Raw genomic sequence first — 72089 nt, forward strand, 5'->3', positions numbered from 1 at the left:
GAGTGTGTACACCGTGGAACTTGTCTGGAGCGGCAAGGTTGGCAAGTAGATTCCCTTGGATAAGGAAAGGGAAAGATATGTAACTCTGGGAAGGAGTGTTGGTTCACGAAAGTGGAATCAGTAGTGAGAATGGAGGATTGAAAGTATTTCAATTATGGTTATTGAAGCACTGTGAAACACCAGTGGTATTGGAGCACATCCGGATTGGGTGTCGGTTGAGGTTGCGGATGAATTTCCGATGGTATAGTACCAGAGGAGTTCGGAAGGGATGCAAGGATGGAGCCTTGGATTTTTGGTATGGTTGTAATCAGAAGGTTGCGTATGTAGCGGTAATTCACTCTGGGAATGTCAGGAGGTATCATCAATATGTGGGGTTTTCCAGCCCGAGGATGTTAGAGCAGGTTCAGCATTTGTACGTGATTGCAAAAGAGAGCTCTTGGGAGTGATCAGGAGCTGAAGGATGAGTCATCCTGTCAGTTCGGGAAGGAACGAAATGGATTCGGAAAGGAAAGCGGGATGAGTCCTATGGTACTGGGTCGGATTCCGGTGGTTCATGGTTATATCTAACTCGTAAGAGTCAAGTGATTGTTGTGATCTGGAATGAGTGAAGTATCATGGAGTGGTACTCAGTTGACAAGTGTGGTTATAAGACAATGAAACCGGTGGTCGGCTTGAGGCGGTGGTCAGGACACCCCAAGGGAAGATTTGGGTTTCGGGTTTCGGTGGTAGTGTTTGGGGAACTTGGTTTGGGTTATTGGCAGGTGGTGCATTGCGAGAGTAGTTTTTGGAGTTTGTGTTGTCGCAGGCTTCGAGGGCAAAGCCTAATTTAAGTGGGGAGCATTGTAACATCTGGGATATTAAGAAGTAAAGTTGAAGGGCTAAAAGTGTAAATAAAAGGGTCGACTCGGCGAGTCGATGGATAGACTCGGCGAGTTGAGTCGCGTTTCAGGTCACGTGTCAAGTGACCAACTCGATGAGTCGCATGGGTGGACTCAGCGAGTTGGTGTTGTGTGGATAAAACCCTAATCCTGGGGGTTGAGCCTTATATAAAGAACATAATACCTCTCCCTAGCCTCTTTACCTTCCTTTTGAGTTCCAGAAGCCCTAGATTCGTGTGAGCTTTCCTTTGTGAGTAATTAGAGCCTTGGAGGAGGAAATCTTTGAGGGGAATTGAAGAGCAAGAAGATTTGGAGCAAGGGGCTTTGCAGAGATTTGGTTCATTATCCAGTAGGAGCTTGCATTGGAGGTAAGATATCTGTTCTTGAGCTTTTTTGCATCTAGATTTATCAATTGTGGGGTTTTTGGAGCATAAATGAGGTCCATCTCAAGTTTGGTGTAAGATCTGAGGTTGCTACCTCAGATATAGGATTGTAATGGTCCAGGAAGCCATAAAGTTCATGCCCAAGAGTTGTTAGTGAAGCCTTCTTGTCCCAAACCCTAGCCCAAGAGTGTTTTATGCTTAGATCCCTTTGGATTCACGTAAAGTTTGCAACTTTACATGAGGAATAGCTTGTGGAAGGGTAGATCTATGGATTGGAGCCCATGCATGGCTTGGAAAGCCACTGTATGGATTAAGATCTAGAGGTACTCGGCGAGTCACATGGGTGTACTCGGCGAGTTGGATGAAGATAGGCAGGGACTCGACGAGTTGAAGAACAACTCGACAAGTCTGTTCTTGGACTCGGCGAGTCTGGTCGTGAAGTCCTAACCGTTTTGGTTGAGCTGTGAATCGGTGAGTCGAGGGACGACTCGGTGAGTTGAATAGAAGGTGACTCAGAGTTCGTGGGACTCAGTGAGTCTTGGGGCGACTCGGCGAGTTGGGTCGCGATATGGGAGTTTTTTAGAGCATAGGGACTCGACGAGTCAGCGGGCTGACTCGGCGAGTAGAGTCAGTCAGGAAGTTTGACCTTGACTGAAGACTTTGACTTGGACTAAGAGTTGACCAGTTGACTTCCAAGGGTGTTTTGGTAATTATTGGTATTTATTGGGTTCAGTCTTTTGGTATTATCAGTAGTGGAGTTCGTGTCGGAGGTTGGAGCAGCATGATCTTATCTTTCCAGTCAGCAGTTGCGAGGTGAGTTATCCTCACTATATCAACAGGGTCTAAGGCACCAAGGCCGGCCCTTATTCAAATTGTAATCCGGGTAGTAGTCGTGATATGTTATTGCTTTGCTATGTTGATATCCTGGTATGTACGATGGTATATGTTACTGACCGGTTAGGTTGGTATCCTGGTTAGGATGTTGTTGTGCTATGTGATATGTTAGATCGGTTGATTAGTTGTGAATGGTTATATGTTATATGTTATATGTTGATGTGCACATGGTTTTTGGATTGGGTTGGGTTGAGGCGGGTCCTGCTTTGTGTTGTAGGCCAACATACCTAGGGTTGTAGGCCCCACGAGGGCGGACCAGACGTGCCGAGGCTCGGAGAGTGGACCAGGGCGACTGAAGGCCCGATGCGGCAGACCAGTCATACTATAGACTCAGAGAGTGGACCAGGTGGGTTGAAGGCCCGGTACGGGCGGACCAACCACACTGCAGACTCGAGGGATATGGCTAGACTTGGAGGATGGACTAGGTGGACTGAAGGCCCGATGCGGCGGACCAGTCACACAGTAGACCCGAATTTCATGGTTGTTCTATGTTCTGTTATGATATGGCTTGTGATGTGTTTGGTATATGTCGTTGGTATTTTGGGGGTATCTCAATAAGCTTTCGGTCTTAGAGTTGTGGTTTAAATGTTTCAGGTATTTCAAGAGACCATGGCAAGGCAAAGGCGTGATCGTACCGCTCCGCATGTTTACGTTTTATGTTATGGTTCTGGGAATACTCTGATAATAAATGTATTGAAAACCTTTTTATAACGCATGTAGAGTTTAACTCATTGAATGTCAATTAGGCATGTCATTTCATTTAACTCTCTCATCAAACTATGCATTATGGACGCTCTTATAAGGTATATAACACATGGAGCCACTACTACAATAAGTGCTTGCAACAAATCCCACTAGTCAATATTCTTCTTGGTATAGAAGACTTTAAGTCTGTATTCTGCAGGTTGGCTTTAAAATATTTTAGTAATGACCAAAACTTACAGAATCTGAAGTTTACTCCATCTCTCAAGGCTTGCGATTTTTCCAATGAAGTTACTACTACTTAGGCAGTTGCACAAGGTTAAGAAGTAGTCATAACGAATTTAGGAAATTATGTGGAAAAGGAAACAACGTCTAGGCTAATATTATAGATTTAACACTTCAACATATCATTTGGAAGGTTAGGATATGCCTACAGTTCTATCAAATTTGTCAGATTATTGAGCTCCGTCGGCAACTCGCCAAAGAGATTATTTGTACTAAGAACCCTACGATTTGAAAATAAATGTTTGTAAAGAAGTATTTTATGAATTGTGACGGGATTACAATGAAGAAAAGTTTTAGTATACAATCAAGAGAAGTTTTAGTAGGCTTACAGTCTTTCTAAATTTCCTAGTTTTCCCAACTCAGGTGGAACTGTTCCAGAGAACATGTTGCTCTCCAAACTCCTGGCATTCATTTATCCATCAAACATAAAATTAGTGTAATGCATCTAATTGAAACTTATATACAGTTATGTATCATAAATGTTTGTGGTATGTTAAAAAATATTATCTGAACAAAATTACCAAACTCAATATCGGTTGGTGATAAAATCCATCAATGATGATGATATGTAAAGGTGCACGACTTTTTTTGACCATATATACATATATAACAGCTTGGTGATTGCCATCAATCTTAGTTATTAACTTTTAATCAAACGATGGAGATTTGAGTTACGTGCTTTAACGATATAAGTTGGTTCACTTTTGAACAACAATCCCATATAGTATGGTTCAAAACAAAACAAAATTGGATTAAGGTTCACAAAAAAAACTACATTATATAAACAAACCACATAACTAAATCTCATCCGTTGGCAAAATTAATCTGTCAACGATTTGTAGGGTTGTGGTTTTTGTAATAGTTTAGTAACCCCCCAAAATCTTATTTATTGGTTTCTCAATTAATTAGATGGAATTTAAGTACCAAAGGGCTTGTAGCCCAACGGTATCAGGTGGTGCCCTCCCTCTTTGAGATCGAGGGTTCAAGTCTCGTCGTGGACATAGGTGGAATAGGTGTCGTTAGCTTAGAAGTAGATTATGTTTTTCGGTTCAAAAAAAGAAGAAGATGGAATTTAAGTTTTGTTGTTTACCATATATAGTGGTGGGTTCAACACAAAACAAAATTATACCATCTAACCACAAAATTTCATACAAATGATTCATGTCGATCACTAAACATTCATGTTATATATATATATATATATATATATATATATATATATATGTGTGTGTGTGTGTGTGTGTGACTATTCAAATGAAAACTGCAAATAAAGTGAGAACCTGAGAATACTACTTTATATTATTATTCGTCAATGATTATATGAACAATCACACATTAATATTCACATTAAAATTTACTAAATTAATACACATATATAAGACTTGTAGTAGAATAATAACATAATATTTACTCAATTAATACACATATATAAAATGATGTTCTCATGTTCTCACTTTATTTACTATTCTCATTTGAACTTATATATATATATATATATATATATATATATATATATATATATATATATATATATATATATATATATATATATTGTCACATCTAGGAATTCTAATACATTGTAAACACTTAACAAAGAATGACAGTGTAACTAAAACCCGAAAACATGTATGATGTTTATGCAATGATAACAAAATTTCTATCAAACACTCTATACAACACTTTAAATAGTCAACAAAGAATTGGAAACCCTAGAAATCCCGGTTTAAGTCCATTATGGACTAGGATTTCCTTATTGGGCCTAATGGGCCAATAAGCTTCTAATTTGACTATTTTGGGCTTAGAACTCTTAAATGGACCCTAATTGGACCCATTTGCATGAAACTTAGCATTTTGGGCCTCATGAGCCTAGAATTGACTAGTTTATCTCTAATGGGCCTTATTGGGCCATAAAAAATCTAATTAGCCCTAATGGGCCATAAAACTCATACTTTGATTTACTTTGGGCCGTGAACACCCCTAAAAGCCCAATGGGCCAAAAAATAATATTGGGACTATGGAGATTCTATCAAACCCAATAATTGGGCCCAAAAATTTATTTCCTTCATTTCATTCGCCATTCTCGGCCTAAGCAAAAAATAAATATATGAATAAATAAATAGAATTACAATTAAGGGCAAACTAATCAAAACATGACACTTCACTATTGTTTGGAGGACAACCAAACTAAATGGAGCTCATACAACTAGACAAATCCCATGTTTCCATGCACACTCCTCATCCCTCTCCTTTATTTTTATTCTTCGGCCGAGAGCAAGAGGGAAACACACACACACACCTTCAAAGTTCCTTCAAACTCTCTCTAAGTCTTCAAGAACATCTCCTTACCTTCCTCAAAATTCTCAAAAACTTAGAAGGGCTTCAAGAGAATCTTTCACTCATAACACAAATGCTTGGTAAGTTTTTACTTAAATCCAAAGTTTAACTTATATATATCATCAAAAATCATCTTTTAATTCATTCAAATTCATGATCATACTCCTTAGAAGCAATCTAAGCCCAAAGCTTCTAAAGAAGCTTGTTAGGCCGAAAGATCTCATCATTTTCATCCTTTCTTCTTCAAAACCGTGAACATAAAAACAATGTGAGTTCATACCCCTCTATTTTCGGTTTCACATGTTTTATGAGGGAGAATACAAGTAAAAATGTGTAGATCTATGTGTGTATGTGTGCTATGTGTATTTTTTGTGTTTATATGGTATTTATGTGCCAAAAATGAAAGGGATTTCGAGATCTATAGTTCAAAGAGGAAAATCATGTGATCTAGGATGCATTACACATTACAAGTTAAGAAAATCTACCATATAAGGGTTAAAATAAACAAGCTACAACATAAGACTCATTATTGGGCTATTTTTGTTAAATAAGAAAAAGTTTGGGGAAAGATTGTCATTCACGGTTTTCTTAAGGACCAAAAGAGTCAGAACTGTAAAAATAAATGTTTTTATGAATAGCATACTCTTTAAAGGGCTAGAAATGTAATTTGTAGCTTAATGGGCCAAATTTTGGACTTTTTGGCCCATAGGCCCAAAAATTGCGAAAAATGTGTTTTTCAAGGGATTGAAATGGTAAAATTCTCAAAACAAGATGAAAAAGGGTAAACAAAACTAATTCAAGGGTTAAAATGATATTTTTCCAAACAAGGATCAAAAATGTAAAGTTTTTGGATTTGGGGCCAAAATTGTAAAAGTTGCAAAAAGTTTGGCCTTTAACTGAAATACACTTTTCTGGAGGGGCTGAAACTGCCAAAGAATAAATTTTGAGCTAAAAACATCACTTGAACAAGTCTGGATCAAAAGTGTCAAGAAAATGGGTTAAGGGTCCAAAATGTATTTTTCTTTTAGGACTAAAATTGTCATTTTTATTAAAGAAGGGCAAAAGGGGGTCAAACCAATATTTTTGAGTCAATTATTTTATTTTTAAGATATTGAGTCAAAAACACCAAATTACAACTTACGAAAATAGAAAGACGAATATACATATAATTCCCAAATATCGTTATAAACAACCGACCGGCCTCATGTCGTTACAAATCTAAACATCATTAAATCTTTGGGCTTGAAAGCTCCTAATCATGCTTATTGGGCCTTCGTGACCCATTAACATGACTTTAGGGCCCAATGATAATAATAAGTGTTTATTGGGCCTCCTGTGATCCAATTTCATATTTAAGGGACCCTCAATGGCTTTCAAGTGCTATTGGGCCTCAGTGGCCTATTAGCATAGCTAGTAAAGTCCAAATAAATCAAATGTGAAACGGGCCAATGTGTCCTTCGTATACCCAATAGCCATAAATAATACGTGGGATTAGTAGGACCTTGTAATCCTCTTCTCCTCGTTTATTAGGCTTACCTTCAATTCAGTAAACATATACAGGTCGTTAATCAATGGTAATCAAATTCATATTGGATTCAGTGAATAATAACGGGCGGCACCTCTACGGGTCGTTTGTAGTCTGTAGTTATAATCAAAGTCACCTGGAGGGAGAGCGAGAGTTTGTGTATAGATCTATACAGGGGTGACTCCCCCACACCTCAGTTGTTCGCTACAGTTAGACTCGGCCAGTCTAAGGTGACGAAATCTTAAGATCAATTTCGATGTTCGTTAGAATGCCAAGAAAGACGAACTAGTCATTATCATGCATGGTTATAACGACTCACATAAACAAATCCAATATTATCCGAGTAATCAAGGAAAAATCATAATCATTTGTTTTGACGGTATAGCAATTTGAAACAATTATATTTTCTGATCGGAAAACATCAGTTTTTCGAGGAAATCAACACCATTCATTTGTACTCTTCATTATCTATAATGCAAAACTTCTCATTTATATACACTTTGAAATCATTCACGCATAAACCTATGGATCTTCACACTTTAGAATAAACAATTGTCTTTTTCATAAAATATCAGATTTTTTGGGTTTTATAAACTACACAAAACATTTTCATAACAACCATGCTTATGAACTCACCAACATTCCATATGTTGATGTTTTTCAAAATAACTTCTATTCTCAGGTAACAGGTAAGCTGAGAAGTAATACCAAGTATGTTAGGGTGTTATGCTTTTGAAAACTATCAAACAGTTAATGCCAAGGATATGTAATGTTTAAACAATGTACTTTATGTGAACAATGTCAGTTGTAATGTATTGATGCATGGTGATGTTTATGTTATGATTCATGTATATTCATTGTGATGATATTCAATGTAAGTCACGCTAGCCCTCGGACGTTTCCGCCGTCTGGTTCGGGGGTGTGACATATATATATATATATATATATATATATATACACACACACACACACACAACCTTATAAAAGAAATCTAACTATTTCTAAAAATAGTTTGAATATAATAATAATATATTTTTAAGACGTCCAAACCATTAAATTAATAGTACAAGTAACCAACAATAGAATAATATTATTTTTCAAATAGTCGGGACTTTTAGGCTGAAAACTCACACCATTCTCGTACAAACACCAACCAATATTTTATGATGAAAAACTTATAACTAAAAGTACAAATATTTTATGCGAAGAAGAATTCCTCTATCCCCTTTAGGCTTTTGATCGAGTCTACTTTTAATATCTAGAGTTCGGCAAATATCTGTGGATGGAATATGGTTGCTTCCCTATCTATAATCATTCTTTTAAATTCTCCATCGTCTCTCTCTCTCTCTCCCTCTCTCTCTCTCTCAGCCTTCCTTTATCTTTCTGCTACCTCTAATAAAAACCCTAAACGTGGCCATCTACCTCCATTTACCCCATCACAGGAATTTCACCACCAGCAATCAAACCCACGATAAAGCCTAACCTCCGCCTCTCTTATTTTTACTACAGCAATCCTCCGTTGTCTCACTCTCAAACCCTAATACCCATTATCAAGAGATCCTTATGCTTTTTTTTTATCTGGAGACACAAGGCTGAGAGAGAACAAAAATGTACTGCAATCGCCACTACCTTTATGAGTGCAGACAAAAAGTTTCTTCTAATTTGGTTCATATATGTTTTTATGTTAGCAAAGGTAAAATTCATTTGTTCTTTTTACTTTTCTATATCAATCACAATGTTCCTTGACATCCAATTTTGTTTTGCTTCTGATTTCACGATGGTTTTTCTTCTTTAATTAAGTAGGTTTGAACATAATGGTCAGAGATAAAGAGGAGGTAAACACCTTACCATTTGATGTTTTGATTTTACATTTGTGTCTACAACAGCGAGGAATCATACCTCCTTATAGATTGCGATAGTTCAACAACCTATTTTGCGATGGTTCAACAATATAAGGTTGTGGATTTAGTTCAAATGAGCGTTCCTTTTTTGGCCTGTAACCCCACTTTTATCCGCGTGTTGAACCTTAATTAAGGCGTACTTCCAACCTTACATCCTAATGTGTTGTTGAGTTTGTGAGTAAGGGATTGAAAAAGGTCATTTTGGTAAATTAAGTACAACCTTTGTTTCTTTTTATATTTTCTAATTTAAAAAGAGGGGATCTACAATAAGATTGTTGTGTTTCTTTAATTAAATTTGACTTGTTGTTCTTTCAGGTATGTCCTCTGGAAACCAAAAAGGGCATGGAAGCAGTTAGTGATTGCAACAAGAGAAGAGTGATGTGTGACATCCCCAATTTCACGGCCAGAAAAGACCGATTTGTTTATGCTTTGTTTTATAAAATCAGAGTAATCCTTTGATTAAAAGAGTTGCAGAATTTGATCCCAAAATAAAATATGATAAGAATTTATCAAAGCATTTCTTTAAAGAAATGTATTTTCATTATATAACAAAATCTTAGGACATCATGTTCCGATACAGACACATAAGCATAAACAGAACATACATTCATTCACACTAGTGATTTACATCTCCTTTAATCTCTCAGTGAAATATGTCTTCGTATTGATACCTGTGATACAAAGAAAACTGAGTGGGTCAGCCGGTCAAGCTTTGAAGCCCGGTAAGCATATAGGGTTTTCAACCCACAATGTTATATCATATATATATATATATATATATATATATATATATATATATATATATATATATATATATATATATACATATAGAACTCACAAACTTATATAATTTCACCATATAAAACAACTCTTATCCTACCCCATCGATCCCTACAATGACACGATCTAACTCTCGTATCTAAAATTTTCCTCTTTACCTGATCCCTACTCACGGATCTAAAACTAATCTCTTCACCTGATCCATATTCTAGGATCTAAAACTGTGCCCAATCCATACTCCCGGACTAGGGACAATTTACTATACCTAAATCCTGATTTGATCCATACTCCCACATCTAATAACAAGTTTATCTTGTTTATTGACAGTATCATTCTCGAGATCCCTCTCACAATACATGTCAATGGGTTTTTAGAGTACACCAGTGAACACATCGTTCACAAACACCTACAAGTTATGACCCTGCTAGTGTTCCACTGACTGACTAGAATAGTCTGTGGTTGTCATCCCTACTTTGCTGAATGACGGGGGGCATCGTTTGGGTAAAGGTTTCACTCATTTTCCACTTGTCACCCTCATCTCAAGATCTATATCACCTCTTATCTCATTATCCAACTCATCCTTTTATCACACACCAACTATCTTATCTACCCATGTTCTACCCAACATATTTGTAGATATAAAATACATATACAATTTAACTCATTTAAAAACTAGATAAAACAGTCATTCCACACTCATCTCAAATAAACAACAATATATAAACACAAAGCACGTATTTCATAGCAAATACTTCGTATTTATGTGTTAGAAGAAAGTAACTACACACTCACCCAAACATATACTTAATACATTCATACAATACTTGTATTATACTCGTGTTTATGAAAGGGACTATACACCCACACATATAAAAAACTTTATATTATACACATAGCACGTATTTCATAGAAAATACTTAATAGTTATGTGTTAGAAGAAAGTGACCACACACTCACTTGATCAGAAGATGATCGAACAGTACTACGTCTTGTAGAAGTAGTATTCTTCGGTAGATCTGGAAGATCTTCACAAAAATCGGGCTTCTCGTGGGCAGAGCTTCGGCTCGGGAATCTCACTTCTCGGGATCTTCGGGCTTCGGGACTTTATTTGGGTCTCGGGATGAAACCGGGGCTTCGGGGGTACTTCGGGATGACTATGGAGGGTATCGAGAGTGAGAGAAAGGAGTTGGAGCAACCCCAAACTCGGCTGGCCCTTCAAATCTATTTATAGGGCAAAATTTGCCCTTGCCACGTCGTGGTACGGTTTACCATGTCGTGGTGGCTGGGTCATCACTGTATGCGTCATTGCAAGTGGGTCTGGCAGACTCCAGAGCTTCTGCCACGTCGTGGCACTTTTACCACATCGTGGTGGCTGACAGCTTTGCGGTTTCGCACCCCGAACTTCAAAAATTCATAACTTTCGCATACGAACTTCGTATTTGACGTTGTTTATATCGACGCGTAGGTGAGAATATGATCTACAACTCTCGTTTAGACTCCGTTGGCTAATTCTGATTTATTTTTAATATATTATAACTATATTACTTTTATATTATTTTTAGTAGGCCGGGACAGGAAAACTCCGTTATAAATTCATAACTTCTTCATGTGACGTCCGTTTCCGCCTATATTTTTATCGTTTCACTACTATAGATGAGATTTTCGATTCTCATTTACATTGTTTCGGCTAAAAATCACTCGATCTCAAATTGAGGATTTGGGTTGCATATTGCTAAGTCGAAACTTCGGAAAAATCATAACTTCCTCATACGAAGTTAGATTTGGGCGTTCTTTTTATGCACGCTTTCGGTTTAACGTATTCTACAAATTTTTTTTAAATCGCTAAGGCTAAATATTGCTCAAACGTAAATTCACTTTTTATGTCATTCAGCATCGTGTCGGTTCTGTCGCGAAACTTCGACGGGTCATAACTTCTTCGCTATAACTCGGATTTTGGCGTTCTTTATATGCACGGAATCCTTTTAACATATACTAAAACTTAGTTAAGATTACTCATTCTAAATAATCTTCCATCAAAAAGTCATTTTTAACGCTTATCGTCTCTAAATTGACTAGCCCGGATCTACGGGCGTTACATGATGTACCGACCTGAATTTGGAAGGTGAAATACCGACCGGTAGTAGATTTACAACAATTGATGAGAAAACCAACGTTTGATAGTCAGTGTGAGTGTTAATTTTTTTTCTCGGCCTATTTACCCATGTTCATGTCTTTAGTGATGTGTGTTTGTGATCTTCTAGGAAACTTAATTTTGGACTTCTTCTTGTGAAGTATGTTTTGTTGTCAATTTCGTGTTTATTTTCTGTTATTCCATTTGGTCTTTTCTTATCTTTTGAGTTAGATGTTTACCTGAATCGTTAACAACTCTGGTATAAATTGCAAATTATGTGAGCACTAGAGTTAAAACAACAAAATTTTTATGTGTTTTATTGTTATTTTGGTTGGGGTTGGTGGGAAGCTTACACTTAAAGCATCAAATTTTGCTGATCTTAACCATTTTGCCCTTAAGATTGAATTTTTGGAATCAACAGATTGTATAAATTTCACTTTGCCCTTAACATTGGGATTTTTTCTAATCTTGGTTTTATTTACCATTTTGTTTCCTTTTTAGGTATACTTTATTAACGAGCATAAGCATATTTTTATGGTATTCATCATGTATATCTGTAATATTAATTCAATTTCATGTTTTGTTGAGAAATGATATGTTTTATCGTTGTAATTGTTGTTGGTTGTTTGTAACTTACGAGTTGCTAGCTTCTAATCTATATGGTTGCTTGGTCGTGTCAGTTGAATTTTCGGAGAACAAATTACCTATGTTTTGTAATTTAGTCTTGAGTTTTTTACTTTGAGCAATAGTAAACGACAAACGAAATACTCATTTTCATTACACATGTTTTTTGTTTTATAGTTATTGATATTGATTTTTGTTTTAAATATGATTAATTTTGTTTTTAAACTTTTTTATTTTTGTAATTCACTTTTAAAATGTTTTCTATATGTACAATTAATTAAAAATGTATAAGAAGAAATAAATGAATAGATTGTATTTTTTAATTAGAATGACATCTCTTGTTAAAAAATCTGCATTAAGTTTTTAAAATACCCACTCAATGTATTATTGTTGAATATGATGTGTTATACTTTAAATACAAAGTAATTTGTTAAAAAATCTACATTAAGATTTTAAAATACCAACTCAATGTATTATTGTTGAATATGATGTGTTATACTTTAAATACAAAGTAATTTCCAGTGGGGGCGAATAGCCATGACACTTTCTGATAGAAATTTACATTCTTTTTTACAATAATTTGAAATAGTAACATATCTTTTCTGCTTACAAGTTTAGCTTTTTTTTAGAGGTGTTGCTAATGTTGATGTAGTTAATGCATTATGTTTGGATCGGAGTTGCCATTCATATCAACATACTTATATTTATAACCAATAATAACATAGTACTTTTTTTTTAACAATAATGGTAACATACTTCTCTTTTCAAACAATAATGACAACATGCTTCACGTTTTAACCCATAATAGCAACATACTTCTTTTTAAATGAATAGTTTCAATATACTTCTCTTTTTTACTAAGAATAGCAATATACTTTTGTTTTTAATAATACTTTTTACCTAATCATAGCAATGTCCATCTCTTTTGAACTTTATATCGAAAACAAAGACGACATATGTGATGGGTCTTGATCATAAGAACATCCTATGTGCTCATACAAACCCTAATGCTTGGATCTAGGTTTCTCTATTGTACATGCAATTCATCCAAGAATATAAACCCTAGATCTAGTATATGATAATCAATATAACATATGAATAAGGGTTTAGATCATACCTTGATTGTTATGTAGCAATAACAATCACAATTCCTTCTTGTAATGACTTTAGAAAGCTTAGAGTCACAAATGTCACTCCTCTAATGGTTCACAAACACCAGGAGCAAGAGGATGAAGAACAACGATAGTGGAGGCTGCCCAAAATCGTCCAAAAGCCTAGAGGATCTCATCCCCACGTTTTTGGGGCTTAAGGGTGCTATTTATACATGTAGGCTATAAGGGTTTTAAACTAGGAAACCCTAATCTGACTGCTTAAGCCCTAAGCAGTCCATGGATTCCTTTCTTAAAGGCCTTGGACGATTTCTAATGGGTTTCCCCCATAGAATTCGTCCAAACTTGTATAATAAGGTAATCCATAGCCCAATTGCAATTATCTTATAATTACAGTTCTAGTCCCTTGAGTTTAATTAATCTCTTTTAGCCACAAACTTAATTCTTATTAATTCTTGACTAATATCAATTAAACAATATGATTTCTCTTTTAATATATTATTATAATATATTAATAAATCATAATTAATCATTTCTCTCCATAATTCATCCTATCAAGTTGCTTTAGTGAAGGCAACCCAAAAGGACCATGCACCATCGGGTCAAGTATATACCAAAATAGTTATAGACTTAGACACTAATCCAACAATATGTACATTACGTCACATTGTGGAGATGATTCGACATTCCAACCATCAAATGCATTTGATATATCGTTAAGATAAAAAACTAAATTCTAGAATCATCAAATGCATATCTACATTACTAATCAAAATTAATCTGTAATTAGTTCAAGATTAATTGGAATTAAATGAAGGTGAAATTGGTGAATTGTAAATTTTCAATAGTTGAACAAAAGAGGCAATTCTAAAACTATCCAATGGTGGATGGTTTTGGGAGCTCTTCTAGGGTTTCCAGATGCATCTTGGATGCTAATAAATAAAGGATTTGAATAGAGATTAAATTTATTATTTAATTAATTCAAATATGATTTTGCCTACAAGTTACCTAAACTATAAATAGGTCATCTTGGGCATCAAATTTTTTGGTTACTCTTTCCAAGGAGCTTATAAACAAAAATTATACCTCGTATCCTCTCTCTCCTCAATTGTATTCTAGTTATAGGGTTCGAGCGTGAGCCATTAGAGACATCATCCTTTTGGTGCTAGTTTTCCAAGCTCTTCAAAGGACGGATTGAAGTGATTTGTTTTTTATAACAAATCAAAGGTATGTAACTCTAACTCTTGTATTGGAATTTGATTATATTATGGTTTATTTAGTTTTTTTCTTCATAGTATGTTACATTCAAAGTGGTATGACATTAATCATTTAGGTTGCATGTGTCCTTAAGTGTTAACTGAAATTCCGCAAGCACATAGTTCTTGTAACCTATAAAACACATCAATAGTATCATAGCTACTTGGTGTGTCTAACATTAGAAGCATGCTTCTTGAATCAAACAAATTTTTTTTCGTAAAATTTGTCTTCACGACATGATAGTGTATGTGTCACGATGTGAAGTCAGTGCAAAACCAGATTTTTAGGACTTTCGGCCTAATTTGATTTATGTGGTTGTTATTTGATAATTATCTCTTTTAATATTTGCTAAAATCCGATTTTTTGCGTATCTTAGATGGTTAAATAAAAACCCTAAATATTATGAGATAATCTTAGACAAGATATTGTTTAATTATAAGATTAATTACTATTATCCTAATGGATCTAAATAATTAATTTAATTATAACACCAATTAAGAGATAATTATAAATCCATAAATGGTTTAAATGGTTAATTAGTTAATTGATTAAAATAATTAGTTTTAAGTGTTTAAATGTTTAATTAAATAATGGATTAATTTAGATAACTAATCTTAAACCTTGTATTTTGAAATGTATTAAGATACACCCTTTTATATATATTAAGTTTGATTACTATATGTATAAGAAAAGTCAATCAAATCCCTAGTAAGCTCATTCATGAAGCCATACTATAAAGAGGCTACAAGGAAACAACATATAAACTGACTTTTGAATGAGTGTCCTTTTCACCTATCGCTTTCCTATGTGGTGGAGGGTCGTTAGTTGAATGGGTTCGAGATGACATAATCTAATTAAAAGTATAATCTATAAAGTACTAGAACCTTCCTTTAAAATATCACTCTGGTTACTTTAGGAAAAATGTGAAGTTGTATGCTAATCCATGAAAACGCACATCGTTTCTTTATGAGTCGTTAGTAGAGTATGTGTGGTTAAATGACACACTAATGTGGGACTATAAAGTTGAAATGATGTCCTAACTCGAAAATTTTTGTTGTTAATGGAGTGTATGTGGTTAACCAACACATCAATATGAGATGATAAATAATCTCGAGGTTGTCAAGCGGGTTTCCATTGCTATTCGAATCTTTTTTATCATCGACATCACGGTTAAAAAAAGTGAGAGCATAATCTGAGATTAAACATTTCATTGATAAGATTCAATGAATCTCAAAAGATATAGGGTTTTCATAAGATTGGAATTGGTAAAAACCTTACCTACCTAAAATAGATTCACGATTTGATTATGGCATCCATGTTCAAAGTTCAAATCGAAAATATGGATCTTAGCCTTAATTTAAACTATGGGTTAGTAATTAAAAGTATAATCTATAAAGTACTAGAACGTTCCTTTAAAATATCACTCTGGTTACTTTAGGAAAAATGTGAAGTTGTATGCTAATCTATGAAAACGCACATCGTTTCTTTATGAGTCGTTAGTAGAGTATGTGTGGTTAACTCACACACTAATGTGGGACTATAAAGTTGAAATGATGGCCTAACTTGAAAATTATTGTTGTTAATGGAGTATATGTGTGTTAACCAACACAATGTGAGATGATTAATAATCTCGAGGTTGTCAAGCGGGTTTCCATGGCTATTCGAATCTTTTTTTATCATCGGCATCGCAATCACAAAAGTGAGAGCATAATTTGAGATTAAACATGTCATTGATAAGATTCAGTAAATCTCAAAAGATGTAGGATTTTCATAAGACTGGAATTGGTAAAAACCTTACCTACCTAAAATAGATTCACAATTTGATTATGGTATCCCTCTTCAAAGTTCAAACCGAAAATATGGATCTTAACCTTAATTTAAATGATGGGTTAGTAATTAAGGATTAAAATCAACTAACTTGAATTCTCTCTTCTCCCAATTTTAAATGTCAAATAAAGATAATGATGGTCTTGCCTGTTTTTTATGGAAATAGTGTTCCTCAATCTTCTGGAGATGGTCTTCCACTTTCAAGCTAATGTGAAAATGTCTTCTCTTCCTTATGAAATGGTGGAACTGGACATCGTCTTTTTTCAACTCTTCCACCTCCTGCTCCTGTGACTCTTCGAGCGTCATGTTTTCGTTAGTTGAAAGATATGAAACTACTCAAGCCCTATTGGCATGTAAACATGAAGATGAAAATTTTGTGTGTGTGCATGTTCTAAAAATGAAGTCTTACAATGAAAAATTATAAAGGATGGGTATCGTATTCCGAAGGGAAAAACCCATTGATTTGTTTCTTCTTTTGCTTCCTAAGTCATATGGTCGGTTCATTTAGAACTTTCATATGAGGATTCCAGATGTGACCCTAATTGATCTAACCCTAAATGTTGATAGTTGTTGAAGTATAAATGCTTAAGAACATAACTGAAGCAGAAATGCGTATAAGGTCTGATCCTAAGAATTCCATGGACATTGACAATGGTAACATTGGTGATCAAGAAAAAGGTTTCTCTTTACAATGAAAGGGATTGGCTAAGGTCAAACCGTTTGATCATATGGTGAAGTGGCAGGCTCATTCTTAGATCACTCCCAATGTTGACCCTAATGAGTCCATTTTTTTCTCCTACCAATTGAAGGGGCATTAGAAGCGAAGCTACCCAAAATACCTGAAATATTTTAAAGATGGTAAAGTCAAGTCGTGTGACTTTATTTCATATACATCCATTATCTAATTCCATAAGTTCCTATTCTTAGACTCTTAATATATAAGGTGATGATCACATTTTGATGGTATTGCAGGATCTAAAAGAAAGAAGGAAGCTTAAGCAGAGCAAGCTAAATCTGATCACTGGAAGTGGATTTCGGTTACATGGTTCGATGATTAGAATTTGGAGCTACTACTAGGGAGTTAGGATAATTTAATAGATTGCTATTACTCTTTGGAGATGTCTAGAAATATAGTTTTTCATGTCATTCATTGTAAGGAAACGCTCCAATTTTCATTTTATTTCTATAAAAACAAAGTTTTGGTTTACGTAGTTGCCTTATCTTATTTTCTTGCAATGACATTAATGAAAGTGTTTGTTATGTTTCTAATAATAGCAATATTAATTATGGATTTGATTCTTATGATATCGTTTGTGGTATTATCATAACTGACAAAGTGAAAAGAAATCACATCATCAACTGGACAGATACTTTGTGTCGTACAATTAGAATTGTATAATATATGAGAATCTTGTTCATTGGAAAATTATGACTTGAATCATTGCTCACATATTGATGTGAGGCAAGTGCATGACTAATGGATCTAGTACATATTGATATGGACTCTTCAGATCCACCACAAGGGACAATAACTCTATTTGTCATGATTTACTAATGCTTCAGTAAATATGACTTTGTTTATAAGTTTAAATAAAATTCTAATACTTTGAAAATGATTCAGAGAGTAGCAGAACGAATAGAAGAATCAATTAAGGAGAAAGATAAAAGATTCTCTAATCTGAAAAGAAATGAGAGTACTTTAGTATTATGTTTTATGATCATCTTAATAATTATGAAATTATATCAAAATTTACTACTCCAAGAACATCTTAGTGTAAGTGTATGACTAAGAATAGGAAGTGAACATTATTGGAAATGGTTTGATACAAAAATGAGTCATGTTTCGTTCAAATCAAGTTTTAGAACCATGTTCTAGTAACTACAAATCGTATATTGAAACTCAATTCAAACTAAGAAGGTTGATAACACCTCGTAGGTATGAGTAGTCTTTTCTTTATTTAATTATAATAAAATATTTGAAAATAGAAAGAGAAAAGGAAAATAAATACATTAGGGATATATGATAGGCATCTTAGTTTTAGGAGACCAAATCTACAAGTCAAATTTATCAAAAATAACAACAAATCCAAAACTTTTATGGTTTGGATTATTTTCTTGACAAAAATGCTCACAGAAAATACCATTTTTGTACTTTTGTCTAAATTAAAATTTTGAATTGTGTTTTGGTTAATAATATCAACCATTTTTATTAATTAAATGTTTTTTGAATTTTATGATTTGTACGAGTAACCTTATTTCTTTAATACATTAGATTTTACTTTGTTCTAACATTTATTAGATTTTGTTTAGTTACTTTTAGTTTAATCTTCAATATTAAATATTTGATTCGTAATGATTATATGATATTTTATCATTTTTTTTTTGTTTTCATAACATAAACGTAATTTTTTTTTTTTTTTATTTAAAAAACCAACATATTGATGTTTTTTGTTTGTGGCACTTTATGCTCCTAAAATGTGACATGGAGGTTTTATTGTATGTCAAAAAACTCATCATTACGACATTAACTTTTTCCCCGAACTATCTAATATAATGCTATCGAACAACTTTTAGTACAAGTAACAAGTTCGATCATTATTGAATTTGCAAAATGACACATGAAAAATTATTATCAACGCTCGCACATAAAGAATTCCAAAATAAAGCAGACGAGCGGACAACTTACGCATCACGAGAAAAAAGCGGAACATGAACAAAAGATTTAATTATATTTATTTAAGTCGATTTATAATAAAATACTTATAACCTATTTTTTCGGAAAACAATACAAATTCAACCAATAAAAATATCTTAAAATCAAATAAAGTGTCCATATAGAAAAACAATGTTTTTTTAGTAAAACTCTTATTTAACTGACTTATTATTTTTACAATCCACTCTCTAAACACTCCAGACTATCAATCAATTTTGATTTTTTTTTTCAATAGAATGTTTGACTACTTTTTATTAGTTTTTTAACATGTCCTCGTGTTATCATCACTAATAGAGATTTGACATTGATGAAAACATGCAAAGATGTTTTTCCACAAAGTAATCATTTACTTTGTAGGTAGCATATATTCAACGATATAACAGAGCATTGCAGACAACAAATCAAACCACAAAAGATTTGGAATTCTTTTCATCTAAAAAGTGGACGAAATTAGTCGAATCTCTAACACTAAATGCATACATGCAAAAAGTTCGTTACCCAGATGTATACAAAAAAAAAGATAGTTACCCAGATGTGAACAAACTGAAAATTAAGAGTAAATTACACAAATGATCCTTGTAGTTTGGGTAATTTGTGTGTTTGGTCCCTAACTTATTTTTTTTAACTTGGATGATACATATTGTGCATTTTTGTTGTGCGTTTGGTCCATTTCTTACCTCAAAAGACTATTGTGCAATTTTTAATTTATTTTCTTATTTATGTATTTATTTTTTATATATTTTAAAAAATTAATAGATCCCATATATCTGTATCTCCTCATCCTAAACCTGAAAACACATTTGCAGAATTTAAATTGGGTCCCACCGGTCAACATATAATCTTTCATCCTCCTCAACTTCTATTTTCTTTCCATCTTTAGTGACATCGACGTTTTCATCATCCCTTTTTTTCGGTCCTTCAACTTCGGCGAATCAACACCACAACCTTTCTATTGGGTTGTGGTGGTGAAAAATTCAATGAAGAGATAGTGGGTTGTGGGAGATAAGATAAAGATATGTGGGGTGTATTGTTTTTTTAATATATAAAAAATAAATACATAAATAAGAAAATTAATTAAAAATAAATTAAAAAGGGCACAATAGTCTTTTGAGGTAAGACATGGACCAAACGCACAACAAAAATAAACAGTAGGGATCATCCGAGTTAAAAAATAAATTAGGGGCTAAACGCACAAATTACCTAAACCATAGAGACCATTCGTATAATTTACTCTTACATTTTCGGTTTGTTCTTGGTAATTTTTTTTTTTTTTTTTTTTTGTATATATCTAGGTAACGAACTTTTTGGAAGTGTTCACACATGACCATTATGATCGGATGTAACATGCTACAACCGCTCATAATGGCCATATGTGAACACTTCCAAAAAGTTCATTACAGATGTGTAAAAAAATAGTTACCTAAATGTGAACAAACCGAAAAGTTAATTACCATAATTAAGTCTATTTCCCATTCCAGTTTCTTGTTATTCATCCCACCTGCTTCTAAATTCATTGCAACAATGTTTCTCTCGGATGGATTTGATTTCAGTTCTTTTTCGCTTGGATCGGTGATCTCCAATTCCATCTATGGAAACTCAGTTGACTATAGTGACGAACTTCATGTTAAAAGAAGGTTCCCGTCGAGGCTAGGAAGGACTAGTTGTCATCCAATGAATCGTTATTGACTTTTATTTTTGTCGCCCAAGTGTTATGACTGGAAAATCTATTGCTTTTGGGATAAGATTGGGTTTTCATTTATGTATTTTTATTGGTTTATGAAAATTCAATTGATCAGTAGAATTACCGGAAAGAGGAAGAGCCAATCAATATCGAGACGACGGCCGTCGTCTCTTGAAGATGAAGTCACAACTGCTTCGACTTTATGATAGATGGAGGTCGGTTGCGAAATTAATTTTCTTTTTTCAATTCTGGTTCTAGGTATTTCGTATTTTCTCCAACATGCTTCTACAATTCCGTGAAATTGATTTTCTTTGTTCGCATTTTTGTGATGGCCCGATGAAACAATGAACAGTTGGTATTAAACAAAGCTGAAAGGGTTACCAATGTTTCATTTTTGCTTGATGATGGCACAAGTCACATATACTGCAATAAATGGTATCACAATTGATTTTCTTATGCTCAGTTGCTTATATTTCTCTATTATTTTGTGTTTTCCCAGTATAATTTAGGTGGTTGTTGTGTTTTAGGGTATATGAACCAGTACATGGAAAGGACATGGAAGCAATGATATTCCTTCAATTCAGTCTTCGTTTCAGGTTTCAAAAGTAAGTTCTTCACTCCATATATAATCAAATTTGTACATGGTGACATAACAGAAATACATGAAGGTGACTTTGAGCAAAGCAAAACTTCTTAGAAATCCTAAAATCAAGCTTTTTCAGGCCTTATGGTGTTTTAGATTGTTGTCTTTTTTTTTGCTATGTGTTTTAGATTATTCTCTTTTCTTTGGTTATAAACAAAAAAATTTGATTTTTATGGCAGAAAGACTTTAGAAGATATAGCTTTGTTATTTGTTTTATGTAATTTACTTTGTTGGAATATGAAAATAGGGGTAAAAGAGTAATTTTTTACTAGGCCTGATTGAATTTGGGATTTAATGGTTTTTGCAGAAACCATGGAGTTCCTGCTTATTTCAAAGACATGGACTTCTTGTGTGGTTAAACAATTTCCACTATGTGAGTATTCATCATTACATTTTCATTGAGGGGATGTAGGACATAATAGTGTCATTTATTCTATGAATACTATTCTTTCATCATTCCATTCCATTCCACCTTCATAAAAATTGCAACATATCTTTTTTAGGAAAGATATTTATGTTGCTTAACTGAGTTAATAAAAGAGGTTGTTACTATTTTCAGTTATTATTGGTTATATCTTTCATCTTTTATTTATTAATAATTTTCATTTTGTTTTTTCTTTATATAGATTCTACTTCTACATCATATTAATGTACATGTCAATGATTTGGATGCTAAGGGAGTTGAATTTTTTTTTTCATCCATCAGAAATCAAGTGGTAACAACAGGAAAAGCAAGGGATAAAAGAATCACTTTTGTGTTAAGAGCATGTTTTATTAGATGACCAAGTGAAAATTCATCACATACCAGGATGAGCACTAAAAGAGAACTGCAAAACAATTGCAATGATGCGAGTGTGAATTTTGTTGTAATGACAAATTAGGTAAAATATAATATGGCACATAACTATCTATAAGGTATTATAGATTACCGATCAATTTGGTTGAAACCTTATCATCATTTATTGTTGCTTAGGATATAAGAAAGATGAACACTTGAAGATTGATGGTGTTGCTGATCTACCAGAGGCCTTAGATTTAGTTATGCTGACACTGATTCCAAAGCACATGGCAAACGTGATATCAAAGAAAATAATTTTTTTGAATGTGATCCAAAGACGACATTGACAAAAACAACAAATTATAACCACGTAGTTCAGGTTTAGAACATTTCTACCTATTACTGTCTCTTTCAAAGTCCTTGCGACCAACATAATGTATGCCTTGTGAAGTTTTAACAAGTTAGAAAAAGAGATTGCTTATGAAAATTTTAATTTTGTTGCCTAATTAGGCAAGAATATAGGCATGGTTGTATAGAGTTACCATATAATAAGATGGCTTTGGTATTAAATGCCATGTTTAGCACCTTTCATAAAATGAGTAACATCTTTTGAAATTTCATTATGAGCATATCATGTACTTGTGTTTTTCTATGTTTTAATATCTGCATATTTAATTTAGGGAACACTTTTATCAAATTATGTTGGTTTTTGGTTGCAAATGATGTTTGTACCCTTTTACCAATTTTTGTTGTTGCCAATGTGGTTGGCTGTTTAGTTGTTAAAATGATCATTTTTTACATTAAAAAATGTAAAAAAAAAAGGTAATAAAGCCAATTAAAATAATTTACAACTAGTTATATTAATAATTTAATATGGTTATATTAATAATTTAATATTATTAGGATGAAGATCTTATATATTAATGTTTTCATTTTATAGGCATAGTGATCATACGACCATAAAATAACTTACACATAAAAGAACCACAAAATTTTCAATAATTAAACAACAAAAATACCTAAAATTATCATTTTTACACATAAAAAAACTATTTTCTTTTCAGCAATTAAACACTAAAAATACCTAGAAGAAGAATTACAACTTAGCCTGATGACCTTTAAGGTCTTTAAATGATGTTTTCTGCAAGTTCGTTTTCTATGTAAACCGCCAAGTTGTTTGCGAGATAGTTATATGATATCTTAGTGAGAATGCGTTTTTTGAATATTTTCATTGCTGAAAATCCTCTCTCTGTTGTTGTGGTAGAAACTAGAAGTGTTAAGTTTAACCGAACCACTCTATCAAACAAATAATACGTTTCACATTTATGAGTTTCCACAAGACCATTTCATAGGTCAGCAATAGTTGATACACCACTTAGCCTGAGATTCTTTTTCATATTTATATTAAAAATCTCCGATTGATATCTTAATTAAATTCTCTCTTGCTCTGTAAAATCTTTAGGATAATATTTCTCAACAAGAAGACAAATCTGATCAACGTTAATCACTTTAAGGTGTTCTTTTGAAACAAAAATAGAACTAAGACTTAACAACTTCATCATCTTATCATTGAATTGTTTGTCTAATAGACTTAACAACTTCATCATCTTATCATTGAATTGTTTGTCCAATGTGGATGTAAACAAATCTACCCAATAAAAATGTTTAAAAGTAACATGATTATCGTTTTTTTGAGGCCGATATCGAGTAGAAGTACATGGAGGTTTCATATCCGACATATCTACTTAATGTTTCTCACAAAAAAAAAAAACTTTACATGTGCAAGTAAAGAATCCCATTTGTTGTTCTTGAGATCATTTAGACTTCTTTGTTGCTAAAACTGCCTCCGTGACATTAAGAATATCTTAGGATTTCTTTTTTAGAGCTTGAGAGAGTATATTAGCTTTTCCCATAACTTCTTTCATCAAGTGAAGAATAAACACAAACTCAAAAGATTTCAAGTAACAGTAAGTTGTATCAACATCTTTGCATTGAGAATAAGTAACAGGTGTATCATCAACTATTCCTTGGAGAACAACGCGAGTACAATCAAACATGTTAAGCAAACTGCAACCGAAAATAGAATAAGAACCCCAACGTGTATCACCAACTCCTCTTAATGTCTCAACTCATTCAAACCTTTATCACCAAGTTCCAATAAATGTTCAATCTTAGTTGTCTTTGCCTTTTGTAACTCATCATGATGCTTAGTAGAAGCACAAACTACATTAATTGTAAAAATTAAGTTTGTAAAAAATTGGTGTATAAGAATAATATCCCTTGAAGCATCTACCGATACTAGTTGTAATTTGTAAGCATAATTCAATCCATAGAACAACTCATAATAAAGCAAACAATATAGTCTAAACATGTAAAAACAAGATTCACTTTTTAAGTCATTGATCAAAACAAAGTAAAACAAGTAAAAAAAATAGTAATGTTGCCTCAGATCTCTCAAAAATCAAGCTACTAATCAAATTCTACACTTCTTAGCCTTCAAGGTGCGTCATTGGTCTCTAGAGGTCGATAATAGCATCTGACATCCAACATTTTTGAGAGAAAAATCGATCTATAAATGGTTTTTTGAAGATCGGTAACATATAACGATTCTCTAATCAATATGCCGAGTACTAAAAGTAAATATCAAAGATATTACAATTAAATATATACATAAAACATATTTTTAGTTGGTTAAATATTTCATTTTTCAAATTCAAGTTGTGATGTTATGTTATGATTGTATATGTTTCATTTTTAATTTTTATAGTTTCGAAATGAAGATATACACATCTACGCAAGTAAAAAAGTAAAATTCTTATTTCTTAATGCTTCTTGATTCTCATTCAGTATTATTATCACACAGTCTGGGCTTCGAGTTATGGATTCTTGGGCCCAATAGGATGCACAAATTAGGGTTCTATCATAACAATTCCCAGATCGTCATGTTTTTCAGCCATAATTGTGCTAAATCATATTGTACAATTTTTTGATTTTCGATTATATTTTAAATTTCTTAAATACTTTTTTTTTTTTTCTTTTTTTGTATAATTGCAAAAGTTTCCATTTTCTTCCAGATTGCGATCATCTATTTTCATCATTTGCCCAAATTTCCAATTGCAGTTTAAAACCCTTTACTTCAATTTTGCAGATAAAAAGCCCCCAGAAATTCGCAACGTTAATCTCTCTTTCTCTCTCTCTATATCCGATTTTACCAACACACAGAAAACCCTCAAAATTGGCGCTCTCACCAAACACACACACTCTATCTATTTCTTCGATTAATGATTCTTACTGATAATTCCAAGCGACATCGTAAATTTTATCCTATATGTTTGTTTGAAATTTCTCGTTGATTTCCAGATTGATTGGCATCGAATATAACCCTTTTTTCGTGTTAGGGTTTTGTTGACAATCCTCTTACCGATCTTTATGATCGGATTTTCTATGTATCATTTGAGCTTCCCGAGTAGTTTCTCTTCGTAGGAGGTCCCTTTTTAGGGTTTGTGTGGAGAGACGAATCCTTGTTGCTTTTGACAAAAAATTTCTGCCATTCATTTCAAATCAAAGTTCCCACCTTCAGTGTATCATCTCTTTAGGGTTGCTCATACACTTTTAGTGCTTATATGCGCATATGCAATTACATGTTCTTGTGATTTGAAAACTACGTTAGGTTTTGCAATCAAACCTCTTGAAAAATTTGGGAGACATCAACAAGTTTTGAACTTCGACTTGGGGGATTGAATCGCCTGGAATTTTGGGTAGCATAGAGTTATCTTGCATGGGCGACCATGAGGAATGGTCACAGCCCCGAGGCCCAAATGGGCTATTGCCCAATGCAGGTCCGTTGCTAGAGAGTTTAGATTCAGTTCGATGGTTGAAAGCTGAGGAAAGAACTGCAGAGCTTATTTCCTGCATTCAACCCAATCAGCCATCTGAAGAACGAAGGAATGCTGTTGCTGATTATGTACAAAGACTTATTATGAAGTGCTTCCCCTGCCAGGTGCTTCTTCATCATTTTTGTTTTCTTTCTTAATTACTGTGGTATCGTATTCCCTCTGATTACTTTCTGTGTTGCAGGTTTTTACTTTTGGGTCTGTACCCCTTAAAACGTATCTACCTGATGGAGATATTGACTTAACAGCCTTCAGTAACAGTGCAAATTTGAAAGACTCTTGGGCTAGTGAGGTTCGTGATATGTTGGAGATCGAGGAGAAAAATGAGAATGCAGAATTTCATGTGAAGGAGGTTCAATACATTCAAGCAGAAGTACGCTAACACTACTTTCTTACTAGCCATCAATCTTTTTTCTCAACTTGTTTACAAACTGATTTCTTTATGGTTTGTTTAACTACAGGTGAAGATTATTAAGTGCCTTGTTGAAAACATTGTGGTAGATATATCTTTTAATCAGCTTGGAGGATTGTGTACCCTTTGCTTTCTTGAGGAGGTTGATAATCTGATAAATCAGAACCATTTGTTTAAGAGGAGCATTATACTGATCAAAGCCTGGTGTTATTATGAGAGCCGCATACTTGGTGCTCACCATGGGCTCATATCAACTTATGCCCTTGAGACTTTGGTTCTTTACATATTCCATGTTTTCAACAATTCTTTTGCTGGACCTCTTGAGGTTGTTTAACATACAATTTACAAACATACCCTTTACATATATGTGTTTGGAAGCTTTGTTTATGAATGCTCTCACTGCATTTTCAGGTACTTTACCGTTTTCTGGAGTTCTTTAGTAATTTCGACTGGGAAAACTTTTGTGTTAGCCTGTGGGGTCCTGTGCCAATAAGCTCACTTCCAGATGTGACTGGTAATAGTGTATGATGATGTTTCTAGTTTCTTCTCAAGAATATAATTGACAGAAGTCAATGTTTGACTTTATGCTGATGTGGATGTATTCTTATAAAACTGTAGCTGAGCCACCTCGTAAGGACAGTGGAGAATTGCTGTTGAACAAAGTATTTCTTGATGCTTGTAGCTCTGTGTATGCTGTTTTTCCTGGTGGTCAGGACAACCAAGGCCAAACTTTTGTTTCCAAACATTTTAATGTTATTGATCCGTTGCGTGTTAGCAATAATCTTGGACGCAGTGTCAGTAAAGGTATCTTCTTATTTATTTTATTTTTATCTTCTTAACATTTATACGTATACACATTGCCTCTTAGTGAATTACATCAACAATAAAGCAACTTGATGTTCTTCTTGTCATGTTGTATGATATATGTAATCTCTTGCTTTCAGGTAATTTCTTCAGAATACGCAGTGCATTTGCTTTTGGGGCTAAAAGGCTGGCAATATTACTAGATTGCCCTCAGGAAAATCTAGTTGCTGAGGTCAATCAGTTTTTTACCAATACATGGGAACGACATGGCAGTGGCATTCGCCCTGATGCACCTGGTTGTTTGACTTCAGTATCTGAAAGTCAACCACTCACTGATATTTCAAAGATCAATTCAACTGGAAAAAAATTCAAAAACTCTGTTGGGCGTGAGAGTGAGGTAGATGACACCCGTTCCCGCAATTCATCTCGTCAGTTGGAAAGTGGAAAACCCCAAACTACCCCTGATGTTACTGCAGCTCCTCGTGCCCAAAAGGGTCATGGAAACTTAAATAGAGGACAGAAGAATTTGATATCTGGTCAATTGGTCAATGACATTCAAAGGTCTCCTTTTGCTAGAACAAGATCCAGTCCTGAATTAACAGATACATACAATGATGTTTCTTCTCAATGTAGGGTTAACAGAGCACCTGAAATTGCAAATCCCCAAACTGCCCCCGACACACAGGGGGTATCAATTTCAAATAGCAGCTATCGTAACAGGAGGAAGAACATTGATGCTTCTGTTGATTCGAATAATGGTTCAAGTTTGTATCAACATGATTCAGGCTTGGGATTATCTTCCATGAGTGAACAAATGCATCAGGAAGAACAAGATCTTGTGAACATGATGGCATCTTCTGGACTTCATGGATTCAATGGTCAAGTTCATATGCCAATGAGTCAATTACCATTTCCATTCTCCCCATCTTTTCTAGCAGGAATGGGATACGCACAAAGGAATTTTACAAATTTTCCAATGATTGATCCTGCATATGCGGGAATGCAGTTTCCCCATGGCCTCGTTTCACCTCACCTAAACCATTTCTTTTCCGGAATCGGAATGACAAATTCCGAAGATCCAATGGAACCCGTGAATGATAATTTTAACTCTCTGGAAATCAACTCTATTGATCATGAACATGATTCCTGGTCGCAGGGACAAGATGGGAATTCTGAAATTGTTCCATTAGATGTTAAGCGTCAGTCAACCTCATCAGGATTAAGTTATGTTCCTCCGCCTCTGCGTGTAGGTGGATCTGGTGGGGTAGCAAGAAGTCAACAAAAGTATAACAAAGAAAAGCGTGGGCCCATGAGGAACAACAATGATCATTCACATTCACATTCGGATCATTTAGAGAATAGAGTAGTAAATGATGATGAAAGAACTACAAGTTCAAGATTCTCATCTGCTGCTCACAGTAATTCATTAAAAAGTAAAACTTCATCAGAAAGTTCATGGGATGAGAGTTCAACAGTCTCCAAAAAGGAAAAACGTGGGAAAAAGGTAATTGTCTCTGCTGAGTCATCGAGCGGATATGTAAAAGGGAAGACCATGTTCGAGTCCACGTCAGCATCAGCACACCAGTCCGAGGACGATGACTTGGACTCTGAGGCGACAGATAGACCTCAGTCTGTGTCTTCTTCGGTGCATGCTCCAAGATACGAACTGGCTCAAACAAGTGGAAATGACTCAATCGTCCCTATAGCTCCAATGATTCTAGGCCATAACAGACAAAGAATGATGGATAATTCCGGAGCGATGCCCTTGACATTTTACCCCACGGGCCCACCCGTTCCCTTCCTGACAATGCTTCCATTTTACAATGTCCCATCACAACCCAGCCCATCTGATCCCTCAACCAGTCATTTCTGTGATGATGTCAGCATTGAGAATGGTGACATCATCAACAACCAATCAGAGGAATTCAATCCGGATGGTTTGAGAGGAGCAGCTCCTGGTGAAACACCATCTGATATCCTCAACAGTGACTTTGCCAGCCATTGGCAGAATCTACAATTCGGTAGGTATTGTCAAAGTCCACGTCAGCATGGGCCCACCGTATACCCTTCGCCTGTCATGGTCCCACCGGTTTACTTACAGGGGCGGGTCCCATGGGACGGCCCGGGTAGACCGTTAACAAATATGAATATAGTGACTCAGCTGATGAACTACGGGCCCCGCCTTGTCCCGGTTGCAGCACCACCACCGGTTCAATCCGTTTCCAGACCACCAAATGTTTACCAACAACGTGAAGATCTGCCAAGATACCGCAGCGGGACCGGGACTTATCTTCCAAATCCCGTAAGACAATTTTACCTTTTTACCCTTCTTTTTTTACTCCTTATGTTGCTTGCTTTCTCAGAAGTTTGTATTTTTTATTTTTTTACAGAAGGTGTCTGTAAGGGAGAGACATAGTTCAGGGTCGAGAAGGGGGAACTACAACCATGACAGAAGTGAGAATCACAATGAAGGTAACTGGAATGGGAATTCAAAATCAAGAGGCTCAAACCGGAATCATAGTCGTAACCAAATGGATAAATCAAACTCGTTTAGGGCAGAAAGATCAGTGAATTCATCATATAGACATGATACGTTTGCTACATATCAGACCCAAAATGGTCCTTTACATGGGAGTTCAAGTCATGGAATTGGGATGTATCAAAACCCATCATCTGCCAATGGGTCAAGTGTTCCTTCCATGGTGATGGTGTATCCGTATGAGCATAATAATATGGGTTATGGTTCGCATAGTGAACAGCTTGAATTTGGGTCAATAGGTCCGGTTGGGTTTTCTGGAGTGAATGAGCAATCACAGTCGCAGATAAATGAGGGAGGTCGTGAAAGAAGAGGGACATTTGAGGAAAATCGGTTATATGGGGCTTCTCTACAACAACGATCTTCACCAGATCAGCCTTCATCGCCACATAATCAAAGGTAAACTATTTTGCTTCTAAGTTTATCTTGATTTTTTCAGTAATCTCTTAACATCTTTTATATGAAAAAGAAAGAATGGCATAAATGGTATTTACCATCATAGCAATGGTCCGTAACACTAGATTATGAAGTTTTTGTATTGTTGACAACAGGAGGATTTGATTCTGTTCATCTGCCACATCACTTGTCATTTGCCAAAGGTGATCATCAAGATTCCATCTGGGGCTTTACAAAACAAGATTCACAATATCATCACACAGAAACTCTCCTTGGTCAAAGGTAACAAGCAGATTCAAATATTCTAAAAAAGTAGATTTTGACATAATGCGCTTGTGTGTAAACTGCCAAAGTTGGGGGTTGTGGTGGTGGTATGTTGTTGGGAAGATTTTATTTTTCCATTTTGTTTTCTTTACTTTTTTTAATTTTGCATCATTGCCTTGTAGGGGCTGATGATGATTATGTACTTTTATTTCCGTATACAACTCTATTTCTTGAGATGTAGAATATTTTTAGGGTATCCATAACCCTTGTATACGTTTTGTTGCTGGGGTTTTAACTGATGATGATGATGATATTGGTTAGGGTTTGTAGTACACTAAGACACAAGTTTGTACTAACTTCCTTTGACCCTCTTGTGACAATGTTCAGTGTATCATTTATAATAGAAGAATCAAATGAAGAAGTCGTAGTTTAGTATTGAATACTTGTTTTGTTGAATGTTTTAATTTATCTCTAGATTCTTAAGTCACTAATCTCTACTTCATCTTGTATCGACTTTATTTTTATAAGCTTTGTGATCCACTAATACAAACAAAACACCCAATCAAAACTTGTAATTTCTATAGAAAAAAAAAAAAAAAAAATCAGTATGTCACAACAATCACAAACTCATTTCTTCCTGATAAAAAGATTGAACACTTTTCATCGATCAACTCAATACAAAAGATTGTTTCAATAAAACTGCAAAATTGATAACCATAAACAAAATTTGTCAAAATTTCACTTAGACCTCAATCCTGGAACATTCTTGAGCCCCATTTTACCAAGAACAAGCCTAGGAATTGCAGGAGGATTATCAAGCCCCATGCTTCTGCTAAACTCATTAGCAAGCTCTACTAGCCTATATTTATCCTTCCCAATCGTCTTATTTGAATTATAATACCCAAGCCATGCCTGATATGCAGATTCTTTGTTCTTCATTTCCACATTAGACAACGCCTTCTCCACCTGTAACAAATTTCCAACTCACCAAAGTCAACCTTTGACTTACTTCCACAAAAGTCAAAATCAAACATCTAAAACACTCACCTTTTTCTTTGTATCCGGATCTACTAAAGGTAAAGCAGCTTTTGAAATTGGCAAATCTTTAAGAGTAGACAAAAAGAACTCTTCCCATGGTGCTAACATTATTATCCCTTCACCTTCTTTCCCTTTACGCCCTGTTCTTCCTAGCCTATGAATGTACTGAGCTTTATCAACTGGAACCCCAACCTATAAAGATTCAACACTTTTTATATTAATTCCAAAAAACATGTCATTTTTAGTATAATTTTGATTAAACTTTATACCTGAATGACAAGTGTGACATCTGGATAATCCACCCCACGTGCTGACACATCAGATGTTACAAGAATAAGACCCTTTGATCCCCTAAACTCATCTGAAATTCGAGTCCTATAACTTTGTGGCTTTCTTGAATGAATTTCTCTCACATTTAACTTCAGCTCACCAAGTAAGTCTGCAACAAGTTTTGTAAACATTGCAGTCGTGCAAAACACAAGAACCTGAATTTAAATATATAATGAACTTTAACATCATACACTTGAAAACATGTGTAATTAAGAAAATGGACAACTTTTCTTTATTTTCACAAGATCCAAGAAATCAGACCTTATAGTCAGAATCATCTGCAATATGATCTTTTAGGAGAGTGTACAGTATCGAAAATTGCTTATCCAGTGGAGCAATTAAATGTTTTTGTTGGACCTAAAAAACAATAAAGATAAATGTCAGTGAATTCAATAGATTTTGTAACAAACATTCAAGAAAAGAATATTAATATTTAATATTAATTACCTGTGTGTGGGTCTCTTCACTACCTTCCTGGACAGTGTTGATGTATTCATGGTCTCTTTTTAAAGCAATATGGCAAATTTGGCGTACCTTTATGTCAAAAAGTAAATTTCAGAACTTTTTTCAAAAAAAAAAAATTGTATGAAATTATTCAATTATAAAAACTCGATTAATATTTATATTATAAAAAAAACACCTCAGGTGGGACAGTGGCTGAAAATAGAAGTGTTTGTCTTTGTTTTGGTGTAGCTGCTATGATTCTTTCAATATCTTTTCTAAATCCCATGTCCAATAAATGATCAGCTTCATCAAGAATTAAGACTTTGATGCTCATTAGTCTAGTGGCAAATCCTGCAGTATTCTCAATATGATCTTTCAGCCTGCCAGGTGTCGCTACAAGGATCTGAGAATATAAACATTTTTAATTAATAAAATTTAAAATGTTTATGACTTATGAGTTGTGAGAATTTTGGTTTTTGAAAATGTGACCTGGCATGGGCTTGCTTGCATGCGTTTTTGTTCAAGACCAAGGCGGGTCCCACCAATGACAACTTGGACACCAATGGAAGGATGGTATTTTAGTAATTTCTTGGCTTCCATGGCAGCTTGACTTGCAAGCTCTCTTGTAGGGCATATGACAAGGACAACAATTGGAGAACGCTTTTGATCACGGCTGACAGGTGGCGATTTTGCAACAACTTCGATCGATGGGAGCTGAAATTTAAAGTATTTTTAAAATCAAGATTTCTTTATAAACATGTTAAGATCACAAAAGTTATAAAAAGATGTTAAATTATAGTCTTACAAGAAATGCAACAGTTTTTCCAGTTCCTGTTCTAGCCTTAGCCAAAACATCCTTCCCTGAAAAGTTAAGAAAACTAATTAATTGAATTAATGAAGTATTTAGACTTTTTGAATTTTACATTGTTTTTTTTTTTTAAATAAGAACCTTTAAGAATGACAGGAAGTGTTGCCTCCTGAACAACAGTCATCTTTTCATAGCCAGCATCCTTAATTGCTTTTAGAGATTGTGGTGAAACTGCACATTGATCGAACCTGTAGAGAATGTATGGAAGATCAATTACTTGACGATGAAAACAATCATATAAGTTCAGTATCACACAAAATCTAAGTACCTTGTTCCACTCAGATAGGATTCGCTTCCATCAGGTGAAGCTCTAGGTGAACTCGATGCAATATTTTTCACTGAATGTCCATTTCCTAATACCTCGACATCATCATCGAGGTCTTCATCTTCATCATCATCATCATCATCTTCATCGCTGATCAATTCTCTGAACTTACTGGTAATGTTCTTATGTTCCTCTTCTTCATCTTGATCAGACGACATCAAGTTTGCTTTACTCATGCTCTTACCTCCTCTTCCACCTCTCCCCCTGCCATTGAAATTATCGTCTCTTCTTTTTGACACAAACCCATCATCCGCTCTTGTTTTATCACGAGAAAATCTATCATTTCTTCTGTCTACTTCACCACCAAATCGCCCTCGCCCTCTTGAACTACCAGAATCTCTCGCTCCTCTTCCATTTCCGAATCCATTCTCCCTTTTGGAGACGAACCCATCATCTCTCCTTCCAAATTCACCACCAGAACGCCCTTTTCCCCTCGAATCACCATTAAAAGAACCCCTACTTCCTCCTCGTCCCCTCTCTCTGTCTGAATCACCCTCTCGCTTTCTCTTAACAGTTGAACCAGCACCACCTCCCCAATCGTTTTCACCATCGTCGCTTTCGCTATACAAACGAGATTTTTTAAACGAGTCGGACTTCAATTCACTAACCCAGTCACTAAGTTCAGCTTCATCTTCAATTAAGCTCTTAGCGGACCGATCTTCAGAGCCGTGTTTGGAAGCCCTTGTCGAAAACTGCAACTGGGATTGAGCTGTCGTTATCAGATTAGGGAGCCCTAATTTCTTAACTGGCGAGGACGATTGGTACTTCATTTTGTGAGGAAATACCCGAGTGAAAACCTCGTTTCCCTTTGATACTGATGGGTTTGATTTCATGATGAACCGGGTTACGAGGAATGAAGACGATTTAAGGAGACGGAGGTGTGGCGGTGAAAAGAAGTTGAAGGGCATGCTACAGTGGAAATGGAAGCCAAGATTTTGCGGCGATAGGGGGCTGTGGTGGTTTGTGAAGGAAGAGGAATGGGAGGTATGTAAGAACGAGAAAAATGGTGCCGGAGAATTTGTGTAAGCGGCGGAAACAGAGGGAAAATTTTGGAGGGTAGACCTAGAGAATAGGGTTTAGGCCCTCTTCCGAGAAAAGGGTTTAAGGTCTTGACGATGATAATAAACGGAAGGTTTGTTATGGTGCGAGTCCTCCCATCCCACGTGGTAGTTGGATACATTTCAAATAGGGTTAATCATAACGGAAAATGACCTAAAAGGTAAAATTGTTTTGGATGTATACACCTTTAATATATTTTTTTTCTTATAAAATATATGAGTAAATTGAGTAATCTAACCCTATAAACAATTTTTTTTGGAAAAATGACTACTTGATCTGTAATAGCAGATTCCGGAGCACGATGTTTTGTTCCAAATGTGTGCTCCGGAATACGACATTCTGAAGTATTCATGATATTGTTCCGTAGTGGTTGTCGGTTGGTGGGGATAAGGTCCAGAATCTGGCGTCCGGAACGGCCATACATTCTGAAGTGGTGGTTCCGAAGAGATATATTTAGGGGTTTTCTATGTTTTTTTTCTTCCAAATATGCAATACATTTGTGTGTTCGCTACTTTCCAGAAGCGTTCCGAAATGAGTACGTATACAGGGTTTTTCCGAGTTCTAGTTTCTAGTGAAGGGCAATGACAAATGTATCGACGGATGTATGCAATATTTTGCTTCAGATTACACATGTTTTGGTGTAGATATAACCAGTGATATCAACTTTGTTGGGTTAGTTACGTTAGTTGCTTCCAAGTCCAGGTTATATACAAATCAAATTCATCTATATTTTCAATGTCCTAAATCAAATATAGTTATATAGATTCTTGACGATAACGATGTTAGATATTTTCTTAGTTTTATTACTACTATGACTCCAAACACATTACAATTTTTGTTGTTAACAATGTTATGGATAATGGTACTAATCGATTTTCAGAGGAAAATCATTCTGGAAATGGTTCTTCCGGTGTTGGAAGTAACCAAATTTGTAACTTATTACATATGACAACCAACCATGTTCCTTCTTACAAGGACCCTCTACATGGGGTGATTATAGGTTTAAAGTTAAGGTTGTTGTTCAGGATGACCTTAATGTTGATGTACAATTCAATATAATTTATTGTCAGATTCCGAATAAAAAGTCACTTATATTACTTAATGAATAAAAAGTAATATTTGCATAATATTTGTGTACAATTCAATATAAATTTATATCTATGATCCAACATCCTAACGTCGTACAACCCAACGTTTCCATTGTTGGGTGGGGGTGTGACAGCCACTAACTACTGATACTCTAACCAACATACCACTACTCCTATATACTAACATACATGGATATATAATGTAACACATAGTATATTGAAGAAAATCACCTCAATCGAAGACTCACGTAAACACAGCAACACACTCACTCCCTGCACTGATCACTTCCACGAACTGAATAGCACCAAACCAAGGTAGAAACTTAATCAATAACCCAATTCCTTCAAGTTCGACCCAATGTCAAACTGGTCAAAAAGTCAACAGTAGACCTAGTCAACCCCCACAACGATGTGGAGGAACCTTAGCTACATCGTGGGAACATCAGGGAAAAACAGTCGTGAAGCTGAGAACCACCACGTCGTGGGAACTGACAAGTTTACATATTCTTCATTAAGTGCTTAATCCTTATAGATCTAAGCCCAATACTTCATATCTACTTCTTTTCAATGACTCCATTTAAAGGCTATATCTACAACCCTAAGTCCATTAAGTCATTAATGGGGCCAAAACTTGAGTATGAACACAAAGGGACTCCAATCCTAACTCGGTTTTCTCACTTTTTCAGAACATAATGACCATAAGAGGCCATCCACAAGCTCTAGAGTTCTTCGACTCCCAAAGCATCCATATAAAAGGGCTAAAATCCTCAAAAATGAGTTCATACTAAAAACAAAAAGAATATTGGCCAAGGTATGAACTTTATACCTCCAACAACTCAGATTTCTGAAGAGGATGTTGGAACCAATCTTGCTCTTTGTTCCCTTGCTTCCTTGTGATTTCCTTCTTCCTCAAGCTCCATCAAAAATCCACGAAATAAGCTTCAAATCATAGAAACAAGCTCTAAAATATTCATGGAGGATAAGGTTTCGTTTGGAAGGGTTGAAGGTTGAAGAGGATGCCTTAAACCTTGAGTTTAGGGGCTTAAATATGGAAGAAACCCTAAAAGATCATGAGCTTGGGTTGCAGCTGATGCCACGTCGTGGCCTTCCAATTGTCACGTCGTGGTGGCCATCCGGATATATGCATTTTGCATGGCATGTTGTGGTTCTCCATTCACCACGTCGTGGCACAAGGATTTTCCCAAAAACCCTACCTTTGACCCCTCTAAGCCCTCAACCGATCTATTCTGTAAAACTAGTGTTACATCGTTGCTTATCTTGAGACCCATAATCAAAGTTGTTGCTTCTGACAGGTGCATGAATGCTCACCTATTGGTGATTGATTTAAAGAGAATTTAACATGGAGTCTTGATTAGTTTTAACTCCACAAAGGACAATTGACCTTATTTTAAGAAATAAACCATATTTCTTTATTTGTTATCAGAAGGGTTTACAAGCTACATACTCCAAGAGAGAGATCCAATACCTGAAATGCTCTTCATCACGCGTGGCAGAGTGATAAGATTCACAACTCGTGGTGGAAGGACTAACTTCTTGAACTATACTGACCTTGGGGTTGGTAACTTTTGCGGATAAGAGCTTCTAACATGAGCTTTGGATCCTGCAACTCTAGAACTTCATTTCTCAACTAGAATTGTCCAAGCAGTTACAGATGTTGAAAATAACAAAGAAACAAAGCACTACCAGGAGGTCTGTTTTGGTTTATTGTGGTGGATCTTTTGTTTCTTGGAAAAGTAAGAAACAAAGCACTGTGTCGAGATCATCTATTGAATCTGAGTATCGTGCTTTGGGTTCTATCACTTGTGAAATTTTGTGGATTTTGAAGATTTTATGTGATCTTGGTTTTAAAATTCTAACCCTTGTATATGTTATTTGTGATAATGCTATCAAATTAACTCTTAATCTAGTTTTTCATGAAAAAACCAAAACAATTTGAAGTAGATGTACATTTTGTTAGAGAGAAAATTGAGAGTGGTATCTTGAAAGTTATTAGAAGTGATTCATGTAACCAAAGTTATTGATATTTTTCTAAAAAATGATTTTTTATGTTAATTTTGAATGGGGGTGTTAAAAATAAAATATTTTATATTTCAAAGTTAACATTTATTTCTTTTATGATTATATTTTACATTTGGGTATTTTGTATCGATATGTATTTTGTGTAGGGTATATTGTGTTGAATGATGCAGGTTTGTTAAAGGTTCGTGGGGTTGTCAATCTGTGGATCATTCTTGTAACTCGACTATTTATTCCATATGCTTAATTCATTATTCACATGCATATTCAGAAAATTGCTCACTTTAACTCTCATTTTAGGGTTTTATCTTTCATGTACTAGGGTTTCTAGTTCTTGATTCCTTGTTAGCATCCGAGAGAAGAGTGTTATTGTAGTGAGTTTTTATATGTAATTGTTGATGTATTACATTCTGATTCATTAATAAGATTAACCGATCAAGTTGTGAATACTTGTTTAGATTTTTTATGATGCATGCAAATAGCTACACCTTATTTTAAATTATTAACCTAACTTAACTAACTAAATTACACCTAGGCAGTGTACCTAGTCAAATTATAGAATAGTGTGGGTAAGTCGGGTGTTGATCACAGGGAACAGTTTTAACTAATTAATTTACCTACTACTAAGTTAACCTAAATTTCTAGCAAAGTATTGGTTTTTATCTAATTTTACAAGTTTAGATGAACTTAATTCTTTAACACAAATCAATCAATTAACAAATCACTTCTGTTAGTTCGAATCCACTTTACCTCAATAGTTTGTAAATTATTTATGACAATTCCTGTTGGTTACCAATTAGAATATTATTAGCAATTCAGTTACAAATTTACTAATATAAATTAATTCATGTATATCTATGTATGGTCACACATAATTTAACACATAATCAATTATTAAATAGAATTGGAGCTATGTAAGAATGAGTTAACAAACACATTATGGTCATAATATGAGTTCTCTACCACAACCTAATTTAACAATTCGATTACTTATCTAAGATTGGTTCGATTTTAGCTCTAATAAGCTAATGTTCACTAGATTACTAGGTATTCAAATTCATGTAGATTATTGGTCATTAACTACACAAAATAAGACATTAAAGCAATCTAATATTAAATCAAACATGCTAGGTATACCAATCAAACACAAGACATAACCAACAAGTAAAGTCTAGATTAATAGAATAAAACCAAGAGTTCCAGCTTCATCTAATTAACAGAAGCATCTAGATTTAGCTGGACATTCTAACAAATAAATTCAAATAATCCATAGTAAAAAACATATTAAAAGTACCGAACTAATATCGAATTATGACTTCTTCTTCCTCCTTGGTGTTAAGAACAATTCCCATGCCTTCTTTTTCTGTGATTTTCGACTTCTGAAACCTTTCCAAGTCAGCCAACCTCCCAAAGTCGTAGGGATCAAGGATATATATAGTTTTTGGATTTTGTTCAATTCACGTCGTGAGCTTTGAAGGCTCACCTCGTGGATCCAGTAGATATCTGTATTCAAACACAGATTCCTGATCCGCGATGTTTATCTTCTAGAAGGCCTAACTCACGTCATGAATTGTTTAATACTCACCTCGTGAGTATGTATTTTTCTGAATTTCTTATCTTTCAAGCCTTTAACCTCCAAAGTTACATTCTTTAACGCTTTTAGTCCATTTTCTTCAAAATGCCTTCTTTTTTATTGCAAAATATAATTTAGCATTATAAGTACCATTATTCCATGCAAATAACCAAAAATGTATATAAAATATATTCAAATATTACCCAAAAGTATGTATAAATACGGCAATATCATTTTACAAAAGCACATAAGAGTTCTTTTTGTCTACTGATAGGTCCATTTTATGCACCTATTTTGCATGTTTAATTTCGTCATTTCATAGCATTCTACTTCATAGTTCTTGCATTTAGTAATTATTTGGGCAACTGCATATATCATTAAGAATGCATGGTACTTCACTATTTTTGATATACTTTTGCAGGCATTATGGAGCATGGAGCATGGAACTTGGAGCTTGGAGCTTTGGATCTTGAAGAGAAGTGGGACCGGTCATGTCATGGAATAAAACATGAAGACATAACCCGAATCATTGTTGCATTGTCATCATAGTAGATGACTACGTTTGAAATGTGGTTCTTGTCACATCGACACGAGTCGTGTTTGTCCTTTCTCATATTAAATTTGAGCAACATAACTCGTGGTGAAGTTAGACTGAAGATGGAGCCAACACTGAAAACTTATTGGATCTTTAGCTAAAAGCATGGGTCATGCCAAAAACACATGGTCAAGACAAATGGTCATGCCAAAAACACATGGGCAAAAGGCATGGCCATGCTAAAAACGCATGGCCTTATGGCATGCACGTGAACATTAATTAAAACAGGAGAAAGCGTCATTTTTATGGGCGGTTTCTGGAGCAATTTTTGGGTGATCTTGGGCGATTCTAGGAGACTTCTTAGAGCTTTTGAGAAGACCTAATCATTGCAAACACTTTTGATTTCATTTTTTTAAGCATTAAACATTTCAATTCCGTCTTTAGTCTTGTTTGATTTGTTTTTAGTCATGTGTGGCTAAGAAACTCTGGTTTCTAGTTCTTGTTCAAAACATGTTGATTGCTTGACTTGAAACATGTGCTTTGATGTTTGATTTGTGATTATATTCCAGTGGTTATGTTTTTGTTTAAACTAGAATCCTTAAATTTGATTTGTCACTTTCATGAATTGATTTTTTGTGTAGTTAATTAACTTTTAGAGCACCTAATCGTTCTATAAAGTTAATGATTGGTAGCAAACTAGGTTTTCTTATTGTAAAACATTTATCGCATGTTTTCACACTTCCAAACGTATAAGAAGAAATGAACATTGTTGGAAAACTTATACAAAACTTAATGTAGTTTTTCAATACAATCTAAGAGCGTGTTTAGATTGAATTAGTAAAGCTAGGTCTAGTTAAAGAGCGTATTTTGGTTAGGTAATTTGGCAAGCAAGCGGTATTAGAGCGTGTTAATATTTTCCCATACCAACTTAGAATAGCAATCACAAATTACATCAAGTCACAATCAGGTTAAATGACAACATTGAGAACTAGAAATGGAAGCACTTTTACAACTTATTTACAAATCTATTTCGTTTTCTACATGTTTCAAAATTGATTGTTAATTTTTATTATTTGACATTTGTAAACAATCCCCCCTTTGTGACCAAAGTACCTTACGCAAAGAGGTATAGACTTTTATCTTGTTTCTCTATGGTTCAATCTTGTTTGTCTTATACTACCTTTTAGTGCATTAACGCAGTGTATTTAGATTCTGTTGTACCCCTATTATATGTTGGGTTTGACATGCCCAACATCTACTCTTAAAAGATTTGCCATTTTTAAAAGTCAGATTACCTTTAGTAACTCCGGATACGAAGAAAAAGGTAAGAAGTTTCAGAAGTTTGATTTTGTGGAAGTAAGTCAAATGTTGACTTTGGTGATTTGGAAATTTGTTATGGGTGGAGAAGGCGATGTCTAATGTGGAAATGAAGAACAAAGAATCGACTTATCAAGCATGGCTTAGGTGCAAGTGATGTCCAACCTAATTGGGTTGATGCACCGAGTTTTATACCCATATGGAGCATGAGATTGGAAATTCGATTCCCTTAAACTACATCTTGTGGTGCCACATGTGGGAAAAATTTTCTTGGAAATCCCTATAGGGGCTAAGTTTGTCCTCTAAAGAAGCTCGAACTCGGGGTGCTCGTTGATATATTACAAATGGGCTTCTACTTAATTTGTTTGCCGTTTCAAAAAAAAAAAAAAAAAAAGCATGGCTTGGGTATTATAATTCAAATAAGACAATTGGGAAGGATAAATATAGGCTAGTAGAGCTTGCAAATGAGTATAGCTGAAGCATGGGGCATGATAATCCACCTGCAATTCCTAGACTTTGTTCTAATAAACTCTACAGATTGTAACAAAAGTTGAAAGTTTATTATATACACTAAACGTTCAACAAAACAAGTATTCAAGGGTAAGCTACAACTTCTTCATTTGATTCTTCTATTATAAATGATACACTGAACATTGTCACAAGAGGGTGAAAAGAAGTTAGTACATACTTGTGTCTTTGTGGTACTACAAATGCTAACCAATATCATCATCATCATCAGTCAAAACCCCAGCAACACAACGTATACCAGGGTCATGGATAAGCCTAAAAATATTCTACATCTCAAGAAAGAGTTTTATACTGAAATAAAAGTACATATCATCATCAGCCCCTACAAGGCGATGATGCAAAATAAAAAAGTAAAGAAAACAAAATGGAAAAATAAAATCTTCCCAACAACATACCCCCCAACTTTGGCAGCTTACACACAAGTCCGTTTATGGGATTCGACCTTTTTAGAATATTTGAAACGGTTTGTTACCTTTGACCATGAAGACTTTCTGTGTGTATTTTGTTTTTGTAAGGCCCCAAAATGGAATCTTGATGATCGCCTTTGGCAAATGGCAAGTGATGTGGCAGATGAACAGAATCAAATCCTCCTGTTGTCAACAATACAAAACCTTCATATTCTAGTTTAAAAATAAATATATTTGCTGGTTATGGTTCTTATATAAATAAATTGATGGTATAGATTTCGATCCATAAGCTTCCTTCATCAAAATAGTCGAGTAATTTCCTTAAAGAACTGAAGCCATTAATTTCCTTCCATTTTGGAAAGGGCATTTTAGACGGTTGACAAATAATCAAAGTATTTTCCTTCTACTCTCAAAGTTCATTATAAATGATAATGGGAAAACACTACTTCCTGACCTAAATGAGACTACTGTGAAAAAAAAAAATCAAGATTAACTTACAGCAAAATAAGTTACCTTTGATGATGTGGCGATGAAGGCCGATCTGGTGAAGGCCGTTGTTGTAGAGAAGCCCCATATAACCGATTTTCCTCAAATGCCCCTCTTCTTTCTCGACCTCCCTCATTTGTCTGTGGCTGTGATTGCTGTTCATTCACACCAGAAAACCCAACCGGACCTATTGACCCAAATTCAAGCTGTTCACTATGTGAACCATAACCCGTGTTATTATTGTCATACGAATACACCATCACCATTGAAGGAACACTTGACCCATTGGCAGATGATGGGTTTTGATACATCCCAACCCCATGACTTGAACTCCCATGTAAAGGACCATTCTGGGTCTGATATGTAGCAAATGTATCATGTCTATATGATGAATTCACTGATCTTTCTGCCCTAAACGAGTTTGATTTATCCATTTGGTTACGATTATGATTCCGGTTTGAGCCTCGTGATTTTGAATTCCCATTCCAGTTACCTTCATTGTGATTCTCACTTCTATCATGGTTGTAGTTCCCCCTTCTTGACCCTGAACTATGTCTCTCCCTTACAGACACCTTCTGTAAAAAAAAAAAAAATACAAACTTATCAGAAAACAAGCAGCATAAGGAGTAAAAAAAGAAGGGTAAAAAGGTAAAATTGTCTTACGGGATTTGGAAGATAAGTCCCGGTCCCGCTGCGGTATCTTGGAAGATCTTCACGTTGTTGGTAAACATTTGGCGGTCTGGAAACGGATTGAACCGGTGGTGGTGCTGCAACCGGGACAAGGCGGGGCCCGTAGTTCATCAGCTGAGTCACTATATTCATATTTGGTAACGGTCTTCCCGGGCCGTCCCATGGGACCCGCCCCTGTAAGTAGACCGGTGGGACCATGACAGGTGAAGGGTATACTGTGGGCCCATGCTGACGTGGACTTTGACAATACCTACCGAATTGTAGATTCTGCCAATGGCTGGCAAAGTCACTGTTGAGGATATCAGATGGTGTTTCACCAGGAGCTGCTCCTCTCAAACCATCCGGATTGAATTCCTCTGATTGGTTGTTGATGATGTCACCATTCTCAATGCTGACATCATCACTGAAATGACTGGTTGATGGATCAGATGGGCTGGGTTGTGATGGGACATTGTAGAATGGAAGCATTGTCAGGAAGGGAACGGGTGGGCCCGTGGGGTAAAATGTCAAGGGCATCGCTCCGGAATTATCCATCATTCTTTGTCTGTTATGGCCTAGAATCATTGGAGCTATAGGGACGATTGAGTCATTTCCACTTGTTTGAGCCAATTCATATCTTGGAGCATGCATAGAAGAAGACACAGACTGAGGTCTATCTGTCGCCTCAGAGTCCATGTCATCGTCCTCGGACTGGTGTGCTGATGCTGACGTGGACTCAAACATGGTCTTCCCTTTTACATATCCACTTGATGACTCAGCAGAGACAATTACCTTTTTCCCACGTTTTTCCTTTTTGGAGACTGTTGAACTCTCGTCCCATGAACTTTCTGATGAAGTTTTACTTTTTAATGAGTTACTGTGAGCAGCAGATGAGAATCTTGAACTTGCAGTTCTTTCATCATCATTTACTACTCTATTCTCTAAATGATCCGAATGTGAATGTGAATGATCATTGTTGTTCCTCATGGGCCCACGCTTTTCTTTGTTATACTTTTGTTGACTTCTTGCTACCCCACCAGATCCACCTACACGCAGAGGCGGAGGAACATAACTTAATCCTGATGAGGTTGACTGACGCTTAACATCTAATGGAACAATTTCAGAATTCCCATCTTGTCCCTGCGACCAGGAATCATGTTCATGATCAATAGAGTTGATTTCCAGAGAGTTAAAATTATCATTCACAGGTTCCATTGGATCTTCGGAATTTGTCATTCCGATTCCGGAAAAGAAATGGTTTAGTTGAGGTGAGACGAGGCCATGGGGAAACTGCATTCCGGCATATGCAGGATCAATCATGGGAAAGTTTGTGAAATTCCTTTGTGCGTATCCCATTCCTGCTAGAAAAGATGGGGAGAATGGAAATGGTAATTGACTCATTGGCATATGAACTTGACCATTGAATCCATGAAGTCCAGAAGATGCCATCATGTTCACAAGATCTTGTTCTTCCTGATGCATTTGTTCACTCATGGAAGGTAATCCCAAGCCTGAATCATGTTGATACAAACTTGAACCATTATTCGAATCAACAGAAGCATCAATGTTCTTCCTCCTGTTACGATAGCTGCTATTTGAAATTGATACCCCCTGTGTGTCGGGGGCAGTTTGGGGATTTGCAATTTCAGGTGCTCTGTTAACCCTACCTTGAGAAGAAACATCATTGTATGAATCTGTTAATTCAGGACTGGATCGTGTTCTAGCAAAAGGAGACCTTTGAATGTCATTGACCAATTGACCAGATATCAAATTCTTCTGTCCTCTGTTTAAGTTTCCATGACCCTTCTGGGCACGAGGAGCTGCAGTAACATCAGGGGTAGTTTGGGGTTTTCCACTTTCCGACTGACGAGATGAATTGCGGGAACGGGTGTCTTCTACCTCACTCTCACGCCCAACAGAGTTTCTGAATTTTTTTCCAGTTGAATTGATCTTTGAAATATCAGTGAGAGGTTGACTTTCAGATACTGAAGTCAAACAACCAGGTGCATCAGGGCGAATGCCACTGCCATGTCGTTCCCATGTATTGGTAAAAAACTGATTGACCTCAGCAACTAGATTTTCCTGAGGGCAATCTAGTAATCTTGCTAGCCTTTTAGCCCCAAAAGCAAATGCACTGCGTATTCTGAAGAAATTACCTGAAAGCAAGTGATCACATATATCATACAACATGACAAGAAGTTCAAGCTGTTTTATTGTTGATATAATTCATTAAATAAGAAGCATTGTGTATAATTATAAATGTTAAGATGATAATATAAATAAATAAAAAATACCTTTACTGACACTGCGTCCAAGATTATTACTAACACGCAACGGATCAATAACATTAAAATGTTTGGAAACAAAAGTTTGGCCTTGGTTGTCCTGACCACCAGGAAAAACAGCATACACAGAGCTACAAGCATCAAGAAATACTTTGTTCAACAGCAATTCTCCACTGTCCTTACGAGGTGGCTCAGCTACAGTTTTATAAGAATACATCCACATCAGCATAAAGTCAAACATTGACTTCTGTCGATTATATTATTGAGAAGAAACTAGAAACATCATCATACACTATTACCAGTCACATCTGGAAGTGAGCTTATTGGCACAGGACCCCACAAGCTAACACAGAAGTTTTCCCAGTCGAAATTACTAAAGAACTCCAGAAAACGGTAAAGTACCTGAAAATGCAGTGAGAGCATTCATAAACAAAGGTTCCAAACACATATATGTAAGGGTATGTTTGTAAAATGTATGTTAAACAACCTCAAGAGGTCCAGCAAAAGAATTGTTGAAAACATGGAATATGTAAAGAACCAAAGTCTCAAGGGCATAAGTTGATATGAGCCCATGGTGAGCACCAAGTATGCGGCTCTCATAATAACACCAGGCTTTGATCAGTATAATGCTCCTCTTAAACAAATGGTTCTGATTTATCAGATTATCAACCTCCTCAAGAAAGCAAAGGGTACACAATCCTCCAAGCTGATTAAAAGATATATCTACCACAATGTTTTCAACAAGGCACTTTATAATCTTCACCTGTAGTTAAACAAACCATAAAGAAATCAGCTTGTAAACAAGTTGAGAAAAAAGATTGATGGCAATTAAAGGTAAAAAAAAAGTAGCATTAGCGTACTTCTGCTTGAATGTATTGAACCTCCTTCACATGAAATTCTGCATTCTCATTTTTCTCCTCGATCTCCAACATATCACGAACTTCACTCGCCCATGAGTCCTTCAAGTTTGCACTGTTACTGAAGGCTGTTAAGTCAATATCTCCATCAGGTAGATACGTTTTAAGGGGTACAGACCCAAAAGTAAAAACCTGGAACACAGAAAGTAATAAGAGGGAATACGATACCACAGTATTTAAGAAAGAAAACGAAAATGATGAAGAAGCACCTGGCAGGGGAAGCACTTCATAATAAGTCTTTGTACATAATCAGCGACAGCATTCCTTCGTTCTTCAGATGGCTGATTGGGTTGAATGCGGGAAATAAGCTCTGCAGTTCTTTCCTCAGCTTTCAACCATCGAACTGAATCTAAACTCTCTAGCAACGGACCTGCATTGGGCAATAGCCCATTTGGCGATAGGCCGCCTCGGGGCTGTGACCATTCCTCATGGTCGCCCATGCAAGATAACTCTATGCTACCCAAAATTCCAGGCGATTCAATCCCCCAAGTCGAAGTTCAAAACTTGTTGATGTCCCCCAAATTTTCAAAAGGTTTGATTGCAAAACGTAACGTAGTTTTCAAATCACAAAAACATGTAATTGCATATGAACATATAAGCACTAAAAGTGTATGAACAACCCTAAAGAGATGATACACTGAAGGTGGGAACTTTGATTTGAAATGAATGGCAGAAAAATTTGTCAAAAGTAACAAGGATTTCTTTCTCCACCACAAACCCTAAAAAGGGACCCCCTACGAAGAGAAACTACTCGGGAAGCTCAAATAATTCGTAGAAAATCCGATCATAAAGATCGGTAAGAGGATTGTCAACAAAACCCTAACACGAAAAAAGGGTTATATTCGATGACAATCAATCTGGAAATCAACGAGAAATTTCAAACAAACATATAGGATAAAATTTACGATGTCGCTTGGAATTATCAGTAAGAATCATTAATCGAAGAAATAGATAGAGTGTGTGTGTTTGGTGAGAGCGCCAATTTTGAGGGTTTTCTGTGTGTTGGTAAAATCGGATATATAGAAAGAGAGAGATTAACGTTGCGAATTTCTGGGGTTTTTTTATCTGCAAAATTGAAGTAAAGGGTTTTAAACTGCAATTGGAAATTTGGGCAAATGATGAAAATTGATGATCGCAATCTGGGAGAAAATGGAAACTTTTGCAATTATACACAAAAGAAAAAAATATATATATATTTAAAAAAAAGTTACAATATAATCGAAAATCAATAAATTGTACTATATGATTTAGCACAATTATGGCTGAAAAACATGACGATTAATCGCGTGGGAATTGTTATGATAGAATAGAACCCTAATTTGTGCATCCTATTGGGCCCAAGAATCCATAACTCGGAGCCCAGACTGTGTGATAATAATACTGAATGAGAATTGCGAAAACATCAAGGATTTTTCCTTTTTTACTTACCTATATGTATATATCTTCATTTCGAAGCGATAAAAATGCAAAATGAAACATATATACAATCATAACATGAAAACTTTCAACTTGTATGTCAAAAATGAAATATTTAACCAACTAATAATATGTTTCATTATATATGAAAAAAAAATGAGGTATACCCTTATGAACACATACGATGCATTTTGTGCATTTCAGATTTTAGCCACCACAGCTTTTTGCCATAATATTTTGTGAGGTTGGCAGTTTTGGTCCTTAGAATGAAACCACCAACTTTCTCCACTGATAGTCTTCTTCCAAAAAAGATGTTCACATATGTGCACCGCATCATATTGTTTTCATTGTTTCTTTCATTTCTCTTTCCCATACGACTACGCATCAACATAGTTAAATCGATATTATTCTATTTCATGGATTTCCCTGAAAATCATCAACGCTTTTCTCTACTTTGTTTCTTTTTTCATTCAACTTTTAATTTCTTAAATAAAAAATAATAAAATAAGTAAATAAAAACTAATCTTAGCCATCACATATAATCTTCACCACGAGTAAGCCACCACTCACCAATCACCATCATCTCCATTGCACCATTAATCAACCATGTTTGCTCTGCCTCCCAAAATTGGTTCCCTTTTTTGTGCACTCGGTTGAATTGAACCAGTATCAAACCATCTCATCTTTTATCAGCCACCACCTCCAAGAAAATCTCTTCTACACCCTTTAAACTATCGTCTGAAACATTTATTTTGCTTTTTTTTTCAAACACCAATACATTGATATGGTTCACAAGTTCATATGTTCTTTGACAGATTCACAACTTCACAAATTTGAATTATATATTTGTTGACTAATCGATTTTCCGGTTTTAGTTTTTAACGGTGTTTGTATTTTGACTTATTTCTTATGTGCAGAGGGTTCCCTACGTTTTGGGTGTGGGTGTACTTTCTGATACATGACGTTTATTCCTCAACTTGATCGTTTACATGTTCTGAGGTTTCTCCCATATTAATCGGTTCCTCGAATTTGCGTCTACTCCGATTTCGTCGACTGCTTGGTATGCTTTTTTACTCCTTTTCTGCCTTCGATTGTTTGGTTTTTGATTTTTACTGTTGTGTTTAAGGTTTTCATGCTTATGTTGTAACGAACCGAATTTTCCCACTTTGCCATTAATGTTAGTTCCGTTATATTTTCATGTTAAGTTATTTTTTCTATTGATTTAACTTTTGGAGGCTTAAGTGTAAGAAATGGTCATTTGATCATGCATACATGTCATATAGTCATTTCTACACATTTTGAGGGCCTAACATGAAATTTTGGCATGTATTTGTTCTCCACTTAACCCTAATCCAAGATTTATGAACCATTTGCAGCCAACAAACCCTATTCTAAGCCTTCGCCTTGTTGAGAGAGTGTTCTAGGATTCTTGCATTTGGTTGTGAGTTTAAGTGAAGAAGGAATGTGAATCATTGGTGTATTTGGTGGACTCTTGGTGGGACTCTTGAAGCTTTTCCTTTAGCATCATCTTGGTGATTCATCTCTAGATTTCCAGAAGGTAAAGACATCTACCTTTGATTCGTTTTGTTTCCCTACAAACCACACATAAGAAAGAACCTTGAATAATGCAAAATTCTTGGTTTTGGTGTGTTAGTTGGTCCGATTCTTGTCCCTATCAGTCTAAGTCACTTAGAAATGGTATTTAGGGATTAAGATCACCACAATAGAGGTTTTGAACAGACCCAAACAAAGCAGAATAGGGTTATCAATCGATGATCAAAATTTGTAATTGGTCAGTTCTCACGACGTGCACATCCATTTGCCACGTCGTGACGATGGTACTTTGATAATCTGGGACCGCGTCTGATTCATGACCACGACATGAACGTTAAACTGCCACGTCGTGATGATAGGGAAACTGGCTGGTCAAATCTTAACGGCTATTTTGATCATGACGTGGACATCCTAGCGTCACGACGTGACGACATAAAAAATGATCAGGCCAGAATCACGATGAACATTAGGCTCACGACGTGACACCATATTGGCCACAACGTGAGACATGATTAGACATAACCATTTTTATTTTGTGTTTTATTTTTAATCAGTTCTTTGTGTAATCTTTTAGGGGTATTGGAGTACTTGCTTGAAGGTGATTTTTCTCTGTTCATAGCTTCACATAAAATTGGACTAGAGGTGAGTCATTTCTTGTAGTGATTTAAGCACTTGTTTGGAAAGATAGCATGCACCTTACTTATGTTGTTGTAAAATTGATTTTTTGTGATGTTATAAAGTGAATAAAATGAGATAAATGCAACCTCGACATGTGAAGTTATATTGAGACAATTGAATTTAGGAATCCTTGGTATGCTAGAATTCTTAAATTAATCATGTGATGCAAATTGAGAAAAGTTTGGGCCATGCTAGAAGTGAGGATTAATTGTGTGGTTAAAATGTGATGATATGCATGTTATATTTTTGTTATGTTAAACTTAAATGAAACTAGGATATGCATGTTAGAAGTTGTCTTGTTGAAATGTGTATTTCTTTACACGCTATTAAATGATGCTAGTAGTATTTATGTGAATATACCTTTCATGTGTAACTTGAGATGTAGGCCCCGTTGATAGATACTAACTGAGAAAGTGTTGATTGAGAAATGTTTGTCTGGGTAAAAAATCTTGAATGATTAAGAAATCATGTTGTTTGATTGTACATCTGACTAAATGTCCTGACTGATGAAAAATGACCATTTTACCCTGCTGCTGTATATAGCGGTTGATAAATTGCTGAATAATTATAAAAAACATACATATTGGCATACAAAATGTAAATTACAAAAGTTATTTAAAAATCCAAATAAAAATTTTCATACAAAATGTAAATTAAACATAAATCATTTAATATCCAAAATAAAAAATATAATGAAATTTAAAATAACATAATAATTTAATGTCAAGTATGTGAAAGTAATTGATTTGCAATCTAATCACGCAAAACATGCATATATTTAATGACTTCTGGACCCCATTCTATGCCTTGTATGTTTTCTCTATAAATCCCCCCACCTTAGACGTCAGGAGCAACCATATGTTCTCCTCAAAATTTGCAAACAAGTCATCTTCTAGATTGTATTTCCTTATAAAATTATGGACCGCGATACAAGCAATGATTATATCTCTTTGCATTGTAAAATGATAAGGAGTCATTTATTTTAAGATTGGGAATCTCGCCTTCAATACACCATAAGCACACTCAATAACATTTCTAAGTTGTGCATGAGCATAATTGAACCTTTCTTCTCTAGTTAAAGGTCTGCCTCTTCGAAAATCGGCTAACCAATACCTAGTATTGCGGTATGGAGCCATAAACCCACGAGTGTTTGTATATGCGGTATCACAAAGGTAATATTTATCTGCAAATGAGTGTGACACATATTATATAAAGAAGATAGATAATAAAAGTTATATAAAGATTACAAACCTGGTGGAGGAAATGGAAATCCAAAAGTCGGATTGAATGCAACTTCTTTCAAAACTCTTGAATCATGTGATATACCCTCCCATCTAGCCCAAACAAAGGTGAATATCATATCAAAATCACAAATTCCTATTATGTTTTGAAAACATTCACCTTTTCCTCTTCCCATGTAACGAGTTTGTTAATCAACGAGTACAACCGCATGTACAAGAGTTTCATATAATGCACCTATTGCTCCAGAAAAAATCTCTTTTAACCGTCTATGTCGTCCCAAATTATGTCTTGTTGGATTAGAAGTTGTTGGTACTATAATTTCTTTTGCAAAAAAACATCATTGCAGTTAGGACCTCGTGAAAATATTGATGAATCGTTTGTGTGGAGTGATGAAATCTTCCCTTAACCTCGTGAAAACGTTCATTATGTCCTATAACATGTAAGAAAATAGCCATCTTCTCTTCAATGCTTATCGTTCTACTAGCTTGCAACCAATTTTTTGGGTAAAATGGTTGCATAATAATGCAAATGCCTCTTGTGTAAGACGCATCATATCGTAACATTGTGTAGGGTCTCCGTACATCAAATCATGCATATACGCATACTCGCTTGAATCGTTATCTCTAATTCTATGAATTCTGATTAGCCTGTGCCGATTTGACCTCAACCAATAAAACACAAGTAAAAGAAAAGCTACAACTTCACCATCAGAAACCATACTTGACCTGTTACAAACAATTAGGTAACATGTTAAAGTAAAAAAAAAAATCATGCACCAAAAAAACTAGTAAACATCATCTAAGGTAACAAAAGTCATATAACAAAAAGTCATATTCAATATCCATTAACATATCAACCAAAGTAACAAAATTCATATAACAAAAAACTAGTAAACATCATCCAAATTAACATAAAAAAAGTCATCAAACATTGCATCCAAAAATCATGCAAATAACAAAAAGTCATGCAACCAAAAACTAGTAACCATCATCAAAGGTAACCATACTTCTTACCCGCACCCATCACACACGACTCACAACTAGTATTTTTAGCATGTTCTTCCTTTCCTATATAACCCAACGACAACCCTTCCACATGAATAATGTTGTGTAAATTGATTTTTTATAGTAATTTATTTGGTTTAAGACATAGTTGTTTATGTATTTCCAAAACTCAATGTTGTAGTTTGCTCAAGAAAGGGAAACCAAGGGGTCGCTCTCAGCTCATGTGGCCATGGTGACTCAATTTTGTCCATCATTGAGTTTGAATAACTAGTGATGGTTCTTAGATGTGTTATCACAAGAAGATATATTGAAAATGATATGTTTGTTGATAACGATGACATGACTAGAAGGTGCAGATTAGTACCCAAAAAGTTAACATTTTTTTTCGAGTGTCTATAGATCGGCTTCCTCTAGAAGTAATATTTCAAAAAGAAAAAGGTTTGATATTACTTTTATTATGTGCTCGAGTTGTGATCTTGAGGTTGAAAAGATGAACTATGTTCTCTTAATTTGTCACTTTGTGAGTCAAATTCAAGATAAATTTGCTAGATGATGTGATATGGTATTTCGACTACCCCCAACAATTTGAGAATGGTTTTCATGGGTAGATGATATCGCACTTTTGATCTCTAAAAAAATGGTTTTGCAAGTAGTGATTTTGGCGACTGCTTGGACGATTTGGAAGTATAGAAAATTTGTATTGTTATACCTAAAGAAGTTCTCCAAATAGAAGATTATTGATAATAGAGATTATAAAATTTCTTTAAACTAAGAATTTGTATGGAATGTCATGTGTGTTTCTAATTAAGATTTTCATTGTTCCAAAAAAAAAAAGTTTACTTCGGAAGGGAGTTTCAATATAAGGTTGCACATTGCAATGTTTATCGACTTCTCAAAACCCAATTGTAACAAGCCCATATAAAGTTTTCAACATTTAAATTGTCTTAAAAGAACTATAAAATTGTATTCAGAACATGACTTTTACGTTTTAAAATCATTATTGCATGGGATTTATGTCTCAATGATGTTTCGTAAATTATACATATTTATAGGGAAAATGACATAATTGTTGAAATAGAAACTAAAAATGAGCATGTAGAGCATATTTTTGTGACTTATGAAGCAATAATACATTTGGAGCTTAGCAAGGAGGTATATTATAAAATATTCAAAATGATTACCAAATTCAACAGTTCGCTCTATGCTTATACTATCACACCATAATTTTAAGTCAGTTGTAAAGGCTATATATTGAACCCTAATTTCAGCACTCTCTCTCTATCTCTCTCACACACACACACACACATATACATATATATATATATATATATATATATATATATATATATAGTAAGAAGAAAAATAGTTCTTTTGTCATGTGTCGCCCTATCAGACCTCTTAATTAAAGTCATGCCACTTGTCACCTATTAATTTTCCATTTCAAATTTTAAATTTTAAACTTCCCACTTTAATTATATTAAATTGATAACATTAGAATAAAAAAATAAAATAAAATTAATATAGATTATGAGGTAATATTATTTCACATATTTACTTGAATCAATGTTATAATTTTATATAACTAAAAAAATATCTCTTAATAATTTATTTAAAATAATTAACTATTAATTTTGAATTTTTACAATTTAATTAATTTTGTAACTGTGGTTCCTACAGGTTATAAACTATTGTGTGTGTGTGTGTGTGTATATATATATATATATATATATATATATATATATATATATATATATATATATATAAAAGAGAAATCTAAAAGATCCAGACCAAGGAAAGACGTTTTTAGGGCCATGATGGGATATTAGCCGACTGATATGGAGTAGAATTTTGAAGATCAATAGAAAAATTATTAGGTTATCAATTTATTTACTTTTTGTATATAATTAACCAACTCTTTGATTTCTTAAATGTTCTTGTCGAGATTTGGGATCATAGACTCTATGAATATTTGATATTTCTAAAACCTTAATTTTATTATTGATTGATATTTGGATAATTAAAGTTGTTTAATCTATTATGTTTGCTTGATTAGAGATATATGGATGTTATTATTGATGCTTTTATGTTATGTAACTAAGTTGCATGATTTATATTGGATTTGGATTATATTACTTGAATTATGATTGTACTACTAGGTTAGGTAATTGCGACTAGATGATGGTATCCTTAGGTTAAATATATGAGCTTTAATTTAATGTGCATGATACGTAAGCTAATAACGTTATGTTTGAAAGGTTATCGCTAGTGTTGGGACCAATATTACCAATTGAGTCTTACATTATACAAATTAACATAACGGATCTATGAAACCTATCCTTGTTGGTAAATAAATTAGAAACATATGATAAAAGATATCGGTAGTTGATCTAATCAATTTAGGTCTTGATAAGGAACAAACCAATATCCATTGCACATAATAGAAATCAACCATAAAATAGGAATGATTAAGTCCAAGTATGAATGCATTCATATAGGTTTTCCATACAATCAACCTTGTTTGTTTTAAGTGACACTAATCATAAACTCCATTTTATATGTTTTCTTTTGAGGCATATTAACAATTAGATTTAATAATAGCATTATATATATATATATATATATATATATATATATATATATATATATATATATATATATATATATATATGTTCCCCATGTGTCCGACACTTGTACTTACCTAGGTTATGTTATTCATGATCAAGTCCATTATTTGGTGTTGATAACCTCAGTTTGGTTTGTTCAATTTTATAAATTTAAAAGTGGATTTGTATTTCAAGTTTACATGTTATTTTATGTGTAACACTCAATCATGATGATTTAGTAATTTAAGCATCAAAAAGCTTGATTAATCTAAACTTCACATCATTTTTTTATACAAGCTTAATTGAGTTCCAATTTGAATTACCGGTTCAAGGTAATGACAATTCCAATATTTTTATAGATCAAAAGTGAATGTAAGTCATAAGTAAAGCTTGAATCACCATTGAAACCCTAAGTCAAGCTTGAAATCTCAAAATAAGTGCCATAAGCGTGATTACTAAATAAGCAAACTTAGATATAAATTCAACAATTGAGTTTATAAATCTCAAGATAAGTTACATGATGGATCTTGTAGCTGATATGAAGTTTAGAAACATCAAAATAAATTTAGATACAACATCTATATCATGAAATAAAAATTTGGATTTCCATAATCATTAAAGTTTTATAGCTTTAAATTTTCATTTATCTTCACAATCAAGTTATGAATGTCAAAATAGCAGAACCTGGTAACTTACTGAACAAAACTAAGCCTAAAACATCAATCCAACACTTGTAGGGTTTGATTTTTAGCTTTGGAGCCATACTTTAACCCCTAGGTTGCCAGATGAAGAATATGAAAATGACGCATTACCTTTTAAGCACATGGTTGAGGAATTTATTCTCAAAAACTTCATTAATATATCAATTTAAGCTAAATACTCTTTTGGATATTTAAATTGTCAATCGTCCTCTCTAGCTCTATAAATCTCATACATTTTCAAGTGAGGAAAAGGGAAATATAAGTTATTGTTATAAAGTTTATTGAACTACACATTAAACATATATAGTTTCTATTTTCATTATTTGGGAATCCATTGAATTAATATCCGACGAACAATGTAACGTGCCAAAATTTAAAACCAAAATTTTTAGTTTTTTTAAATTAATGAAAACAGCATCCCAAAATATCTTCATAAATCCCAAGTAGAACAATGTATCAACACATTATAAAATATCAGAGTTATCATGAAAATGCGGAACAATATCGTGTGTGCACTGCAATCACCACGAACTCTTCCCCTTTTCACTAGAAGTACCTGAAACATAAAATGAAAAACGTAAGTACGAAGCTCAGTGAGTCCCCCTCCCCCCCCCCCCCCCCAGAAAAAAAATACCACATACCACACATATCAAACATATAATGGGCCTCGCCCAATGAGTGTAACGGGCCCTATCCTAACTCGCATAATGGGCCCGCCCACTGAGTATAACAGGCCTCGCCCTAACTGCATAACAGGCCCCACCCACTGAGTATAACAAGCCTCGCTCTAACTCACACAACGGGCCCCGTCCAACATATAAGCATAAAAGTATAACAAGTAATAACATATAAAATACGCATTGGGCCCCACCCACTAAGCATACACACACATACACAAAGAGTCACACATACATCTAGCACCCTAACATATAAACCATGGGTCGGCATTGATGTCTTCAACCCACTAAACATGGTGAAGAAGACTCACCTCAAACTGCCGAATCACACAGATAAATCACTGGCTGTTGGTCTGACAATCCCCACGCTATCAATACCAATAACATCCAACTAATAATTGGATTCCAATAAATAACCATCCGTCTAAACTAGGGTAAAAGATGGATGGGTGTCGAATCCATCAAACAATTAAATCCTATCTGCACTTATATGATTTAAAAATAATAGTAATAATTGTCACAACTGGAAATTTTGTGTCTTGTAAACTATACACTCAAGCTAAAGTGAATCAAAAGCTTAAGAACATGTGTAACACCCATGATTGTAACAACAAAATTTCAATCAAATACACCATACGATCATTTCAAATGGTCAACAAGCAATTGGAAACCCTAGAAGTTCTTACTTAGGTCCACTTTGGACTAGAACTTCCTTATTGGGCCTAATAGACCAATAAACTTCCAATTTGACTATTTTGGGTTTAGAACTCTTAAATGGACTCTAATTGGACCCACATCTATTTGTTTCAACATTTTTGGGCTATGTTGGACCTAGAATGAAACGAATTAAAAGCCTTGATACATGAATAACCTAAACTAGTCCAATAAAAATATAAAAATCCTACCACATTTCTTTAGACTTAAAACATACCCAAGATTAACTCTAATAGTGGGCTTAGGGGCAAAGGCCCAAATTTTCCCTTTTCCTTCCAAAAATCTCGACCCAATGCACAAGTCCAAGAGGATGGAAGAGTTGACTTGTGTGCCACATCATTATTACCTATTGGATATCCATGCAACTCATCTCATTCTTCCATGCATATCACTTCAAAAATCACTCTCTTCTCTCCTCCCTCTCACTCTCGGCCGAACACAACACACACACACACTCACAAAAATCCATCCCATTCTCTCTAGATCACTCAAGAACACTCCTTCCTCCCAACTCCAAGAATCTCGAAATTTAGGAGCTTTCAAGAGGATCTTGCAAGTTAATCATCATTTTAGGTAAGTTTTTACTTATATCCATGATCTAGCTACTTTACTCCATCAAAAACCTCTTCTAAATCTATTCCAACTTGTGATCATGCACCTTAGAAGTCACCAAACTCGAGATCAACCAAGGAAAGGTGCTAAGGCCGAAAAATCACTTCATTTTCTTCCATCTTTTCTTCCAAAAACCGAAAGCTTCAAACTCCTCTCGCTAAATCACCCTACCGGCTGGCTCCTGCTGAGATGCAGGAATTATCCAGCCAACTCAGCGAACTTTTGGACAAGGGATTTATTCGACCTAGTTACTCGCCATGGGGAGCTCCGGTGCTCTTTGTCAAAAAGAAAGACGGATCTTTTAGAATGTGCATCGATTACAGAGAATTAAATAAACTCACAATCAAGAACCGCTACCCACTCCCACGAATCGATGACCTATTTGACCAGCTCCAAGGAGCTAGTTATTTTTCTAAAATAGATCTACGGTCCGGATACCACCAACTCAAAGTCCGGGAAGAGGATATTCCAAAAACCGCTTTCCGAACTCGCTACGGACATTATGAATTTGTCGTAATGCCCTTTGGTCTAACAAATGCCCCTGCCGCATTTATGGACCTAATGAATCGAATCTGCCGACCGTTCCTCGACAACTTTGTCATTGTTTTTATCGATGACATCCTCATCTATTCTCGAAGCAAGGAAGAACATGGCCAACATCTCCGACAAGTCTTAGAAACTCTGCGATCAGAAAAACTTTACGCCAAACTCTCTAAGTGTGAGTTCTGGCTGCGAAGTGTGAACTTCCTAGGTCATGTAGTCAGCCAAGATGGAATCCATGTGGATCCCTCTAAAGTCCAGGCTGTAGAAGGATGGGCAATCCCGACAACGCCCACAGAAATTCATCAATTCTTGGGATTAGCAGGCTACTATAGGAGATTCATTCAAAACTTCTCTAAGATCGCCAAGCCACTTACCTCGCTTACGCAAAAGGGTGTACCATTCAAATGGACAGACAAACAAGAGATTGCGTTTCGAACCTTGAAACAAGATCTCTGTAGCGCACCTGTACTATCTCTGCCTGAAGGAACGGAAGATTTTGTAGTCTACTGCGACGCGTCAAATCAGGGCTTAGGTTGCGTTCTCATGCAACGTGGGAGAGTGATCGCCTACGCTTCCCGCCAGCTAAAGACACATGAAGTAAACTACACGACCCATGACCTAGAGTTGGGAGCTGTAGTCTTTGCCCTAAAGATTTGGAGGCATTACCTTTATGGTACAAAGTGCACCGTCTTCACGGATCACAAGAGTCTCCAACACATCTTAAACCAAAAGGAGTTGAACATGAGGCAACGAAGATGGGTTGAATTGTTAAACGATTATGAGTGTGAGCTTAAGTACCACCCAGGCAAGGCCAACGTGGTAGCTGATGCCTTAAGTCGGAAGGAGTACTCTAATCGTTGTACGAAAACTCTCTTGATAACCGTTCAATCGCACCTGGCCACTCAAATTGCGGTAGCCCAGTCAGAGGCCATGAAGACGGAAAATAGAGCAAGCGAAGCATTGCGCGGAATGGAAAAGAACCTGGAGACAAAGGAGAATGGAGTATACTATTTCAAGAACCGTATTTGGGTTCCTAAATTTGGAGGGTTTAGAGATGTTGTCATGAAGGAAGCCCACAAGACGCGATACTCCATTCATCCCGGTTCCGATAAGATGTATTTGGATATTAAACAACACTATTGGTGGCCTAACATGAAGGCGGAAATCGCAACCTACGTCAGTAAGTGCCTTACGTGCGCCAAAGTAAAGGTGGAATATCAAAAACCCTCAGGATTGTTACAACAGCCGACAATCCCTGAGTGGAAATGGGAAGGGATTTCTATGGATTTCGTGACCAAGCTACCCAAAACGTCGGATGGATTAGACACCATATGGGTAATAATTGATCGACTGACGAAATCTGCCCATTTCCTGCCAATCAAAGAATCGTACAAGATGGAGAGATTGACGCGTTTATACATTCGAGAGATCGTGAGACTTCACGGAATACCAACATCTATCATCTCGGATAGGGACAGTAGACGTCCCGATTTTGGCAATCACTCCATAAGGCGATGGGAACAAACCTCGATATGAGCACCGCTTATCATCCACAAACGGATGGTCAAAGCGAGCGAACCATCCAAACGCTCGAAGATATGCTCCGCGCATGCGTGATAGACTTTGGAAAGTCTTGGGATACCCACCTACCCTTAATCGAGTTCTCATACAACAATAGTTACCATTCGAGCATCAAGGTGGCTCCTTTCGAAGCACTGTACGGGCGTAAATGTAGATCACCATTATGTTGGGTTGAAGTAGGTGACACCCAGCTAGCAAAAACACACACATCGGACGAAGCACTAATGGGACCGGAGATCATCCGTGAAACCACGGAAAAGATCGTTCAAATCAGAGCTCGATTGCAAGCATCGCGTGACCGACAAAAGAGCTACGCTGATAAATGCTGAAAGCCCTTAGAATTTCAAGTCGGTGATCGAGTACTGTTAAAAGTATCGCCCTGGAAAGGAGTCATTCGTTTTGGGAAGCGGGGAAAACTAAATCCGCGATACATTGGACCTTTCGAAATCGTCGCCCGAATTGGTCCAGTAGCATACAGACTGCAACTACCCGCAGAGCTAAACGGTGTACACCCCGTGTTTCATGTCTCTAACCTAAAGAAGTGCCTATCGGACGAAACCCTTGTCATTCCTCGTGACGAAATCGAAATCAATGAGAATCTCCTGTTCGTCGAAGAACCAATCGAAATCATGGATAGGGAGGTGAAGCGTACTAAACAGAGCCGCATCCCAATCGTGAAGGTACGGTGGAACGCAAAGCGTGGACCAGAATTCACTTGGGAACGCGAAGATCAAATGAAGCAAAAGTACCCTCACCTATTCTAGCATTCTCAAATCTAGCTTTCAAACAGAATTTCGGGACGAAATTCCCTCTAACGGGGGGATGATGTCACAATTGGAAATTTTGTGTCTTGTAAACTATACACTCAAGCTAAAGTGAATCAAAAGCTTAAGAACATGTGTAACACCCATGATTGTAACAACAAAATTTCAATCAAATACACCATACGATCATTTCAAATGGTCAACAAGCAATTGGAAACCCTAGAAGTTCTTACTTAGGTCCACTTTGGACTAGAACTTCCTTATTGGGCCTAATAGACCAATAAACTTCCAATTTGACTATTTTGGGTTTAGAACTCTTAAATGGACTCTAATTGGACCCACATCTATTTGTTTCAACATTTTTGGGCTATGTTGGACCTAGAATGAAACGAATTAAAAGCCTTGATACATGAATAACCTAAACTAGTCCAATAAAAATATAAAAATCCTACCACATTTCTTTAGACTTAAAACATACCCAAGATTAACTCTAATAGTGGGCTTAGGGGCAAAGGCCCAAATTTTCCCTTTTCCTTCCAAAAATCTCGACCCAATGCACAAGCCCAAGAGGATGGAAGAGTTGACTTGTGTGCCACATCATTATTACCTATTGGATATCCATGCAACTCATCTCATTCTTCCATGCATATCACTTCAAAAATCACTCTCTTCTCTCCTCCCTCTCACTCTCGGCCGAACACAACACACACACACTCACAAAAATCCATCACATTCTCTCTAGATCACTCAAGAACACTCCTTCCTCCCAACTCCAAGAATCTCGAAATTTAGGAGCTTTCAAGAGGATCTTGCAAGTTAATCATCATTTTAGGTAAGTTTTTACTTATATCCATGATCTAGCTACTTTACTCCATCAAAAACCTCTTCTAAATCTATTCCAACTTGTGATCATGCACCTTAGAAGTCACCAAACTCGAGATCTACCAAGGAAAGGTGCTAAGGCCGAAAAATCACTTCATTTTCTTCCATCTTTTCTTCCAAAAACCGAAAGCTTCAAACAAGGTGAGCTTCATACCCCCTATTTTCGGTTTTCATGAGTTTTTTTTTTTTTTTTTGGGGGGGGGGGGGGAATACAAGTGAAAGTGTAGATCTATATGTATTTTGTATGCTTTGTATGATTCCATGCTTATATGTGTGCTTTTTGTGTGTTATAATGTTGGATCTAGCCATAAAACCCCTCAAAACCGAGATATACCTTATGTTAAAAGACTCTAGCATCAATTATATTTCTACATACAAAGTATTTCTAGAAAAATGGCTAAATGGTTTAGTAACAATTTCTTTGGGCTAAAAACACCATTTTTGGACTTAAAATGCGAAAAATACAAACTTTAAGGGCCTAAATTGACAAATCACGAATTCTGATGGTTGAACTATGTCAAAACAGTTTCAATAAAGCAATTTCTGGAAATATACTCATTTAGAGGATTAAAAACATAAATTTCAAGCTTAATGGGCTAAAAATGACATTTTAGGCCCAATGAGGCCCATTATGCGAGATTTTCTGTTTTGGAGGGCCAAAACTGTATTTTTCTGTAAAACAGTGGACTATAAGCGTTCCAAGTCCTTTTCAAAGGTTTAAAATGCTTTTTAAATTTAAAAGGGACTAAAGTTGCAAAAAAAATTTCAATTTGGGCCAAAATTGTCAAACTTTCGAAAAAGAAGGGTTATAACCGAGAAAAACTGAAATTCAGGGACTTAAGCTGTTTTCTATGAAAAATATGCTGGAAAATACTTATTTCAATAATTTTTGGTATTAAAATGTCAAGAAAATTGATTTAAGTACCAAACCGTAAAGTATTTAAATAAAGGGTTGAAAAAGTAAATTTTACAAACAAGGAGGGGCTGAAAACAGAAAATTCTCAAGGCTAGTTCAATACATGCAATTTGACCAAATGATGGTACCACGACTATCGACGAAATACAATACATTACAACACCAAAAGTCGTTGTTAAACGAATTGGTTCGGTCTCGAACCAATAAAAATCCGAAACTACTAACACGACGACACTATGACATAACAACACTACGATCAATAACTAATAACGATTGGGAAGTCACTATACATGCGAGTGTGCATAGACGTCTACGCACCACCTTTGGGCCCCAAAAGTGTAAAATCTTGTTCGTTGAGCCTAGCTAGCCCAATGACCTGATCTTAAGGCCCGAAGACCTCTCTCTTACGAAGTGTTGGGTTTTACCGACCCGACATAACGTAAAAGGACTTTCAATGGCTCGTATACTACTGGTCCCCAAGGGTCCTTTGGTATTGCTAGTAAAGTCTACATTTTCATGCGAGGCGGGTCTGGGACCCCTCGTACCTTTTATCCCCAACCGGCTAATGGAGTTACTGAGGCCTTCGTGTCCTCGTTCTCTTCGGGTGTGGGACTACACGTAGTCAGGGCGGTTGGAGAACGTGATTAGTACGGACGACGCCTACGGGATCGTTAGTATCGCTATAGACTAGTCGTTTGTGTAACGTGTGTTTGTAGCAAATAATCATGCTCAACAATAATCCAACGTCGCCTGGTACCGATAACTTCACACGTTGCAATTGTTTCAGTGTACGAATTAGGAAAACATCGGGTTTTCCTAGGGTATTTCAATACATAAGGATTCGGAATACACACAAATTTTAAATGAGCAATTTTTACAAGTATAGAAACAAACAAGCATACCTATGGATCTTCACACATTTTTGACTTTACTATTTTCAGAAAATATCGGATTTTCTGGTGTTTCTCAAAACATTACAAACATTGGATTTCAAACATTACTTATGAACTCACCAACATTTCATATGTTGACGTTTTTCAAAATACTTGTATTCTCAGGTATCAGATAAAGTGGAGGATGAATTGTACTCTAAGACGTTTTGCTGTGGTTTAATTTAGTATCAAATAGTTATTTTTTAGAATGTCATGTTTTGGAACAATGTAATGGATGTAAACACTACGAGTTGTATCATTCCAAATGTTGGTGATGTATAATGTTATGTTTCATGTATATGCATTATGATGGTATTCAATTGAGTCACGATAGCCCTCGGACATTTCCGCCGTCTGGTTCGGGGGTGTGACAATAATGGCAAACATGGTCAATCCTCAAAGACTCGGTATTAATCCATAAATACACCAAAATAGTCATGTTTTTATTCCTATTCATAAAAAGTAAATGTGGGGGATGATTTTTTGCAAACGAGTAAACTAAAATGAAATACAATAAAAAAAAACAAAAATAAAAATAATCTGGTTTCGAGTTATATTCACCTAATGATGCAAGCTGATGATAAATTGATATCAAATTAAATTATAATCCAAGTTGGTACTTGAAAGCATTAACAAGCTCTAACACTTCCCATTCACCAAGTTGTTTAACCAAAACAAGCTCTTTGAATTAAACATAACATTACTAATCTACTCCAAACAAGTTCTTAAAAATAAATTGAAAGATCACATTAAATTTTGTACAAACGTTCCTAGCAACATCCAATACTCCTCACTAGCTCGGGAGCGTAAGAATGTGTGATTTTGGTTTACATTTTTATCATTCAAATGAAATCAATTTGATGTTTGTTACTGGTTTTAATTCACAAAACAATTATGAATTTTGCAAATCAATTAACTTGAATGATCTAACTCTAATTCAAGTAGCCAACATGAATTAAAATTAAAATCAAACTTTTTAATTAACATAAAACCAAATTCACCAGATAGAATACAAATTCAACATCAAATCATATGATCAACTACATAAAAAGGAAGTTCAAACTACAAAACCGGACGTGTTAACTAAAATACGATAAATAAATACTACAAAGTACTAACTAGTTGATGATTGAATTAACATCAAAAGACTTAGTACTTTGTAGTATTTATTTATCGTATTTTAGTTAACACATCTGATTTTGTAGTTTAAACTTCCTTTTTATATAGTTGATCATATGATCTGATGTTGAATTTGTATTCTATTTGGTGAATTTGGTTTTGTGTTAATTAAAAAGTTTGATTTTAATTTTGATTTATGTTGGCCACTTGAATTAGGGTTACATCATTCAAGTTATTTGATTTGAAAATTTCGTAATTGTTTTGTGAATTAAAACCAATAACAAACATCAAATTGATTTCCTTTGAATGATTTTAATGTAAACCAAAATCACACATTCTTACGCTCCCGAGCTTGTGAGGAGTATTGGATATTGTTGAGAACGTTTGTACAAAACTTAATGCGATCTTTCAATTTATTTTTAAGAGCTTGTTTCGAGTAGGTTAGTAAGGTTATGTTTAATTCAAAGAGCTTGTTTTGGTTAAACAACTTGGTGAATGAGAAGTGTTAGAGCTTGTTAATGATTTCAAATACCAACTTAGATTAGAATTTAATTTGACATCAATTTATCATTACATTGCATCATTAGGTGAATATAACTCGAAACCGGATTGTTTTTATTGTTGTTTATAGTATTTCTTTTATTTTATTTCATTTTAGTTTACCTTTTTGCAAAAAAATTCCCTCGCATCTACTTTTTATGTATAGGAATAAAAACATGACTATTTTTGTGTATTTATGGACTAAAACCAAGTGCTTGAGGATCGACATTGTTTACCATTATTACTATTATTTTTAAATCATATAAGTACAAATAGGCTTTATTTGTTTGATGGATTCGACACCCATCAAAATGGCACATTTGCCGGGGACTCGGTGCATCTAATCGATTTATATACCAAAGTTTTTATGTATCTTTGATTGTTTAATGCTTAGTGATCATTGAAAACCTTTGCATTTGAGATGATTTGATTTTTAGATAGTAACTAAAATAGAAAGAAAGAGTTAAAGAGAGACTTGTACGTTCTTTTGTAGAGTATAATTACCCAAACAGTTAAAATAAAAACATACAACATAAGTGGAGTGGGGTGATCATTTTTTAAATAGTTCAAGATGGTTTGAGTGAGAGATTTTAGAAAATTAACTGTTGTAAAAAAAGTTTATATGGTTTATATATATTTTGATAGTTAATTTAACTATAGTAAAAAAAACGTGATCTTAATTGACTCCAGACTCCAAATGCATTGATTGCATTTTAAATTGGCATACTAGTTACTTACACCTATCTACATTGTGGTTTAATGTACGGAAATCTAAGTGGTTTGAAAAAAAAATTAATGAAATGCAAAAGGTAAGTTATTTCTTACTTTCACTTAAATTCAACATAATTGGAACGAGATACCAGGTACATCTCTCTCATCTCATATCTCCTACCGTCTCATCCCTCCTCCATCTATACACTCCCTCCCTCTTCTACTTACCGTGAAACAACCACCTATGGTGGTTACCTACACAACACCACTCGAAAGTCGTAATTCAATTGCATATTCTGCTAGTGACCACCTTACCACCACACTCCAAGCTCTCTCTATCTCGATTTCTCCTCCCTACTACTGCAACCACTCCCCGAGCCCCAAATTTGTCACTCCCTCTCGTGTCTATCCCCCTTATCTCTCTTGCCCAATTTGCATTCCATGAAGCACCCAACTCTTGCTACAGTGCCGACCATCGGGTGTTGTCGGAACTCCCTTAGCCTCTTTCTCTTCCGCCGATAAACCCTAAACTACACAACCACCATATGCCTCTATGCGTGGATTTGGATTTTGGATTCATGTTTAAGTATGTCATAACTACCTTTACCCTTTGTCCAGTCGGTCTATGTTACCACCCCGTACGAGTAGTTTCAAGTCCAGCTCTTTCCCAAGCATCGAGGACGATGCTATATCTTAAGCTTGGGGAGGGGTATGTATTGCATTTGCATTTTTTTAGTTTGCATCTTAATTTTAGGGATTAAATTTTTTCGAAAAATCACAAAAATATTTTTGTTTTAGTCCACTTTGCAACTTGCAATTAAAAAAAAATCACTACAAAAAGATTCTCCATTTTTCATTTATGTTTTTTATCCAACCCTTACCAAAACATTTGAAAAACAGTCAAAAATAATAAATGAGCCACATGCTTTGAAATTAGACTTGCTCGTGCTTTTCTAGGATCCCAAAAGTAGTATATTCTCACACACTTACACGCTTCCCAAAGCTACCCATGCGAAACAAAAAATAAAAAAGTTTTCAATACTAAAGCATAATTGTTGGTATAAGTTAGCCTATGGAAACCACAACTCGTCTTACAGTTCGTAAATGCTCAATTTGAACTAAACTCTAAATCTAAGGAAATCATAAAAATAATAGAAATTTTCAGTGACTTGAACTTTCCAGCGCTCTAAAAACTCTTTTCTACCCATTCCCTTGTAAGTACCCTGCTTGGGGACATAAGTTTCTAACTATACCTACAAGTCGTTGCATGTTAACATTAGTCCCTTGAAAAATGCCTTAGAAGTCTTTCACGGTAAATAACCCATGAGATGTCCCAATGATAGGGAAAGTCAAGGACAATAATATAAAGAAATAAGCCTAGCAAATAAATTAAAAATAATATTATGTATTGTACTAACTATTATATGTAAAAAAAAGAGAAAAAAAGTATTATTAAGTTAATCTGTGACCTTTGGGACTCGAATGAGTAAACTCCGTGGTTGGTTTGAAAGTTCGCTACATGGGTTCCATAGAAAGTCATGAACTTAATAATAACAAAAAAATATAGATATGTATAGACATTCAAATAAAGCTACTATGTGGCCTTTAAGGTTCAGACAAGTAAATCCGAGAGATTTCTTTAAATTTAGCACACTATGGTCATCTGGTCTAGATGTGTTAGTTGGAAGTCTGTTATATGGACTTCATAGAAAGTCATGAGTTTTATTTATAGGAATATATATATATATATATATATATATATATATATATATATATATATGTTAATCATAGTCTAATTAAATAATATGCATCATTGTATGTACTTAAGTTAGAAAAATACATGGCTGCTAAAAGATCCCCTTGGATTTAGACTTGAACTTATGACATTGGGTTTGATTTTTAACTAATTGGACTGATGTAAGTGGTATAAACAATGTAACAAATCTGGCTAAATCCTAGAGAATTTTTAGAAAAAGATTGTTGTAACTCAACAAAATAGATGGGTTCGGTCATTGTTACAATTTCCAAAAACAAAAATTCATGGAGCATGTTTTTTATGGAATATCTTTTACACGAAAATAAGATCGTATCTTCTTCCATTTTGCTAACTTAATACCGGTGACCTTGAAGAAGTGTTGTTAACTTTTGATTTTGAGGGTTGTGCCAAAGAGTAATTAAGTCTTAATCTTGTAATGTTTAATTTTATGATATGACTAAGTTGGTTCAAGGCATAGTGTTTCTATATATTCCTAGTTGTTTGATATGGATGGGGTTAAGGGTTTGGATCATGTTTTGTTTGTCATGCATAGTTTTAAAAAAATTTAATTGCTAGTTTTATATATCTTTTCTTTTTTCTGGTTCATTCCCGACTCGTTCTTTCTTAAGGACAAATTATGTTTAAGCTTGGGGAGATTTTTTAGGTTGATTTTCATGTATCATTTAAATATATTTTATTTATTATTTTCATGACATATTGCTTATATTTAGTATGTATTTCATACGTTTCATTATATCGTTAGTTTGGGACAATTTTACTCATTTAAGCTTAATTTGTGCAGATTTATGTAAGCGGACAATGAAATGTTTGAGCACCAATTAAAGTCACATGGAAGGCCTTGCAATCGTGATCGAAGTCTGGGAACAAAATCCACGATAAAGCCATAAAACGAAGTGATTTAAAGGTTTTTTTGGAAATTTGACAGCATTGTGCGGTCTTCGTAAAATGTTTGGATCGAGGTGTAAATGAGACCGGATTGAGATGAAATTTTACAAATGTCTTCCCACCTTATTAATCTAAAATCTGAACGGTGGAGATTAGATTTGGACGACGTTTGATGCATCTTATGGGCCTCGTAAACAGCAACAACGAATCTGTCCAGAATCGACAAATTACAGCCCATTTATAATAATATTTTGGCAGTCCATGTTGATTATCACAACCCAAATCTGCTTTAAATGAAATCATAAAAGCCCATGGAAGTGGCTCTCACGTTTTGAAAAGAAAGAAAAAGGGGGATTAGTTATTAAAAGAGGAGGCACGCATTTTTCTTTGAGGAGTTCATGGGGACCACGACAAAACAGAAAAACGAAGAACGAGAAGGCTGACTTGAGGGTTTTTTTTTTTTTTTTTTTTTTTTTTTTTTTTTTTTTTTATAAAGTTTCAAGCATCAAAACAATATTTTGAATTCTTTTTGTAAGTTTTTAATTTTTTTTGATTGAATTGTAGTTTTCGGGGTTTAGCCGTCTTAAACGGTTGAACACCGGGTTCCATGTTTGAATTAGTTTAATTAGTTAGACTCGTTTAAGATCATGTGATATTGTTATTTATATTTAATACACTCTCATCCATATTATTTATGATTTTCATTAATTTTGTTGTTACAATTTAGTTGGGCTTAATCAACCCGGTTAGGGTTCTGACGATGAATTGTTAATAAATTAATTGAATCCATAATTGTTCTTTTAATTGGTCTAAGTAGCAAATAAGACAATTGTGTTATGAAATCATGTTGGTACAATGTAAAATTCTCTGAACTTACGTGAGGGTTCATTGTGTTTGGTGTTTCGTTTGTGTTTTATCACGGCTCTCACCTAATTACAAATTGCTCATTTGATAATTTTGTAGTGAGTCAATTCTAATTGAAGCACCCATTTTAGTTAGATAAATTTGCAGCTTGATTAAAGAGTTTGTTTTAATCGAGTGTTTGGCGAAACAAGTTATCAGAGCTTGTTGACAACCGTGATGAAACTAGGAATTGTATAAAAATCATTGCATCTAACAATCCATGATCACACATCTAAATAAGTCTTTTGATGCTAATTCAATCATCAACTAGTTAGTACTTTGTAGTATTTATTTATCGAATATTACTTAACACATCCGGTTTTGTAGTTTGAACTTCATTATTATGTAGTTGATCATATGATTTGATGTTGAATTTGTATTCTATCTGGCGAATTTGGTTTTGTGTTAATTAAAAAGTTTGATTTCAATTTTAATTCATGCCGGCCACTTGAATTAGGGTTAGATCATTCAAGCTATTTGATTTGCAAAATTCGTAATTGTTTTGTGAATTAAAACTAGTAACAAACATTAAATTGATTTCCATTGAATGATTTTAATGTAAACCAAAATCACACATTCTTAAGCTCCCGATGTAACGCTCGTAGATCCGGGCTAGTCAATTTAGAGGCAATAGGGGTCGAAAATGACTTTTCAACAAAAGATTATTAAGAATAAATAATCTCAACCAAGTTTTATTATATGTTACAAGGTTTCCGTACATATAAAGAGCGTCAAAATCCGAGTTATAACGAAGAAGTTATGGCCCGTCGAAGTTTTACGGCAAAACCGGCACGACACCAGGAGACGTAAATAGTGAATTTATGATAGAGCTTCTTTTAGCCTTAGTAATCTAAATGAAAGTCGTAGAATATGTTAACCTGAGAGCGTCCATAAAAAGAACGCCCCAAATTTGACTTCTTATGAGGAAGTTATGATTTTTCGAAGTTTCGGCTTATCAGTGTACAACCCGAAGTTCGAGTATTAGATCGAGCGGTTTTTAGCCGACACAACCTAAACGAGAATCGAAGATCTCTTTATTAGTAGCTTAACGATAAAAAGACAGACGAAAATGGACATCGGATAAAGAAGTTATGAGATTTTAACGGACAAATCCTGCCCCGGCCTGTTAAAAATATAACTTTAAAAATAAAGTCAAAATTAGCCAACGGAGTCTAAACGAAAGATGTAGAGTATGTCTCCACCTACGCGTGGATATAAATAACGTCAAAAACAGAGTTCGTATGAACGAGTTACAAATTATAATAGCATATTTACGTATTAAAATAAAGTATAAATCATATATACGTACACATATATATACATATGTATATATCATTAGAAAGGTATCGACAATGAGGTCATTATAAGACTAATGTTGAGTTCTTTCGACATTAGTTTAGTGCAAATATCGTTAAATCTATTTAAAATATTATTATGAAGGGGTGTTTAGTTGTTTATATAACTATAAGGTCATTAAGTAATTATGGAGGGTAGTTTTTGTAAATTCAATTACTATAAATAAGAGGCTTGAGCTTTCATATTTCTTACACTATTCTCTTGATTCAAGAGTCTTTCTCTCCTTATCCTCCGAGCATTTCGGTCCCTCGAGATTCAACTTCTCTTTCTGTAGTTTTAGTATAGTAAGGTGAGCGCTGAAGTGCTGCACGAATTTTTCTTAGAAAGATTCAGCGACGAAGTTCTGCCCCTGCAGAGCCCGACTCCTAGCTAAATTCCCTTGTAAGTAAGTTATGCTTACCCTATTTTAAATATAGTTTATATTTAAAATTAGTATTGTTATTATAAATTTATAATAAATATTTGAGCTATTATTATGACTTATATAAGTGTCGTTATAATATCTTTTTAACTACTCGCGGTACGGGGAATCTGGTTTAAAGGGCCGCATAGGGTTGTTGGATTTCAGAGGTGCTATACGCCAAAATGGTCCTGCTCTCCGGTGTTTTATGTATGGCCTCTGTCTGTACATAGTGGTTTGAAAGTATTGTTTAAATGCTTATATAATAATAATAATAATAATAATAATAATAATAATAATAATAATAATAATAATAATAATAATAATAATAATTAGTCACGGTAATATTAGACTAAAATGTAGTGGTGATAATACTAGGTTTCGTCGAAGGAAATTATTTTAAAGTAAACGAAGCGCTGTCCGAGTACCGGGTCACCACCTTCTCAAGTGAGTGCATAGTGACTTTCAGCTTATACATAGATATGAAGTATTTTATATAAATTACCTGCTATGTGTGCATATTATCTGAATACTTGCTATCTATGTTGGATGAACGTTTTATACATGTTCTCAATGATTTAAACTGTATATGTATTTTATATCTACAAAATATGTTGGGTAAAACATGGGTAGATGTAATAGTTGCTGTGTGCCAAAATAAAATAATGAGAGGTCTCGTTATAGATGTTAATGATGATCCAGTCATCTAGCGGAGTATAGATGACGACCACGGACTATTCTAGACAGTCCTGTGGAACACTAGCAGGCTTGCAACTTGTAGGTGTTTATTCGAACCGTGTGTTTATTTGAACTGTGTGCTCACCAGATGTACTCCATCCCCCACATGGTTGCCTTAAGGATATTTGCGGCTGAGGAATCCCCTTAACAGTAGTGTCCATCCCGATGATAGTCCTTAGACTAGG

The 72089-nt window shown here is 34.9% G+C and overlaps 3 protein-coding genes across 3 annotated transcripts; 1 reads left to right on the forward strand and 2 right to left on the reverse strand.

Annotated features, from left to right (window-relative positions):
• Positions 1-25506: 25506 nt before the first annotated feature.
• LOC145041659 (uncharacterized) lies at positions 25507-31190 on the forward strand. The gene is made up of 8 exons (XM_078989800.1): positions 25507-26445; positions 26523-26711; positions 26800-27075; positions 27162-27264; positions 27369-27554; positions 27695-29856; positions 29945-30489; positions 30642-31190. Exons 1-8 carry the CDS (start codon positions 26224-26226, stop codon positions 30649-30651), a joined length of 3693 nt encoding a protein of 1230 aa, XP_078845926.1. The 5' UTR covers positions 25507-26223; the 3' UTR covers positions 30652-31190.
• A 168-nt stretch (positions 31191-31358) lies between these two features.
• LOC145041660 (DEAD-box ATP-dependent RNA helicase 31-like) lies at positions 31359-34884 on the reverse strand. The gene is made up of 10 exons (XM_078989801.1): positions 33699-34884; positions 33512-33618; positions 33368-33423; positions 33052-33276; positions 32759-32965; positions 32566-32652; positions 32380-32475; positions 32058-32273; positions 31798-31980; positions 31359-31716 (listed from the first exon to the last, which is right to left on the reverse strand). Exons 1-10 carry the CDS (start codon positions 34661-34663, stop codon positions 31489-31491), a joined length of 2370 nt encoding a protein of 789 aa, XP_078845927.1. The 5' UTR covers positions 34664-34884; the 3' UTR covers positions 31359-31488.
• A 7073-nt stretch (positions 34885-41957) lies between these two features.
• Positions 41958-47821, reverse strand: LOC145041661 (uncharacterized). Its single transcript, XM_078989802.1, has 8 exons — positions 46866-47821; positions 46600-46788; positions 46227-46502; positions 46039-46141; positions 45749-45934; positions 43449-45610; positions 42813-43360; positions 41958-42482 (listed from the first exon to the last, which is right to left on the reverse strand). The coding sequence occupies exons 1-8, from the start codon at positions 47094-47096 to the stop codon at positions 42473-42475; spliced, it is 3705 nt and encodes a 1234-aa protein (XP_078845928.1). The 5' UTR covers positions 47097-47821; the 3' UTR covers positions 41958-42472.
• Between the last annotated feature and the right edge of the window lie 24268 nt (positions 47822-72089).

This window comes from Lactuca saligna, chromosome 4, assembly GCF_052625555.1.
Source record: "Lactuca saligna cultivar CGN05327 chromosome 4, ASM5262555v1, whole genome shotgun sequence".
In the NCBI taxonomy this organism is placed as follows: Eukaryota; Viridiplantae; Streptophyta; class Magnoliopsida; order Asterales; family Asteraceae; genus Lactuca; species Lactuca saligna.

What these genes read in the sequence shown, in the direction of transcription:
- LOC145041659 (XM_078989800.1), top strand. Translation starts at nt 26,224, where the DNA reads ATGGGCGACCATGAGGAATGGTCACAGCCCCGAGGCCCAAATGGGCTA. An exon ending in TGAAGTGCTTCCCCTGCCAG is followed by an intron (nt 26,446 to 26,522) that starts GTGCTTCTTCAT and finishes TCTGTGTTGCAG; the next exon opens with GTTTTTACTTTTGGGTCTGT. An exon ending in TTCAATACATTCAAGCAGAA is followed by an intron (nt 26,712 to 26,799) that starts GTACGCTAACAC and finishes GTTTAACTACAG; the next exon opens with GTGAAGATTATTAAGTGCCT.
- LOC145041660 (XM_078989801.1), bottom strand. Translation starts at nt 34,663, where the DNA reads ATGCCCTTCAACTTCTTTTCACCGCCACACCTCCGTCTCCTTAAATCG. An exon ending in CAGATGATTCTGACTATAAG is followed by an intron (nt 32,274 to 32,379) that starts GTCTGATTTCTT and finishes ATTTAAATTCAG; the next exon opens with GTTCTTGTGTTTTGCACGAC. An exon ending in ATCCGGATACAAAGAAAAAG is followed by an intron (nt 31,717 to 31,797) that starts GTGAGTGTTTTA and finishes AATTTGTTACAG; the next exon opens with GTGGAGAAGGCGTTGTCTAA.
- LOC145041661 (XM_078989802.1), bottom strand. Translation starts at nt 47,096, where the DNA reads ATGGGCGACCATGAGGAATGGTCACAGCCCCGAGGCGGCCTATCGCCA. An exon ending in TGAAGTGCTTCCCCTGCCAG is followed by an intron (nt 46,789 to 46,865) that starts GTGCTTCTTCAT and finishes TCTGTGTTCCAG; the next exon opens with GTTTTTACTTTTGGGTCTGT. An exon ending in CTCACTTCCAGATGTGACTG is followed by an intron (nt 45,935 to 46,038) that starts GTAATAGTGTAT and finishes ATAAAACTGTAG; the next exon opens with CTGAGCCACCTCGTAAGGAC.